Source organism: Agelaius tricolor, unplaced genomic scaffold, assembly GCF_023055355.1.
Source record: "Agelaius tricolor isolate 1412-34295 unplaced genomic scaffold, bAgeTri1.0.p SCAF_47, whole genome shotgun sequence".
Lineage (NCBI taxonomy): Eukaryota > Metazoa > Chordata > Aves > Passeriformes > Icteridae > Agelaius > Agelaius tricolor.
The window spans coordinates 840,581-912,669 of NW_027269307.1; the positions used below are offsets into that span (position 1 = coordinate 840,581).

At 36.9% G+C, this 72,089-nt stretch overlaps 2 long non-coding RNA genes across 3 annotated transcripts; both read right to left on the bottom strand.

Annotated features, from left to right (window-relative positions):
- Nucleotides 1–21,415: 21,415 nt before the first annotated feature.
- LOC139604226 (uncharacterized) lies at nucleotides 21,416–26,542 on the bottom strand. The gene is made up of 3 exons (XR_011683923.1): nucleotides 26,343–26,542; nucleotides 26,119–26,177; nucleotides 21,416–21,949 (listed from the first exon to the last, which is right to left on the bottom strand). It is a non-coding gene; the product is annotated as an uncharacterized lncRNA (long non-coding RNA).
- A 1,446-nt stretch (nucleotides 26,543–27,988) lies between these two features.
- Nucleotides 27,989–55,410, bottom strand: LOC139604232 (uncharacterized). 2 transcript variants are annotated; one of them, XR_011683931.1, is made up of 3 exons: nucleotides 55,196–55,410; nucleotides 33,424–33,556; nucleotides 27,989–28,765 (listed from the first exon to the last, which is right to left on the bottom strand). It is a non-coding gene; the product is annotated as an uncharacterized lncRNA (long non-coding RNA). The 2 variants fall into 2 exon arrangements; XR_011683930.1 differs by lacking the exon at nucleotides 55,196–55,410 and adding an exon at nucleotides 37,615–38,292.
- Between the last annotated feature and the right edge of the window lie 16,679 nt (nucleotides 55,411–72,089).

Below are 72,089 nucleotides of genomic sequence, written 5' to 3' on the forward strand. Positions count from 1 at the left end.
TGAACTTAATGTTTGTCCTGAAAAAGAGGTAAGGAGGAAAGAGTGATGGCATATGAAGCTCACAACATTTCTGAACCTTTCATAAAATTATTAATTTAATGGTCTGGTGTGGTGTGTTTGGGTAAATTTCTAGGAATAGTAAGCTTCTATTACCAATTCAAAATTACACTCATCTTTTTCTATATTTTCAAGGAATTGAATTCTGTAACCAAAAAAACCCCAAAAAAATACATCAGCTTTCACCTTCAGTGGGCAATACCCAAATGTCTGATGCCAACAGCACATATTTCTGGTTCATGGTTCTAGATTGAAAAGTAAGGGGGAGATCTTTGGGCACATTCAAAACACCCTGGTGTAATTTTTACTCTGATTATGAAGAAAAAAATGTAGGCCAGCCCACTTGAGAACAATCCACTTGTCAAAATTTGTCACAAAGATAATAAAATCCAGCAACTCAGGAGTTAAATCTTTCCATACAGAAAGCTGCCAGAAGTGTAATACATATTCCAAGGTAAAGCATATTGACACACTTTAAAGTATTTTTTAAATGTTGCAAGGCTTAGTTGCTGCAAAGTAAAATGAACAAGTTTCAGCTCTGGAATAGGTTAATGAATATCTAGTCAGTAAGGACCAAGTCACCAGGGAATTTCACATTATTTGATGGCTTTATATCTCTATGCATACCTTTCCACCTGAGTACAACTTCCATGCATCAATAGCTTCATGAAATTTTAGTGGCCTGTGTTTTATAGTCTAGGTGTTTTCAGGTTTTCAAATCTGCACATCTGTAAATTATACAGAAGGGAATGAAATGTGCTTCCTTACCTGCTTAGGTACAGTAGACTGATTTCACAGGTTTTAGAGACTTCAATACAGGACAAAAATTAAACAAGGAACTTGCTCGTGGACCCACTGGGAATTTTTTCACTAAGTGCATTATATATTCTGCTTCATTATAAGTGGTGCTACTTAAAGTCAATTCTTAAATTACTGGAAAAAATTCAGCATTAAAAGAAGTTTTTATTGGCTCTAAGATTAAATACATAATACCCTCAAAGAAGTGTGGGGGGAATTAAAAGGGAACTGAAGAGGAAAAATCACATAGATGATAAACTGTTTCCCATTTTTTCTTTGCAGATCTAACACCAGACTAGAAGATAATAATATTTTTTATAAAAAGATAGAATCATTAATATGCTTACCTAACTACAGCACATAGTATCTCGATGTTGCAGATGCTCTTTTCACCAAGAACAAAGATGCCACCTTGCTGAGTTATAGGCAGGGACTGACCCACAACAGTTTCTCAGTAGGAGGAAATCAGGGGATATACAAGGATTTATCTCACTCCAGCTTGTTCAAGTGAGACTGCTCAGCTCAGATCCTTCATTCCCATAAAGTCTGAACAGGGACTGGCTTCTCTTTGTCCCACTGCCATCCTAAAGAAGCAACCAAAGGCTGAGCTGATCTAAAAACCCCAAAGGGACATTTTATAAAATTTCTTTTCTTTCCTTCAGCTGAAGATATTGTATTATGAAAAGACAGTGGGTCAAGCTAGCACATGAGACTGTTCCAAAAATGCCCCATCATGGCTGGTGCTGAGCCTATGGTTTTCCTCCTCTTCTCTCTTTGTTTCCTTAGTGTACCCTCAAGAAGTGCCATCCACCTTTCTGTCACAGATTCTGCACCCCAAAATGGAGAGAGGTCAACCTGAATGGCTGAAAAATGTGCTGCAGGATACACCAGCCATTCTTCTGGCAGGAGAGGAAGAAGTAACTTTCTAGAGAAGAAAGTTGAAGTGGGTTTATGAAGAATTATTGGTCGCGTGGCAAGAGCCTTGCAATATGAATTCAATTAAATACACGGATCTTTTACTCTCCATAAATTATGTATTAGCAGGCAGCCACTTAACTGATATTCCAGTTTTAACCAAACTCCATTAGAACTGAAAGACAGAGCAAATTTTTTCTGTCCTTCCCTTCTGGAACAGTTCCACTCTGAGGTTACTTCTGAATTTCATCCACCAGCAGCATACTCTCTGCATTTGCTATTAGTTCTAGTCAAAGTGATTCTGCCTTGCTTATTATTTATTATTGTGATTTAAAGATTATATAGACAGTTAGTTGTATTTTTATAATGTTGTTTTAAGCTCTTTTACATTTATTTTCAGTTTCTGGCATCAATTTCATTATCTGACGTGACAAAAAACCCCACAGGTTTTGCATTGCTGATGTATTAATATTTATCTTTTCTGTTTTAAATCACATACATTTGTCATGGCAAATGTTGTTCTGGCCTTTTATACCACGGATAAGTGGGCTCTCAGATGCCATCCCTCAATTCTCAGGGATCCTTCCTTTCCTAGTTTAAATCTCTAATCAGCCTATTTGCCTTCCTACACTGACAGTCCTGGTCACACAAATGTTTGGGGACCATTCACTCATCACAAAACAGGGGGCATCCTGAGCATTCAAGAACTTCTAACAAAGACATTCATTTTAATTATTATTGAAGCAAATCAATTACTCCCATTTTAAAGTTTTGCTGGATCCAAGTCAAGCATTGCTATTGCCTATCATCCACCAAAGACACATCAAATAAAAATTTAAAACATTCAAGAATACCAAACATTTTGGCAGCCATCCACCAGTCTCTAAAAAACCTACTTAATTTTTCATGGTGCTCAGGGTTTTCCAAAGTTCCTGTATTAAATACACAATTACTTTCAAATAAGAGTAAGACAATGACTTGAACCCTTCAAAACAGCACAACTGGAGTTGACAACAATGCCACTGGAAGGGGTCCCCAAATGTCCCCATCACAGCAAAGGATTGTGTGGGTGGAGCAAGGCTGATGAGCTGGATGCTTTACAAATTCTGAAAGAAGAGGTGGTTCCTGTCCAAACCTTCAAAAAGTATTTGATTTTCTGAATTGTGGCCCCCTCCTTAATTTTCTGTGGAAGACTGACAAAAATTTCCTACCTTCCAATCCCATTTCTCCATTTTTTTTTTTTTCAATAGAACTATATATTTCCCAGCTGATGTGGTGGATTTTCTTCTTGATTCCTGCACTGACTTTGCAGGTCACTTTAGGAGAGAATTGTCACTTCCCTGCTTCTCAGGTTGCTCATATATAAAAAGAAAAAACTAATGTCTATTTTAAGTGCCTTGATATCTACAGCTGAGAAGAGCTCCTTGTAAGCAGTTATTACTTAGAAATGACAACAGAAAAACAGAAAGTGCTTTCAGAATTAGAAAACAAAAATGGAGCACTTCAAAAAGTAATTTTTTTGTTGTTGTTGTTTCTCTTCACTCCCATGCACAAGATAGTGTGACAGCAGCAATGGAAAGTTTTTGGGGGGCTTTTTGTACACCAAAAAATGTCCCGTGCCACCTCTTTTTCTTACAGTTACTACTATATTTTCTACTTAATTTTTAAGAGATTTGTTCTTCTTGTATTTTTTTTCCATTTTAATGTCCTTTCCTTTGCCATTAACCTTTGCAATGATGTAAAGAAAGCCTAGACTAAAGTGCTGCATAAAATATGATTAAATAAAAACTGTAAGGACGACAGAGAGAAAATTGCCTTTTGTAGCAAACACAGAGCTTGCTCCAACCAAATTCACCAGAGTCCTGCACTCTTGTCAAGGCTTGGCCTAAAATTAATTTTCTTCTGCCCCTCACCAGCACCCTCTTTTACAAGAAAGCATAGGGAGAAATGCAGTTTTCAATGATATGCCACAAATGTCTGTGAAGACAATTTCTCCTCACAATTTTTCCCTTAGAAGTGTCAGCTCTCCTGTCTACCCATAAATTCAGGGTTTTAAAGAAGGAAGAGAGAGAGAGGGAGAGGACTTACTGAGGCTTTTTCTATTTGGAAACCATAGGCAGGCCTTACCATTTTTCCACCTCATCATTTTTTTCACATCATTTTTTGTATTAAACAGGCAAAGACAACTAAGATGAGCAGAGGAACAAAAGCAAAGATGTTCACCTTTTTCCTGAGTATATGTAGCATTTTGATAGCTTTTGAAGAAAAGTCTTTAGGATGCTAAGGCCATAAAACTGAAAATGGACAGCAGACCAACAGAATTACTTAAGGAGACAACAAATATGGGACCAAAAGGGAACAAATTAAAATATAAATAATAATACCATTTGTATTCAAACAAAATCAAATTTTCATTTTGGGAATGGGGGGAAAGGGAGGCATTTGGGACCTGAAAGACAAGTGAACATTTACAAAGATGTTGCCCCTGTTGCTGAGAGTTCTTCTTTTCTGTGACTCTGTTGGAGAGGTTTCTCTTGCTACTGAATATTTTTAGGAGGAAGCTGCCCCTTAAATACCCATTTATGCCTCTGCTTATTAGTGAAAAATAAGTTCTGTGAAGACATGAAAATATTTTGTTAAATAGGCTGGGTCTAGAGTTTGAAAATTTATTGTAGCATATTTCACCATTCTTATCAATGTAAATACTATTTTGTACATGACAAAAATCTATGAGAACAAATCCTCTGAAGTAACTTATATTACAAAACAAATAATAGCCGAGTATTACACAAATATAGCCAGTCTAGTCTTTCTACTTTCTAAAGTAGAAACTAGATTCTCCACAGTAAATTTAGATAAAAATTTCTTAAAATCCACGTGTAAAGCATATGGAGAAAAATGGATTTTTGCTGTGCATACAACAATGGTTTCCATTACTGTAAAGACAGCTTTTTCTGGTTTATTTTCTTGAAAAACCTACACTTTTTATCAAAATTCTAGTCGTACTCAAACAAATTGTTAGCAAAAGAACAATAAGTATTTTGAGTATTAATATATTGCTAAAATAAGATTGATGTTTATCAAAGAGAACATGATGTTTATCAAAGAGAACAGGTACATTTTCCATAATCTCATTTGCGGTTTTGCACATAGAAGGCTTGAGATTTTTTTAGTCTAAGGGACAAGGAGAGTGTGCAGTTGTTTGGGATTTTTTTCTATAGACAAATGTAATATAGATTCATCAGAAGTGTCATATGATCATCTGTGAAAATTGGGTTGTTTTCATTTGTTATTTGGTGGTACAGTTGTGTTTGGAATTTTATGTGGCTTATGGTACTGAAAAATGTTGTTATTATTATGTAGAGTGGGCTTATAAACAGACATTAATCCTTTTCATAAGTAGGCCAAAAGAAAAAAGATATGGGTTTGGGGAAAAAAAAAATCCTATCCATGTTGTCACTGTTGATGATCTCTTCTATAAAAAAGTACATTTTTATTTGGCACTATTTATTCAGTAAGGTCAAAACATGTAAATAAAGTACATGGACAGTTTTACTCTAGAAATAAACATTGACAGCTAATAAGGATCTAGCATCATGGGAAACAGAACTCAAGCAGCAATAATCAGATGAAATAGCAAGGAGAAAAAATAAGCCATAAGAGAAGACAATGAACACACTAAGTTAATATTCATTATAATAATTAAATGCATTGCAAAAGTGAGAGAGGGAAAGAGCTTGTTTCAACATAAAACAAGCACAGATGTTACAAGACTGATAATATCAAATGCATCTTCAGCAGCAGTAAGATTTATCTGTGCTTCCTGACAAATTTCTCATCAGTTTGAGTCCAAATTGTTCGCTTGGCTCCATTTCCATAACCATAAGCTCATGAAGAGTTTGAGGCATTTTTCATTGGGAAAACCTGACTTCTCATGATAGGAGAAAGAATATCAGTCAAAGAAATGCTGTGCTGTGGTGGTGCTTCCTGTGCTTTTCCACCATGGCTTCAGAAGTAGAGGCAACCTGCTTCGTGACAAAGAAAAAGAAAAGGACACAAGACATCAAGAAAAAGCTCCACATTTTTTATTCCTATAATGGTTTCCTCATCCTCTATTTTTTAATTGTCTTTCTATAGTCAGTAAACTCTCAGAAATTTGGATTTTCCTTGACTGGATTCCCAGCCATGCAATGAGCTCGCTGAAGTTCTCTGCAGAAAGTTTTTTGGCATCTTCAGCAAGTAATGCAAGTTCTGTTTTACTCTTCTTTCTTTCCTTTTCTGATTTCCCTCTTATTCTCTCTAATAATTTTCATTTTTGGAATACAATAGCTCTGCATTTGGGATGCTATCATGTGCCTTGCTTCAATCAAACCTGGGGGTGCCAATGGAATTCTTGACTGTGGTTTATTTTTTCTTATTGACTGTTCAGAAAAGTTGGCTGGACTGGAAGGGGGTTTTTGCTTTCTCCTCACCAGAAATTCAAAAGATCTGCTTGGACAAAAACTTTCTGCTGTCATTTGGGAGAACAATTTTGTGGTAACTCCAGGTCCTTAAAAGAGTGAGTCAGGAAAAAAAAATCCTTCACTTTTCTCTCTTACAACCAAAAGAAGAAGAAAAGTAAGAAAAAAACAGAAGTGAAATATAAAGGTAGAAGAGCTAGAGTACCCCTCTGTCAAGGGGTTAATACTGTACAAGTTGTCTCGTTACTAGATGTGGCATGAGATAAAACTATGCAATTTTTCATTTAACTTTTAATGATAAAACTATGCATTTTTTTCATTTAGCTTTTAATTTTTATCCATTTTTTGTCCTAATCTGCCCAAAATTACAGCATACTGCAGGTAGAACCACATATGCAACTTACTTTACACAAACCAGCATTTTTTCTTCAGTAGAAGAAACACTTCAGAGTCAACAAATTCCTTCCCCTTCTTGTGCGTAATATTCTCTGAGCTGCCTGCAAACCTCTATCAACCGTGATTGCTATCAGCAGAAGACACACCCATCAGACCCCAGACTTTGTAGCCTTCCATTACCTATTTTTGTGGCCTTTGAAACCCACCACCCCTAGAGCACAACTGAAGGCCTAGTTTAATTTATCTTTTTCAAAAGGAAGCCATTGGTTTGCTCCAACTTGTTTTGATGCCTCAGGTTTTAGCTTTTTTAGGTTTTAGCTTTTATATTTTTCAGATTCTGTGCTCCTTTAGTGTGTAGGTCTGAGCTTCATATGAGGGGAGGGTGAGCTCTCTTCACAGAGTAGGGAGACAAAACAATTCCTTCTCTAGCTGGGGACCAAGGACAAATGATCCAGGTCTCAGGCCCAAGAGCATCAACAATGGCAGAATGAAGAGAGAAAAACAAGAAGGATGGGACTTCATAGTCCAAAGCTGTAATTGGACAGTAAACTCCAGTGTGCAAATGGACCAGAAGTTATAAAAGTGAGAGACCTCATGACTGGTTATCCATTTTGTGACCATTTTGGTTCATCTTGGGTGTAGCCCTGGCTGGGCTCTTGCGCTGCCCAAGGTGGATCCATTGAGGCCTCCTAATAAATCCCTACTTTATTCTTTAGCTCAATCTAGTCTCTCTTCTAGGTCAGCCTTCACAAGGCATCAGTTTCATACAATGCAAAGAGCAAATCCAAGGCCATGCTTTCCCAATTACCACAACAGGAGAGTGTGCGCTTACACCAGGCCATAGCAATCTAATGGTACCTTGCAAGCATGACTCTAAATGAAGCATTCCTGCTCGTGGGAACCATGCTTTAAACAATGAAAATACCAGGCTATAACTCACCAAAGTGATATTGCATTAAAACTTTATGATAGCAAGCAAACTCATGCTGACAAGCACAGTCTGACAACATTTTGTCATTCATCATAATTAGGAGCTTGTGATAAATCTGATGTTCTGCCCTTTGTGTATATATCCCTTTCAAATGCACTTGCTTTGCCTTTAATATTTAGTTTCTTTAGATATCATTAGTCATTGTGTTCAGACAAGGAAAATAGGGAACATAGACAGCAGAACATGTTTAACATTTCCATGAAGTATCACACTGAGAAAAGGAAAAAGGGAGGGAGGGAGGAGGAAGGAAGTGGCGGAAGGAAGGCAGGAAGGAAGTGGCAGAAGGAAGGGGCGGAAGGAAGGGGCGGAAGGGGCGGAAAGAAGGGGCGGAAGGAAGGAAGGGGCGGAAGGAAGTGGCAGAAGGAAGGGGCGGAAGGGGCGGAAGGGGCGGAAGGGGTGGAAGGAAGGAAGGAAGGAAGGAAGGAAGGAAAAGAAAGGAAAGAAAAGAAAAGAAAAGAAAGAAAGGAAAGAAAAAAAAGAATTTTAAAAAGTTATACATACCAAATCTGCAAAAGCTGAAGAAACTGGCTTGTGAGGGAGACACAAAATCCCTAGTCTGTTGGGATCCAATCTTCGTAGACTCTATTTTCATGCTGGATTAACTCCTGATGATGACTTCAAAAGGACAAGGTTTTCACCTCAAGTGTTCAAAGCAAAACTGAAAAGAAAAAAGCCCACACAAGACTCCCCAACCTGTTTTTGATGTGGAATGTGCGGCATAAGATGACTGGGACTTGCTGAGCAGCTCTGATCCTCTAATCTACATTGTTCAAGAAAATGACTTTGAAATGCATTTTGTGGTGTAGAATTATTCTGTGGTGCAAATGATTATGTAACCTGTAGTAACCTTTTATATAATTCAACATGCAATCATCAGGTTCTGTACAAGGAAAATCTAGCCAAAATGTGTGGAATAATATCTTGTTTACAGCATCATATAGATTTGCAAAGAGATGCCTGGTGTGTACTCCATGTATTTTTAAAGTGTAGACAGCTTTAGGGATAACTTAGCTACATATGCTATACCAATATATTATATTTTTATTCTTCTACAGCTCATTCTAAAGCTTTTGTGTATGTCAAGCTTTTTGAGTTTTAATTTTCTTGTCACGTTTAAAGCAATATATCAAGCTGAGCTTCATATTTAAGCCCAGACATGGAACAGCTGCATCTTTATGTTCTGACTAGGAAACATTAGGCTCTGCACCAAAAGCTGACAAAAATATATCCAAAATGGAGTGCTTGTTACAGGAGAACAAAGTACAACAAAAACAAAGAATCAGATTTCCTATCTTTCAACAAAGACAGTAATAATTCTTCTAATGGTAAGATGATTATTGTCATACAATGTTACATCATCTTTGCTTGAAGGTGCTTTTTATTTTCATTTTTAGCACCTCTTTGAAAGGTTACATGACCTAAAAATTAGGTATTATTCAAAGTTTGAGTAAGCAACTCAAACTTAACACAGAGCCAGACACTAGAAAGTTCATTTCTTTTCAGGAGAATATAATTGAAGATTCCAGAAATCAGATGGATAGGTAAGGATGAAAGGTGTTGATAATCTTGAAGATTAAATGAAGAATTGTTTCAGAACACAATTCCCCTTTTTCTAATGATAAAGTTATTTGGAAAGTGCTTTTGATGTAGGTTCAGCATTTGAGGGCAATGTCTGTGTGTAAAGTGCAAACATTATGGAATAAAAGTTGGTTCAGAAAATTACAGACCAAATGAGGAAAAACAATTTAGTGGTTTTAAATGGGTCCATAGAACAGTAAATAATAAGGAATCAGAAAAACAAATATTTTTTAATTTAAATGCTAATATCACCTTTGCCTTCTAGAAATAAAGAAAATTAATAGGAACAACACAAATGTACTTAGATCAAGCTCAACAACTGGTAGCAGGATATTCACCATTTTGTAACCAAATGGGGCATTTCACAGCTATGTAACTTTGCAGCTATTTATGATGAATCAAGCAACAACTAAACAGAATCCCACAGTTGTGCCTGTTACCAGTTTTCTCTACTCCATTACTCTAGGGCAAAGCTGAAACATCCAGGAGTATAGAGAGGGAAAGAACAGCATTCCCATGAATGAGACTCATCAGCTCAAAGGTGTTTGGTTTGGGATGAGTCAAACACTCCAAGTCCAATTTCATGTTCTTTCTCACCCAATAGCTTCTGCTGTGGGTATTCAGGTGCCTCTTCATCAAAATGATGGTGTGGATGCAAAAAAAATTCCTTGCTCAGAACAGATGTAATAAAATACGCTGATCTGAGGTGACATAAATCTTGATAACTTTTATGAAATCTCTCCCAGACCTTTGCACCTGAGTTACTTTCCATCTGCACTCAATTTAAACACACTGGTACAGTTAGAGCAATAAGCCTTCCATCCTCCCTGACTCTCACAACAGCATGCAGACATGCTGCTAAGAGCTGTCTTTGAAATGGTTTCTGTTCAGATGTGAGAAAGAGTTTGGGAGCTGGGGGTAGCTGTAGGAGAGGGAAAAGCAAACCGTGAGAGCTGAGGGTTTGTGCATCACCATATTGCTGAAGAACTGAGCTAAAATATTTATAAATTATTATCAGTTTTCATTTCTTTAACACTAATCCTCTTTTCAAGACTATATAAAATTTACCAGCCATATGCTCTGTAAATTAAGCAAATCCCCCATTTTAGGATTTACAGCAATAAACCTTTATCCATGGGCCCTGACAGAAGGAGGTAAACAGACCCATTGCTCAGGTGTGAAACTCACGTGTGTACTGTGCTATCTCACAGTACATCAACTGCAGCAACACTTGGCTTCTCGCTTACCAGCCTGAGCCCTTTCACAGATCCACAGAGCAAATACAGGCATCCTGTGCTCTCTGCTGGCACAAGGCAGGTGAGAGGGAAAAGACTAGAAAGAAACTGAAAAGGACTGCAAAAGAGGGAAAAATCACTTTTAGCATGCCCTCCTTTCATTTTTTTTTTCCTTAATTGTTGTTCTCTGGTAAACATGAAAATTGGGCTACGTAAGCCTTTCTTCTGGCCTGATATGGGAGATCTTGGTGTATTTCATTACAAAGTATAATGCTATGTCACAAAACTCTCTCTCTGTTGTCAGAAAGAGCTTAAACTGCAACCCAGTAGCACACACAAAAGAACATTTGACTGTTCTCATATAGTAAATTTGATTAAAAAAAAAAAAAGGTAAACATTCATCCAAAGAAACCTATAAACTCAGAGGTTGTTAATAAAAGTGTACTGATAGGAAATAAAAACTATGGCCTAAAAGTTTTTTTAAGGATGATCCCAAATTCAGTTTAATGCTGTTTAGTGAATCTCATACGTGGTTAGAGGAGCCCTCGAAGTAACAGCATCATATTTCTAGCACATCAGAAATTGAGTCCCAAATTCCTGCTGTGTCTTCTGTGATGCCTTGGTGTACAGCCTGCATGAGAAAGAGCTCATTATATCCCACATGATCACAGATGCCCAGCAGAGATAACAGTCTAAATCATTTGTTCTCCTTAAAATAATTTATTCATAGGTAGGAATATGAAAATGTGCCCTTTATGGAGTTTATCTGTGTCTATAGCAAACACAACTTAAATCAATTCTTCATCTCCAGGACTGGCAAAGTTTGACTAAGGCATTAGGGGTTTTTTATTAACCTCCATTAATTCAGCAGTCCTACCACTTTAATAACAAATAAAAATGGATGGCTAAGAAGTTTCATCTCATTAAAAGGTGTGAGTGAGTACAATTAAAGATGCCTTACATATCTCAAGATGTATTACACATTCTAATAAAATTCCAGGGTTATAAAGCAGTAAGTGAAGTTTATTAGGCTGTTGACTAGAGATCACATATAGCACATAATTTCTGTAGTAGGAGGAACACACAATGATTGATCTTAATTTCTCTTGCAGTTCTGATTATATTTTTGGCATTTCTATAGAATCCTCAGATATCCCACAGCAATTTAATTTTAATTAAATGAGCAAATAAGATGATGAAAGTCTTTTTTTTTTCATAGCATTCAATGAATTGCCTACATATTACATTCTACTATTTGAAAAAGTATTAGAACCTATATGGGTTACAAATCTCTGTAAAACCCTTCTGTTTCTGCTCATTTCTATTCAGAAAACTCTAATTTTCCATTAATCTAACTTATTTTAAGTGAGTGTCTCAAGTACTTAGTGCCACTCCCTACCTACTTTCTTTAAAATGCAAAGTTCTAGTCCAAAATTTTAGCAGCCTAAAGTTCAGGACCAATCCATATTTAGCACATGAGAAATAAATTAAAATAATCAGACCGTATAACCTTTTGAAAGTGAGAAATAATGCATAAAAGATGTGGGGAGAAAATACCAGACCACACTATTTAACATTAAATAATGAATTAGGAAGAGGGAGGAAAAAAAAAAAAGAATATATATCAGATGATGTAAAGAAAATGGATCCAGCATGCTACTAGTAAAACAATGAAGAAAGCAGGCACACAATGTTGCACCATTGAAAACCTAAGTCAAGATAAGCCTGCTTTATGTGTCACTTAGAATGAATAGGCTATATTAATATACAGCCCATATTTTAAAATTACCTCTAAAATAAAATGAATAATGCTTTTGCTGCACAAACCAAACTCCTTTATCTGCACAATAAAACTGGGGTACTGAGTCACTTAAAAAAAAGAAAGCTCTTTTAGCACAGATAAAAATTCAATGAAAAAAAATCTTCTCCTGTGATGAAATATGGAAAATAAATCATGTTAGTTGCTTCTGCTCCTTGCTAGAATGACATTTATAAAAGCATAACTTAATTTTGGGAAGAGATTTGCTACATTTCAAAACCTCATGTAAGTTCATCAAGCATGAAGACTCACAAATGTTAGGTGCTAAATATAAAGCTCAACCCCTTCTTGTGCATCAGTTTTCTTCAGGCATCTGATTTAATGTTGCTTCTTAACTTGCACATGTTTATGCAGAATTTGAATGTAATAATCAGCTTTGACTGGTCAAAATGGTCCGCTGACATACTCATCCTCTCCAAGGCAGAAGGAACAAAAAAAATCCATTGCTTTTACAGTAAAATCCAATCTGCTCTGGTTCTCATAGAGAATCTAAGTTTATCTGGTTCTCATAGAGAATCTAAGTTTATCACCCCATATTTTTCAAACAAAATACAAGAACATTTTCACATTTAAGATAATTAGGGATTTTTTTCCCTTGGTGGCTTTTTTAATGACCTTTTCGATAGTGGAAAAAGGAATGAAGATACCTCTAACCCAAAGAAGTTAAGACTGCATTTTCTTTTAAAAAGACATAATATTTTCCCTCTAAATTTCTCTTTAAAAAACAGTAAGAAATGTCTCTCATTTAAGAAACTGCAATCAAAACTAGTAATAAAAATCATATATCACTTAAATATTAGCAATTTTTCCCCTAAACATGCAAAGAAAAAGGCAATCTCTTTAATAACCTAGTAATTTCTTCCATTGACAGGAATACAGAACAGGATCTATGAGGTTATTTCAGAATTCTTGAGGCATAGAGATATTAGAGAGACCAGAGAACTGAGAATAGTGCTCCAGCAGAAGACACAACAGGTAATGGAAGGTATGGCCCATTTCACAGCTTTTTGTTTGTATTTACAATTATTATTCCACCAGAAGGCTTCATGGGAAGTGCTGGACTTTGATTGCTATTAACTCATTGGACTTTACATGTTTTCTTTCCCTCCTGGCCATCAAAGGACTGCTGTTGCAAACTGAGACAGTGTGTATAATTTTCTCTTATTTTGTGATGACTGGGTAGCCTAAAAACTAATTTTCAACCATTACATTTCAAACCCTCAGTTTAATCTCATTGCTACACCAATCAATTTCTAATTACACACTTTCATCCTTTCAAGAAATACAATTTTTAAGAAGTTCATTAGATTTTTTTTTTGTTATTATGTGACAAAGAACTCAAATACATTGATTACTCAATCAGTTACAGCTCAATTGTATTATAATAAAACCTTTGCTTTCTGAGTTTTCTTCACACTGTGAGAAACAGTTTGAAACTAAATAATGGGAGAAAAAAAAGTGCTTTATTTTTGATTTTGATGGGAGAAGTGACAGGCCTGATCCATTACATTTGACAGTTTATATCCCCATAGCCTGAGCTGAAATTCCAGTTAGGATTGAACAGATTTATCTGGATTCCCCAGACTCGTCTTTACCTCAGTGAAACTGGTCTGTGACAATAAGTTGAGTTTCTCTTCTGAAACAGAGAGTGAACCTGGCTGATGCCCTTCCCTTCCCTGCTGCTGGGAGAAAAGCTCATGGGTTACAGCACAAACCTCCCTCCAGCAGCGAATGGAGTGAAAACATTCTGAGAAGTAAAAGGGTGTCTCTCCTCAAAAGGCTGTTGCTGTCCACTCAAGGTTCCAGCAGTCCAAGGCAGCAGAGGGCAGCCCACAGGGGTCAATCCAAGTTAGCACAAGCATACCAACATTTCTCTACCAAGCCCTTAAGAGCCTTGCAGCACCCCAGACCATCATTTAGAGACCCTTTTCTGCTGCTGTTGCAATCAGAGGATGGTGCTGTAGGGCACCATGCCATTACTGCCAGACAGGAGTGAGCAGACAGTGGACAGGAGGGAACACCAAGTCCCAGTGGCTTTGCCCACTGGAACTCCCCAGTCCTGCAGAGAAACCTTTCCAGCAAGCCTGTGTGTGCTCTACTCCTTTAATGTCAAATTGTAAGGTGCAATGCTGGAATATAAATAAATTATATCAGAGAAAAGGAAAAAGAAAAGCGAAAAGGAGAAAGAGAAGAGAAGAGAAGAGAAGAGAAGAGAAGAGAAGAGAAGAGAAGAGAAGAGAAGAGAAGAGAAGAGAAGAGAAGAGAAGAGAAGAGAAGAGAGGAGAATGAAAAAGAGAAAGAGGGAAGGAAAGGAAAACGGGAAGGGAGGGAAAGGAAAGGAAAGGAAAGGAAAGGAAAGGAAAGGAAAGGAAAGGAAAGGAAAGGAAAGGAAAGGAAAGGAAAGGAAAGGAAAGGAAAGGAAAGGAAAGGAAAGGAAAGGAAAGGAAAGGAAAGGAAAGGAAAGGAAAGGAAAGGAAAGGAAAGGAAAGGAAAGGAAAGGAAAGGAAAGGAAAGGAAAGGAAAGGAAAGGAAAGGATGGACCAGATAATCCTTGAGGTCTTCTTTGCACATGGTATTCTATGATTCTGAGACTGAAATAAACCAGTCATAAGTCACTAAGCCACCCTGACCACCATCAGACCAATGGGGATATGAAAGAGTTTGTGCAAAGTGTTTGGAATGTATTTAGTTGCCACATTCAAAAGAAACAGAGCATATATAGAATCAAAATTCAGACTTGAAAAACAGGTAAATCAAGTCACAGAATTACAATTTGTATTGTTTCAGTAACTATGGGCCGTAGCACTATTTTTTCCCCCTAATATTTGTCACAGCATTTGTGGATAAATGGACCTGACTGAGTATAATAATTATTAGGAATTATATATAAAATGTCTGGTATTTTACCTTGAAGTTTAGTAGCAGCATATTTCTAGATTAGTAAATCAAAAACATTTTTAAGGCCACCTTTAAGATCTCTGAAAATAAATTGGAAGACAACAAAGCAACAAACCTCCCCATCAACTTTGAAAATTGCACCTGAGCACTTCTCATCTCCCATTCTTCCTCACTGTCAATACTAGCATAGAGCTAGTGGGGCAAAAGAAGGAAATAAAAAAATCAGGATATTGTAATAAACATCACAGCACATTATTTTAAGAGAACAGGGAAATGCAAAGTAGCAAAATGTTATAACTCAGTTTTAGGGCTTTATGTTTCAATTTTAATGACTGCTGTCCTTGTTTAAAGATTCATGGACTCTTAAACAACTCTCAACTGCCAGAACCTCATCTTTAGGGTCTCTTTTATCAGATTTCCAGCACTGCAGTGCTCCCTAGAGTTCCATGGATGAACTGGTTTGGTGCTGGCTGGATGCTTGACCATTGCTCAAGGACATCCCAGGGCAAACCTCAGCGGGTGCTCAGACATCCAGTGTAAAGAGAAGCATCCAAGATTCTCCCTAGCTCAGACGTGGGTAGCTGACTTGTTTAATATTTGCTTGCTCCTTGAAACCTACACACAACCTACTCTCCTTTTACGCCTTTTTTGTCTCTTTGATGGCTATCACGTTCTGTTTACAAACAAAGATGTTGACATTTTCCTTTTCTGAAGTTATTTCAATTTCCAGCCTATTTCCAATTTTCACTATGTACATAGCAAGGAATACTCATGACTGAAGATAGAGGCTACTATTAATCCTGAATTATGATAGCAGATGTTTCTTTAAACATATTTTTCCCAGTTTTGTATATGTGAATACAAAAGAGTAAAACTTCAGCTTTGGCAGCAAAACCACATTTGCTTTGTTTTAGCATTTATTTAGTATTTTCCATTATTTTAATGGAAAATAGTATGAGAAATACATGTTTAAGTATGATTCTTTTCTTAGATCTATACCTAATATCTCAAATAATCTTTCACATTGATTTATTCAAATTATTTGAAAATGCATCTCTCTCCCTTGCATTTGTACTGTTATTAAATTAAAGAACAAATTCAGTCATTAGAATTAATATTAACAAATTAATGAAGGGCGTAACAAATACTGCACTGCTAGAACAACACTTTAGGAAGACCATTTACTATGAAACATTATAGTTAATAATGATCTTGTTTAACAGAAATTATTTTCTCCAAGTCACAACATGGTCTTTTTTGTACATCAGTGTAGTGCAAGAGGAAGGAAAGCTTCATGGTTTTTAAAAAGGATATTCCACTTGGAAAGATAATCCAAATTTGGCCTAGACCTCTTATCTTTCAAAGTCTTACCTTTAAGGTTGAATATTTTTGGAGATTTTGCATTTTAAATTTCTAAATCCACTTTATGATATTTTTTATTGCAAAATGCTACTTTTTTTTTTTAATAGCCAAAAAAATAAAAGTTTTTCTAGCAATGGTTAGTTAAAACAACAACAACAACAATTTATGAGTAATTTTCAGTTGAACCAACTCTTGATCCAGGTGAATATTACTGGAAGAAGCAACCATATCTAAAAATCCACAGGGAAATTCAAATTTCCCTTTGGACTGTAGCTATTTATTCTGAAGTTCAACTTTTGGAAGCTTTCTACCCTCCTCTCTGCACCAACCCTCTTAAAATGATTATTGCAAACATCTTGTGTCTCTACCTTTCACAGTAAAACTGAACTTCCTTGATCATGGACTCTGACAAGACATTTGAGATATCAGATCTTTAGTGTACGTCACAAAACTCTTCAGATCAGTACTCAGCCCTCTTGGTTCATCATATTTTTAAAACTTTCCCTTTCTGCCCTTTAGAAGTGTTGTAAAAAGACAAAAAATTCACTTCTTTTCTTTTTTTTTCCCCAAAATTTTATTTTAATAACATTCCTTATCCCTTGCAGCAGATGCTGAAGGCAAGCAGGTAGCAGACTGACTAGAAGCATCTGAGATCGGGTACAGATACTGTTTTTAAGATTCAGTTCAAAGTGCTTAAACACACATCTAAATCCAATTAAAATCAAGTGTTTGCTTCAGGTTAAACAGGACATGAGCAAAACAATTTGTTCTGATGAAAAATAAGGCCATGCTTTGTACGAGCAGGACACGTCACGGTGGGCATCTCCTCCCCCCTGCCTGTGACAGACCTGAGCCACGAGATTCATGTTCAGCCCTAGAGCAAAACAGAATTTTGATGTTGTTTCTTCCAGGTTAACATCGCCCTGTGAGTATTTGAAAAGCACAGGAGGGTTCCTTAGGCAGCTCAGCAATTAGAGGGCCAGCCCTTGTGAGGCTGCATCTGGAGCAGCTCTGGGCCACTCACTCCAAGAGGGACGTGGAGTTCCTGCAGCAGATCCAGCAAAGATGGAAGGTGATGGAGGGATGGAATATCTCTCTTATGAAGAAAGGCTAAGGGATCTGGGGCTGACTTCAGAAATGGTGACTGAGAGGGGACTCACCAGTGTCTATAAGAATCTGAAAGGCCAAGAGGATGGACCAGGCTCTGCTCAGTGGTGCAAGGCAATAGAACAGGAGGAAATGGGCAGAAACTGATGCACAGGAAGTTCCACCTGAGGAAGAACTTCTATACTGTGTGGGTGACTGGAACAGCTTGCCCAGAGAGGTTGGAGAGATATTCCCACTGGAGATATTCCAGAAATGTCTGGATGCAATCCTGTACAATGGGCTTTAGGATGACCCTGTTTGAGCAGGGAGGCTGGACCAGTGACCCACTGTGGTCTCTTCTGACCTCACCCGTTCTGTGATCACCAGCAAGCATCAGGACCTGCTGGAGCAAATCCAGAGGAGGTCACCAAGATGATGAAAGGCCTGGGGCACTTCTCCTGTGAAGACTTCCCCTGGAAGTGTTCAGTGCTGGTCTGGATGGGACCTTGAACAACCTGGTCCACTGGAAGTTGTCCCTGCCCATGGCAGCCAGGTGGAATCTGAGGTTCCTTCCAACCCAAACCATTCTCTGATTCTACGATTTTGCTATTTAAGCAGGAACTTTCTTTTATGATGTTGAACTCTGCAGTCAAATTAGGGAAAGCACTCTTTATTTCTTTATTGTACACTCTGCTTTTGGGACATAAATTTTAGAAATATGGAAAAGCCACTACTTCAACACCAAAATCTTCAGATAATTGTTAGCCAATTGGAATAGTAAACACCACATGTGCTTAAGTTGTATTTTCTCAATTATAAAATTTACACACAAAAATTACTATTGTCAAATACTCCATGACTCACGTTTTAATTCATTTTGAAGGACATCAATGAACTCCATCTTTTTGGCAGATAGCTGTTCCAATGCCCCAGCAGGTGGAATACAAGTAGGCCATGTGCTTAATTTGGTTGGCTATTGATATCATAGGGTAATTTTTTTGCCCTCAGTGCTATCAACCATAAAGATATTTCAAGTACACATAATTAGTTCTTAACAAAAGACAATTAGATCCAACAAAACACCTCACTTGCTCCAAGTTCTTAACAAACAGAGCTTGAAAAGGGCACTTGTACAGTAAGAAAAAACTCAAGGAAAAAAAAAAGTATTGCAGATGTTTTTTTTTAATAATTGTTGAGATCTTGGTGTTTGGCTATGGTATTTTTCTTTTCCTAAAACCATATTATGTTAATATGTATTTTCTCTTTACTTACACAACATTTAATGACCAATTTAAGTACTTTTGCAATTGTTTATTAATTTCTCTCAGTTAAGCACTCAAGAGTGCTTGAGTAAAACAAAATCCTGGCTTGCATACTATAGAATACATTTTGATAAACAGCTGCTCAGAATTGTGCTTAGTCAAAATATTCTAATCAAAATATATCAATGGACAGGGCCTTTATGTAACAGTTCATGATATATTAGTTTCTCAATATATTAGTTTCTCCTACTCTTTCATTTTAATTTTTTTTTAATCACCAATCTCTGCTTTTCACCTTCTCTTTAGCAAAAAAAAAAAAAAAAGTATGCTGCTGTTTTCCATTGGAAATTTCCTTAATTTTTATACTTCTCTACAACCTAAATATTTCATACCAATGTCAAGTTCTCCCTATGTTACATTGATTGGTTGTTCTCACTAGTTCCCTGTACAAAACCAGAATCAATATCCCTTTCTGACAGTTCTTCTAACACATTCATAAATAAAGGGTTATGTTTTCCTCTAACACACATGTACTTACTTGATTTTTAGCAGCTTAAGTGTCTGGGAAAAATCACACACTATTACCTAGGCAAGTACAAGATTATTCTTCAGAGTTTCTATGGGAGAAAATGGGGGGGAAATCCTATCTGACAGCTCTCCCTGTAGCAGAAGAGCTGCATGATGAATTCAATACATGGGATTAAAATAAATAAAAGCAGTGTTTTGGGCCATATAATCAGAGTTGCACACCCAGGCCTCTTCTGCATTACTGTCGAAAGCATTCAAGATTAACCTGGGGCAAAGGAGGACAGGTCTGTGTACATTCTTCAAATTCTGCTGTTACCCAAATAGTCTGTCTTGTTCACTCTTTTCCCACTCCATAAAGCCACACATCGTGCTTGTGCACACTCTGCATGGTGAGGTAATAAACCAAGAGCAACTCCAAACGACAAAATCACTTCTCTTTCCAGTTCAGTGAACTGGGTCATGCAATAAGCACAACAATTTGCATGATGATTGTAACCAAAAAATTAAAATAAATATTTCATACATATATAATATATATATCTAAATTAAAGGGAAATGTTTCATGCATAAATAATGTTCTTATATATATACATATATCCCTGTAGAATTGGAAGAGATGGCACCAGAAAGAAAACAAACCAAAACCATGTCTCAATGTAATAATGACCAACTGCTTTTCAAGCAGCAGTTTGAAGTAGTAATTAGAATATGAAAGCTGGGAAGTATTTACTACAACATATAAATGCATTTATAAACATATTTATAAACATATAAATCCTTCTTAAGCAACTCCTTTACCAGATTCCCTTTGTTGTCAGGTTCTTGAGTTAAACTGTGCCACCCATGAGCATGATTTAAAACTTACTTCCACAGAAGAGTTGAACAAGAAAAATTACTGTGTTGCCTGTTCAGTTTGTGACAAGTCTGGATTTCAGGCAGCATCTTGAAACTCAGAAAAAAAAATTAGAAATTACATGGATTTTTTTTAATATTTCTGTCTCTCTGTTTTCTATGCTCATCCACCAAACCAATCATATCACATGCTCATTTCTGAAGCTAAGACTTCTATTAAAAAGCAGCAGTGAGTCATACAGAATACACTTTGCTTGCTAGTGTGATGATATCATTATTACTGTCTCAGTGACACTACTGTAACACCATTGCTATTGAATGTCTAGGGATGATCTCACTGGTCATCAATTTATTTAAAGTTGGAGCATTTTAAAATACTTAAAATATTGCTGTTCACAGGAATAGGTTTTATTCAAGTGTAGTTAACCATAAAATCCCAAAATAACTTCCTCAGGAAATAATTTCAGCAATATTTTAAATTTTAACTAGGAACTTTATCTCAAGTAAAGGTACAGGATGTTCCAGTTTCACAAACTTGTGTTTTTGTGTCTGCATCATGTTTTTTTATTTTCATAAATTTTTGAGCCTGAGAACACCAGAAAGCATTTTATTATCAGTGTAAATGGAGATGATTCATATAATAATATTTAAAGAAAATGACCCTGAAATTCAAAGCAAAATGACGTGGTGGTCAAGAATATATTTTTTCATTATATCTTTGCACTGGATGATGTTAAGTCCTCACTAGTTAAAATTAATATAAATGTAATTCTTATAAATAAAAATAAAAAGGAGTAGATGTGTTTCAAACACGAAGAAATATTAAAAAAAGGAGCTGCAGACCAACAGATTTCATCTTAATTTATAGTGCAATATCATACAAAAGGAATAAAATGCAGCTCTTTATAAAGACTATCTGAATTTAGTAGATTAGACTACCTAAAGAGCACTTTTTAAACAAGTTCTTAGCTAATGGTTCTATACTAACAAAATGCAACAGACCCTCTTAATCAAATCAAGAATGAATTGAAACACAGCTGGATGTTAAAAACACTTCTTTGTCTGTTTGACATAATGAATAGTACAAATAAAAAATGTTTGACTGCTAATAAAACAATCTAAACCTCAAATATTGTGTTTAAAAGAAATTTGGAAATCCTTACAGAAGTTGGTTTCACATCAAAATTAAAATCTGTACCGTGGGAATTTTGCTGATCTCTGCTGATAAAAATATTATTTAATAGTACAGGATATTATTATATATATATGATGTAGTATATAATTTAGTATTATATAATAATATAATATTATATGTATATATAATACTATATTATTATTTAATACTATAGTAAATGTCTATTAAAGTGGTAAAAGCTAGCAGGGAGGACACATTTTCATTCTTTAGATACCACATTAATCAGGGTTTTGATGCTGTTAAAAATGACACAAAGGATTAGCACTGAAGCATTCAGCAATTTGGGCCCAAAACCAGGTCTCCAAGTTGGGAAACACATCTCAAGCTGCAGCTCTGCTTAAAATTAATTCTCTATTGCATACATCAATGTCCCTGAATGTAAGCTGCACATGAGCACAGGTAACTTACAAAACATAAACTGCTTTTTTCTTTCTTTTCTTTCTTCTAAATCTTGTTGAAGCTGGTGAGCACAGATGCTGATGCTGAAACTTTGGCAATCTCCTGACAATAAGTCAAACTGCAAATAAGAACAAAGAAATGTAAATGGGCATCTTATTTTCACTCCATTTATTATAGCATTTTAGAAGTGTTACAGGGGGTTGGTTGTTGTGTTGGGTTTTTGTTTTGCTGGGTTTTTTTTCCCCTGCTTTGAAGTTTCAGGTTTTGTTCTGAAGGTGGTTCCCACACAGGGATTGTCCTCGCCGCTCCCCTTCCCTTCAGACCCACCCACCCCTGCTGTGTCAGCAGCACATGAGCTGAACACTTCTAAAGCTTCCTGTAATTAAGTTCACCTTGTTGCATTACTGGCAAACATGTTCAGACTTATTTTGGATACATTTGGGAAATAATAGCTTTTCAGAGTCTGCAATGAGAACCAACTCAGGCTACTGAAATAAAGTGTGGTGAGGACTGTGTCTCGTAGCGATTTTACGTGTGGCAAATTCCCTTGGTGCCTCGGTACTTTCATCAGAAAATAAGGAACATTAATTTCTGTTGTTTTGCATCAGAACTGACATAAGTTTACAATAATGCCTGTGTCTATAGTGTATTGCTTGTGTGTGCACCTAGGATGGGATTTAGTTCACAAAAGCCGAGTATGTTGTTCCATTTCAGACACAATTTGGGCACCCTGCCTGGACTCCACTGCCTTTCCACAAGGCTTCTGGTCCCCCCTCAGTTCATTTGTCATGTTTCCAGTCCCCATAAAAACATTTCCAACATCCTAGGGCAACTTAAAGTTGCACAAGGCACGTAGGCTTTGGCAGTAGATTCCATCCCACTCAGAATTATGTAAACTACGACAGAGTAATTTTCTGGCACATTTTTATGCATGTGAAAAATACTAGCCCAAGATCCTTCAAGAAACACAGTGTCTTGTTTCATGCCATGACACAACAACAAATAGAGCAAGGGAAAACTGGGGATGTACAATTATCTTGGTAATTCTCAACCCTAACAAGATGTTAACACAGTTCAGTGCTGGGTAATAAGAAGTTGACTTTCTTTTGCCAGCTGGGACACACAGCTCAGCAGTCAGATGTTTCATTGGAAGAATTTCTGCCTCAACAAAGAAACAGCAAAATACCCACAACAAAACACAGACCCAGTGATCCTGTGGCTTGTGCCAGGCGGACATGCTGATGGGGCCAGCATGTGTGAGGTGACACAGAAGTCACCTGCCGGCCTGAGAGGTGGCACTTTGCAGGAGTACTGCATCCAGCTCTGGGCATGGACCAGGAAAGACATGGGCCTATGGAAGCAGCTCCAGAGGAGGGACACAGAAATGGTCAGAGGGATGGGACACCTGAGCTGTGAAACAGGCTGAGTCTGTTCAGCCTAGAGAAGAGAAGGCTCTGAGGAGACATTAGATTGTCCACTGAAGGCAAGAGAATCACAAGAGGGACACTACAAAAGAGCCACTGAGGGACTTTTTACAGGGGCATGTAGTGATAGAAGAAGGGGGAATGTCAGTGGGTAAGTTATGTCAAACATTGGGAAGAAATTCCTCACTACTAGGGTGGTGAGACACTGGCACAGGCTGCTCAGACAAACTGTGGGTGCTCTACCCTGGAAGTGTTCAAGGCCACATTGGATAGGGATTTGAGCATCCTAGTCTAGTGAAAGGTGTCCTTGCCAATGCCAGGGGCTTGGAATAGTTGACCTTTGGAAGGTCCTTTCCAACCCAAAACGTTCTATAATTCTATGTCTTGCCCTGTCCCCAGCAAGGTCAAGTGAAGATGCACCATCATGGCACATGCAGCTCTGGGACAGTCCTACCATCCCCAAAACATGTATTTTATCCTGCTCAGATGGAAAATGAGACACCAAAGCCTCTCAGCTACACTGCCCAAACAGCAAACACAGCAGAAAGACAGCCCTGGATCTCTGCAGCTCCTCCAACCATGATGAGAAACATCAAAACAGGCCTGAAATCTGCTTTTGGCCTCCCTCAGGGGTTTTGGCCAGCCTCAGGGGTTTTGATCTTTCTCTGCCTCAGAAAGGGAAAAGGAAACCAGCCACTACTGACACGAATCCTTTGTATCCATTTTCTCTTTCTACAATGGTATGGAAATCAGGCTTTCCTAAAATACTGCTATTTCACCCTCATTGCCCTGACTTTTGCTTTGGCAGTGTAAATTAGAGCTGGTGTGGTTTTTCCACATCCTCAGACAACATGTTAGGAGACCAGATTCCTGCTTTTCTAAAAGGACTATATCCATCTGCAAGTTTAGGAGCCCAAACAGATCTCCACCTGGAAACTATTATTACATCTGCTCTTCTAAATGATCATTAGGACTGGCTGAAACTATTACTGTAAATGGGCCTCCAACTACAAAGTTTCTCAGGGAACAGCTGCATTTCTTAGAGCAAGGGAGGTGGTGGTGGGGGAAGCAGTAAAAATCTTTCAGTTCATGGCTACTTTCTAGATTTTATTCTTTTTTTTTTTAACTATTAGGAGAAAGCTTTCATATTTCTGAGGCACTTTCTTTAAAAATCTCTGTGAAAGGAACATCTTCATTAAAGCTGGCCTTGAAAAAGCCACTAATGGGAATGCTCAATTTTAAGATCCTCCTTTGAGGGACAGATTTACACTCCAAGGCAAACCACATAGGCATTTAAAATATTTTCAAAACCAGGGCACGGAAAGCTGAAGAATCTCAGCATCTGCGAAAATGTGACTCTAATTTGTAATGCTGAGAACACTTAAAAACAAGGTCTTTATTAAGGAAATAAAAATGAATTCTGACTCATTGATGTTAAACTGGTATTAAAAGAATCTGGAAGTCACACAACAGCACTGAAGAAGAGAAAGGAGAGAGATTCAAGGAAAGTACAGAAGAACAGAGGAGATTAATAGGTTTAAAGGAAAAAAACTCATAGGTTTAAATATAAATGTACTATGAGATGCTATTCCTGCCTGTTCCCTTACTTTGTAGGTCTTGTTCAGATACATGGTAGAAAAGGAATGTGCTGAACCTTTTTGAGCCATTCAGTTTTAATAGTAAAAGTAATTTTCTCAGGTGGGCACTGAACAGTGGCAATTACAGTTTATTTTGCCAGAGAAATTCTTTTAAGTCACTAATGGTATGAGACTGATGGTAAGGAATGTCAGCACAGCATGTCTCCTAAGCTTGATACCAGCAGATTTGCAGAAGACCCAGAGACAACAAATGGTATTTTTCTGTTGAAATCTCAAGGTGGTTTATTTCAAATGCACTTTACCTGCGGGTAGTGAAAAATAATGAAAATATTCCAACTGTGGTCACGCAGATATTGCTATTCTTATTCTCAAGATCCATTTAAGCTCTAGCACAGTTTTCTTTGGGCTATCAAAACCATAAGAATTTCCTTCCATGAAAGACTAAAATTTTCACTATCTACTTTTCATTCCCATTCACTCCATGGTTGCTTAAAAACTTAACCCCTCTTCACACCCTACCTAGTAATTATGCTATTTCTTGTAAAAGTCCACGCTAAAGGTCTGTCTCTTTTTTGAAACAAAGACTGTTTAAGCACCATATCATACATGGCAGGTTAGTTCTACAGGCAGGAACTTGTAGCAGAAAAATAAATAGTAAAAGAAAGTTGTCTTCTTTTAGCCCCCTGATGTCACCATATCACAAAATCAGTTAGGTCAGAAAAGACCCATGAGATCATCAAGTCCAACTGTTGATCTCTTTTGAAAATTCTGTTGGGGTTGGGATTTCTTTTTCTGGGTTAAGAAGGTCTTGGTGGTTTTTTGGGTTTTGTTTTTGTCTTTTTTTTTTTAATTATTTGTCAACTTCATTCAACAAGTCAAAGTTTAAAACCCCCATGTCTTGTTACCTAAAACACGCTGGCAGCTGTTTTCTCACTGTTGGAGTAGTTCTTCATAAACTTCTATATTTAATTTACACATGAACTTGGTTTTATAAATTACTTTCTGCACACCCATTAAAAGTATACTAGAGACCAGCATCACAATATGATAAGTGAACTACATGGAAGATATGATAAAATCTTATTTTTTGAATTATTTTTTTTATTGACTAGACCTGAACAAGGACAGAGGTTGATCTTTGCTATACAGGCAGTTCACAGGAGGTCACCTTATCACTGCAGTGTTATTTAGCTTTGGCTTGGTTGAACTTTCCCAACATCTTTATGATAAACAAAACAATTTTTCCATTACTAAAGGCCACTCACCTGAGAGCTCAGGGTCTCAGGACTTGCATGGTTTGTCTTCACTTTGAGCTGATTTTAGCCTTAAAAAAAAAATGAAAAAGAATAGTATTTGTGATAGCAGTTGCCTGGTGGTCAGCTAACTACCAGCTACATTTTTTTCAGATTTCCTTTGGTTTTACAATGATAACGAGCAGATACTCATGTTTCTAGAATGAAATGAAGTGCAAAAGGGTGCAGAAGAGTACCAGAGGAGCAGGTGATCTGGCAGAAACCATAGCTGTAATTCAGAGGTCGCTATGGGATTGCAGCCTTCCATTGTTCAGGTAAAGCCAGCTTTGGAACAAAAAGTGAATGGTTAGGAACTAAGGACAAAAGTGAGCACCTAAGCTGTGCTCAAAAGAAATTCCAGAAATTAAGTCTGTGGAGGGCAGGACTATCATCTGTCTTCTCCCAGTAAATGGAAGAAAGCCCTTAGGACAAGACCATATGCCTCCCAGTTATGACTGGATGCTGATAGCTCATTCTGAGTCCATCTCTTTCTTTCAGGAAGGCTGAAGCCACCAGTCTTTGAATCCAGAGGGTTTCTAGAAAGGACTTTTTATTTCCCCCAAAAAGCAGTATAACTGCATTATGATTTTTTTCCTATATTAATTTGAATTATTAATACATACTATTGTAACTAATAAATCATACTATTATGCTGTTAAATCATTAACTGGAGTAACAATAATTTCCCAGCTTCACCTGTGACTGTGCTCCTCTTTTTGCCCAAGGAAGAGTTTTGTATAATAAGCATAAAAAGCATGATGACTCTCCCTCTCTCTGTATATATATATATGCATATATTTGTATAGAGACACACAATAAAAAAACCCAACAAAGGGAGCTCACAACCATGTATTTAAAAGATGCACATCATTCTAGTTGACAAAGGATATTAGAAAATTAAAAGAGATGTGTGAACACCTATAGTTCTTCAATCACATGTGTATTTACTCTGTCAAAACTTGGCAGGAATAGTTTTGCTCATTTCAGCTGTAACTTGGGAGGTTATTTCATCTGTAAACAACAGCAAAAAGAAGATATAAAAAACCAGCAATATCATAAACTTGCTGCAATCTGTCCTAGAAGGATCAAATGAGTTTTCATCAACAAATCTTTTCAACCAGAAAGTGATTTGTGTTTTGTACAAAGTATTTAACTGAATACAGTGAAACAGTGATGAATTTTCAAAGATACGCAGTACTCATTTTATAGAAGTGCACTTTAAGAGGCAATTTTGTGGAAATACACATATTTCATCTATGCTTCAGAAAAAGTCAAACTTTGTGAGGACTTCTTCTCTCCTTTTTTGTTGCACTCACTGGGTGCAGCAGACAAGCTTATGGGGTGTACAAGTCTTTCCTTAGACCTAAAATACAACCAATAAACTCAAAGTTGAGAATTATTATGGTAATTATTTATCCAATTCAAAAGAAAATGGTGGTTAGTAGCAGCAGAGCAGAGGGAAACATGCAAAGCAATAATAAGTTCAGTAGGTCTGATGGGACAGAGAGGCCAGGCAGAGGTTCCAGCTGGAGAGAAAGGCCACATACCAGGGAGCCAGTATCTTGATGGTTTTTAATGTCAAGTACAGCTGTGAATGTTAGCTATGAATATACTTTTTTTTTTTTTAATAGTTACTCCTTTAGAATCAGGGCTGAAAGTTCAGAAATGCAGTCTTCCTTTTCTGAGATGCCGTGCTTCTGGCAAGCGCACACATTTTACCTTCATAAATTAATTGTGGAAGGCAATTAGTGGCTATCTGATTTTGTCCATGGAGTTTCTGCAGGGGGCTTTTGGTGCAGTGATGACCTGTGAAGGCTGACCTAGAACAGAGGCTAGATGGAACTAAAGAATAAAGTAGGGATTTATTAAAAGGCCTCCATGGTTCCACCTTGGGCAGCACAAGAGCCCAGCCAGGGCTACACCCAAGATGAACCAAAATGGGCACAAAATGGATAACCAGTCATGAGGTCTCTCACTTTTGTAAATTCTGGTCCCTTTGCATATTAGAGTTAATTGTCCAGTTATAGCTTTAGGTTATGAAGTCCCATCCTTCTTGTATTTCTCTCTTCAGTTCACGTTGTTTGTGCTCTTGGGCCTGAGATTTGGATCATTTGTCCTTGGTCCCCAGCTAGAGAGGGAATTGTTTTGTCTCCCTACTCTGTGAAGAGAGCTCACCATCCCCTCATATGAAGCTCAGCAGTACAGAACCTAAAAAATATAAAAGCTAAAACCTGAGGCATCAGCAGTATAGGAAAATGAATTTCTGATAGCTTTGCTCTGAGAGACATCTAATGCTTGGAAGATATGCGCAAAGTTTTGTATATTCTCCGGTTCTTCAGGCTGGTATCACTTGGTGGACTTTCACCTCTGACACACCTCTCCACACAAGGTTAATATGCCACTTCAGTGCCAGAAGAAGGGCTGGAATCATGCCAAGGTTGCTTTGTGTGCTTCAAAAACTGCCAGTTTGGTTTTTTTTTTTTTGAGGTATTTATACTGGTCTTACTTAAAGTAGATGGTGTTCTTTCTGCCTCATGAGACTCACCAGCAGCACCATCATGAAGACTTTGCAGAGACAGTTAAAGGTGGTAAAGCTGCTAAGTTGATGTTCTTATTTGTTCTAGAATTAAAATCACAAATCTATTTCAGAATATGATGATTTTGTGAATGATTTTAAAAGAAAATAGACCAAAAAGCCCCACACCCCACTCTGCCTTACTCTGGATTAAATATATTCAAAATGAAAAGCATTTTGAATAAGGATACTGTCCATTTGAAAATTGTTTTAAATGTCCTATGTGGTCAGTGGTTTGATTTTTTAATTCAGAAGATACAAAACTCACATTTTTGTATCCTCATCAAAAGCTTTATCAGAAATTCTCCTGACAACCCTATTAGTGATACATATGCAATCATCATCACACTGTATTTAATTGGGACAGATACAAGAGGCATAGCTGTTTCCATGAGAGTTTCCAGCTAAATTACATTTTTGATTGACTTACTTGAGTGGCAAATCTCCATTAGTCAGTTATATACTACATGCTGTGCTATCACTCTCAGGAAAGCAAAAACTCCATTAAGCATTACTAAAGCTCTCTATCAAACAGGTTTTTTCAATTGCATTCATTGCATAATTTCTATTTGAATATTCCCCCATTAAAAAAAAAAAAAACCCCAAACAAACCAACCAAACAAAAAACCCACCAGAACTCAATAGTCTTTACTCTTTAAAGTATTATAGCAAAGAACTCAATAGTCTTTACTCTTTAAAGTATTATAGTAAATGTCACTCTTTTTAATAAATAGTTTGCTCAAGTATTTTTCAAGTGTTACACAAATAAATAGTCTTCTTTTAATACTTGCAACTAATCTATGTTAGTTTACAAGTAATAATTCTGCTAAAATGAGAAGAAAGAAGATTGGATTACAAGTCCCTTTCCAAAAGAGCCAAATGTGTATATATGGAAAAGCATTAAAAAGATGAACTTTATATTAAAGTAAGCAGTATCAGTACATTTACCATATAAATACACTCCTAAGCCCATTCTTTGGCGAATGGTTACTGAAAAGACTGAAAAAGATCCATATCAAGTTAATGAATTCCACTCTGCTGACTTACAGAAAAGAATTTAAAATAGAAAAATCTATATATATTATTCCCAACTGCTTATTAGATAGACTTATCTATAATATATATGTTAGGCACAAATTACATTAAAATAACATTTACAGAACTGCAAAGGAAAAGTTTCACAAGTTAGACAATGGGAGGGGGGAATGAAAAAAATCAAGGTTGGCTGAGTAACCTCAGCTCACCCCTTTAGCACAGGCAGTATTTTCTGATCTTTATATAAACACATGACATAGCAAATGTTTATTATACCACAGCAAACGTTGGAAGCCAGTGCAGAAGAGCAATAGTAGGAAGTTGGGAGACATGGAGCAAGGATAGATCACTGACATTCCCCTTTAAGGTGCTACCAGAGTGATGCTACAGTACAGTCCTGAAGCCAGCAGAAAATACTGCTGCTCAATTAAACCCCAGACCTGGGAATCCACCAGAGGAATTTGTGGTTTGTAATTCCCAAAGTACAACATAATTAGGTTCAGTGTAATCTGCTTAACATCATAGGTGATTCACTGCCACTGTCAAGGTTAAATAAACCCCAAAACTCCCAGAAGAGTGGTGGCAAATCAGAGGTTAAAAGGTGGGGGGCTTAGAAACACAAAGCAAAGGTTTCAAAGTGTTGATGAATTTTTTTTTGAGGATCATGTTCACCAATTTGCTGAGAGAGAAAACTAATGTCTCTGGGCAAAAGGACTTTAAATTGGCAAGAAAGAATAAAGTCCTCAGGAAGGGGACAGGAAGAAACAGGAAAAACAAAAACCAAACAAAAACAAGCAGCCACTACACAAGAAAATCAGTAAGATGTATCAATCAAAGAAAAAACAGAGGGCACCAAAATGGGATTCAGCAGGCAGGTAATTTAAGAGTGTTTCTAGATAGTGGCAAGAAAGATAAAATGCAAAACTCAGCAAAATGAAATAATGAGAAATAACGAGAATCATATGAGGCTACATGAATTAAAATGTTCCAGTGAATCAAAATGTTCTGTTTGGGACAATAACAGGAAAACTCAGAAAACCTTACTGTGGGTTAAAACTAAATAATTGAAATGTTAGCAGAGGAAAAGCCCATGAGACAGAGGAGTGACTACTACATATGTACACACAGGAGGCATCCCCTACTCCAAGGTAACCATTGAAATAGGAAGGGAAATTATCTCTTTAAATCTCTGGGTGTAAATAAGAGCAGAGAGACAAAGAAAGGTTTCTCTAAAGATTATCAGCAAAACACACATGAGATGAAGTTCAGAAAGAGACAGCACTGAAATTAGTTGAAGAATCATTAAAAGCAATATTAATTGTAATACAGAAATTATTTTAGTAATAAGATTATACAGAGTAGAATCAATTATTCTCACATTCATTCGGCAGACCTGGTTCCTATGCACAAGACAGGGAACATCAGGATCCTGGAAAAGGAAAACTCAAGGAAAAATGCTTTTAAATGCCCTGCCCCCTGGAATACCTGTAGGTGAAATTGTAGCTTCAATGGCCTGCAAATACCTCCTGATGTCATAAATTCTGCACTTTCTGAGGCAGGAGTCTCTTGAAGGATCAAATGTTTATCTTGTTTTGTATCCAAATCCAGACAACATCTTCATGCAGCTAGACTATCTCCCATGTCCAAGCATGTAAAAGCATTTCCCACTGGAAATTAATATTTATTCCCCTAAGGTTTATCTTCATTCTAGGCAATGAAGTTTTCTAAAAACATCTAAGAATTCCTTGGCTGTGTTTTCATTGTGCTCACTTTTCTCTGCAATCAGACATATTCTTAATTTTCAAGTTAATAGCATCAATCAATGGATTTGCATTAGACCTCATTTTTTGTGACAGAATTCCACTTTAAAGTGGCCCTACACAGTGACCTGGCCACAGCCCTCTGTGAATTCAGCAAAGACCATGACCTCTTGCAGTTGTCCCTTATTGTGACCTCCTTAATTGCACATGTTAGGAGACACCAGGGAGTCAATAGCCATCAATCTCTTTACTCCATTCAGCTTTTAAGGCCACCAGAGAGTTGATTTTTACTCCTAAATCAATGACACTTAGGCATATTAAATATCTTCATAAACACAGAGCTTCATAAACAGCACTCTGACACTGAATAAATACTATTTTCTGGTGTGTTTCCTCTTGTATGTAAAGTCTGTGTAGAACAGCTGAGGGACTTAATGTATTTTTGTAGATGATCCTCAACAAAGTCATTACTTAGAGCAGATCAACAATGTTCTCTCTCTTTAGGAGTCACACTCTGATAACACTTCTGATAAAATAAGATAAATAGATGAGCTGCAGGTTGCTCCACTGGATTCATGGCTCTATCTCTGCTAGAATTTTGACCAAAATCCAAGCACTGCCAGACAGCATTTCATCTTTTCCTACCCTATCAGATCTCTTTATTGCTGTCTAATTTCTTGCATATTCATTAGGCTGAGTTCTCTCAAGAACAAACTGTAACAGAGCAGAATACTTAGTGTACTGGTTTGTTTTTTGGTTTTTTTGTAATCCTTCTACTGGGGAGAGTCACACATCAGAAGATTTGAAATTGGTGAAAATGACCTTGCACAGATCAGTCTAAGGTCTAGCTAGCTTTTCTGGAGCAATGCTGTGTGAAGAATTGTAGCAACCTACCTGGATAGCTCAAAATATTTTTATTTTTCTATTTTTTGAGGGAATGAGCCGCTGCATCTATAGAGAGATTCAATTATTATTTCTCCTTATCAGGCCTGAAGTTCTGCCACCTAATACATCATGTCTTCCTGCATCTTTGTCATGGAACAGCAGATCTCATAACGTTTCTTGACTCAGGATTTTTCATTTTGCTTTGGTGGCAGTTTTTTTACACAGAACTTGCCTATTTAAATTGGGATGCATTTTTTGGCTTGTGGAGCTCTGGTGTTGTCATGTGGTTTTACAAAAATGGAAGTGTCTCAGTTCCTAGATACCCTTACATAATAACATAATAAGTGTTCTTGTATATATATTTTTTTTTCTTCTTTTTTTTTTTTTTAATGACCTATCACCATTTATTCTATGCATAAATATGCAGAGAGCATTTGTAAACACTGAACTCAACAACACTTTCTTGTGTTTCATTCACCTTAAAATTTCTACCTAATCTGTTGCACTTCTTCAATCTGAGCTGAGGACATGACTACCTTCAATTAAGAATGAAGAATATTTTGGTTTACTCTACCTTTTTTTTACTAGGAAGATGTATAAGGAAGAAACATTCTAACATTTTTAGCAACTTTTATTTAAAGTTGTTGTGTTTTTCTGCTCCTGTTTCACCACAGCATTAATCTAAAGGCTAAGTATACTTGTTACTGTAAAGCTCTGAAATTCTTCAATGAAGAATCAAGAATATTTTGGATTACACTGCCTTTTTCACCAGTAAGATATAAGGAAGAAGCACTCTACCATTTTTTCACAACTTTTATTTAAAATTGTTGTGTTTTTCTGCTCCTATTTCACCACAGCATAAATCCAAAGGCCAAGTATACTTGTTACTGTAAAGCATTAAATCCAAATCACAAATTTAAGCTTGATATTTTAAAATAGGTAGCAATAAGAATTATTTCATGACTACCAGACTTTAGGAGACAGACTTTAGGAGATGTTGAAGATTATAAAAATAATTGTTACCTTTAAGTTAATTTGACACTTGATAGGAAAAAGTCATATTTGTAGTAGTAGGAAAAGGACTTCCTTCCTTCTGGTAAATCCCCTTTGTTCATCCTGCTCTCTGTGCCCACATGTTTCACTTCAAGCTGCTCTTCTTGACAACCAGGAAAAAAAAAAGGATTTTTAATCTGTGATCAACAGAATTTAGCTCAATATATACAGGGGCTTGCATATGTTTTCAATCTTTTAAGGAAAACCTTGAAACCAGCTAAAGAGGTCATCAAATTCAATGTTTACACTTGCTCTCTGTATATTTATGCATATAAGAAATGGTGCTAGGTTTTTAAGAAGAGCTGTTCTATTAAGCTAAACTCTCCTACACTTCACTTTGCTTAGATACCATCAGCTTTCACCTCTCTTCTCTCTTTCAAATATGTGTTGGGAGTCACATGGGATAGTACTCACTAAATTATTTCATGACATAATAATAGCAATTTAAAAGCTTTTAAAAAAGAATTTATAAAAATGTGTCTCTTTCCTAAATTCTTACTTTTTTCACAATTGTTGTGAAATCTAAATATTTTATTTCAATTTTCTCTGTAGATAAATTTTGTAGGAATTGGAATTGAAAATTGATTGGTTTTGAAATTAATTTTTTTTGAGATGCAATTTGCATATGCATTCAGTCCACTGCAACTAAAATTTTCCTTAGAGACTTTGAGTTTTTATAAACAGGAGATTTGGAGTCAAGTGTATTTATGCAACAATTTGGAGCAAGTTAAATCAGTTAAATTTTTATCCCAAAGTGGATACTATATGTCATCCTTCATGCGGTCTCTGTGAAGACAAAAAGGGAGAACAGAGGCCCTGTGTCAGCAGTAAGAAAACACCATAGTTTTTTGCAAATTTCAAACATAATTTCTACCTATCAAAAACTAAAACTGCTTCTGTTCATCCATGCCCCTGGTCCTTCTTTTGGCTCTGAGAAAAAACACCACAAATGACAGTTTTACTGTGAAGTTTCCATGAAAAAGTCTCAGAAAGGGGATTGCTTTGCATTATCCATCTACAATCCCATCGTCCTGCTTCTCCAGACACCACTTGGCTACCCTGCAATCCCTGAAGGAGAAGACTCATGGATCTATAGTGGAGAAAGCTTTATTATAACTGTCTAATGGGTGGCAATGAGGGCCATGGGATAGATGACTCACTAATCTCTTAACAAAAGATTTATGTCTCAAACACAACCACAACCACAAGCAATATATTCGAAGTGATTTACTAGCAGTGTGAAAAATGACAGCAACTAATTAAAATGAGAAGTACAATCCTGAAAGTATTCCAATAATTTCCACTCACATATATCTGGCATACAATCACAGGTAGCCACAGGGAGCATGCAGAGTGAGCACACCAAGACACGGCCACGTGTGGAAAATGGAAAACATTCCCACCTCCACACGGGCAAGTGGAGTGGAAGCAAGTTTTGTAAGCTGAGCACAAAATATACCTCTCATCAAAGGGTTGAGTACAGGAAACCTCCCCAAACAGCAATGTTGGTGTGCCTTTGTGTCATAGACATCTTTCATGAAAAATCCCAGGATTTTTCCTCCTGAGAAGCCTCAAGAACAAAATGTAAACATTGATTATCTGCTGCTCTGGAATGCAACAGGTGCATCTGTGATTGGCCCATGTTGGATGTTTGTAATTAATGGCCAATCACAGCCCAGCTGGCTCAGACAGAGAGCTGAGCCACAAACCTTTGTTATCATTCTTTGCTATTCTATTCTTAGCTAGCCTTCTGAGGAAATCCTTTCTTCTATTCTTTTAGTATAGTTTTAATGTAATATATATCATAAAATAATAAATCAAGCCTTCTGAAACATGGAGTCAGATCCTCATCTCTTCCCTCATCCTCAAATCCCTTGTGAAAACCTCACACCTTTGTTCAGTTCTCCAAACACAGGGCAAAGCAACACGAGGTGGTGATAATTGTTGTTGAGTTTGGCTTCACTTCATAACAAACCTGTTGATAAACTGCCTGGTTGTATTACAACCAAGGTATTATCTCAGTGATATGAGTCAGAGCACTTAAATAGATAATAATTTCTTTGTGACAGAATCTCACCTACTCTAATGTAGAGGTTAACTCCACAAGCCACAGCGTAAAGAATCCTGTCATTAACTGCAACAATTACAAACCACAGATCAAGCCAGACCCTGAAAGGAACTGCAAACACCTTTACAGTGAGTCCTGTTACAGTCTAAGGAAAGGGAAACAGGAATCACCAGATGAAAACTGTTAGAACAGCTATGTCAATCCATATGACACAATGTTCAAATCATGCAGAACAATTATTGTGTTATCAGACACAATATTGTGTTATCAGAGTTGTTGAAATGCTTTAAATTCTGTCACCAAAAATTTGTTTCACCACAGATTTAACTGCATACAGAATGATTGGGTTTAAGATGTTCCTTGAGTTGCATGGACCTGTAACCTACATTTAAGTATTCAGCATATATCAATAGAAGTTCATAAAACTCAGGCCTAAAATAGCAATGCTGATAAAAAAATAAATATATGGTTTTTTAAAAATTATGTTTCCCTTTCCAAACACAGTCTATGAAGGCACATATTTGTCCTTCATAAATAATTTGGGAGACTGAAACATGAGGAGGAAGAAATACTTCTGAAACCAGAAAAAAAATCATCCTATGGAAAAAAAATAAATATGAAGATAATTGCCTGTAAGAGGAATGTCTTTAATTTCTGCAGCAGTGAAGTTCCTCAACAGAATGGAATAATATTCAGAGGATCTTTGATCTTTTTATAAAAAGGATGGGGTGACGTTGCTGAGAGCAGAACAGACTTGATGACACTTAGCCGGTCTGTCCAGCTGATGTTAAAATAAAACCAACTTAAAAAAAAAATGGAGACTACTCTTTTAAGAGGACCACAAGGAAAATAAAATGTTAAACAAATTGTTCATGAATAAATAAAATATTGTGCAGAGGAGTAATTTAAGTCCTGTATAATCCAGGCTGAGTTAGCACTTTCATTTTGAAATGTCTGTGGTCAGCTTTAGAAGGAAAACCCTCAGCACATTTTGGGCCAAACACAAAATTATTGTGCTTTTCCTCTTCTTCTAACACTGACCCTTGGTGTTTTCAGGATATGTTGGTACCATATTTTCCACAATTCATTTTGATTAATGTTCACATTATCAGATACCTGTCCTTCAGATAAAATTTTGTCACTGGTTATTTTATTCATGACAAAGTCTCTTCATCTGCCTGGAAACACTGAAGTCACACTGATGTCCAGTAAAATTTCTGGATGTGGCTGCCACGTTGATACCTCTCCACACTGACTAAATTAATTCAGTATTCTTCTAATAGTTGCAAACATTAGGTCCCTTGAAAACTATCTGAAAGAAATGTTCATTCATTTAGTTGGGTCTTTTCACAGTGCATTAACTTACAGGGGTTGTTGAGGGTGTGATGCTTAAAAATAAGACTGTATGAAAATATCAACTTTTGACTAATCATTAACATCTTTTCAGCCCAAAGTTTATGCCAACAGTAAACTGGGGTCATAATCATGAGCTCAAACACATCTTCATAATATATTACACATTTCAGCAGAACCTAAGGAAGTAATAAAGTACTTAAAAGTGGTTGCATTCTCTTTCATTGGCTCAAAACTACTGCCTACTATAGAATTTTGTGCTATGCACTTTCTTCTCTTCTTCTTCTCAGTCTCAGAAAAAAAAACCCACAAAAAAAAAACAACAAAAAAATCCAAATGAAAAATACCCCCCACCCCCAAAAACCCTCAAAACAAAACAACAAAAACAACAAAAAATCCCAAAAATGACAGCAACAAAAAAATCCCAACCAAACCAAAAATCCTGAAAAACATAATTTCTGGACTAAAAATTCCTTTCTTTTCCAACCTTCAAACTTCTCAGATTTGTCCATGAGCCACAAGTGCTCAGTTGGATGTTAAATACCAGTCTATGTGCTTAAAATAAAATATTGCTTAAAGTCAACAAGGTGTCATTCAGATATATTCCAATATCTTTCAGTATAGCAGAGGTTCTCAGATATATTCCAATATCTTTCAGTGTAGCAGAGGTTCTACCTATTTAAGCTAGAAGTGGGTTTGTTTGCACGGCAAAAAATTATCAGCATCACAGCATTACTCACCAGTGACTGAAGAGTGCAATTCTTTTTCCTTCTGAGAGTTCACAGCTTGTTGTTGTCATTAAAGCTTAAGTTTCATTAAAGAGTGGTCTTAATTTCCAGGTATTTTTTAAAAATAGCGCTCGCAACATTTGCATTATTCTTCAGAAAAGTTCCTAGTTAATTGAGTCATCTCATACTTGGGTCCTCTGGCCCCCATTTGGTAATATTTTAAAGCAAATATGTGTTGAAGAAAAGGTTCACTAAGTCATTTCCTTGGTAACATAATTTCTAATGATTCATATAATCACGCATATCTTTTTAAATATATTCTGAGCAATAAACCATGATTGAAATTAAGTAAAATACACTCTTAAGGTTGATTTAATCTCTTTTACTAAATAACCATTAAAAATAAAATTCTCTCCCAGGATGCTCAAGTCAAAATGACAAACATGATAATAAACATTTGGTAATAAAAATAAATTAAAAATCAAAGCTTTATGATGTATTTTCCTATCAAAATGAAAGTGGCAAATTGAAAACAATAACGATGCTCATCCACAGTTACAGTTCCAGCAGAACACTTCAGAGTTTGATTTACAATTAGCAGCAGCTTGAAAATGAGCCGTAATTTTACATTTTAAACTGCTACTGCTCAATCCATCAAGTATTAAAATCTTGATGTTGATTGATGGCATTCTCTCACGCTGTTTCTCTTGATGAAGCTGCACAGAAACTGAAGCAACAATATTCACCATGCTAGGAGTTTGCACACCTCCTCTGTTCCCAGTTCAGTTGTTACCACTGTGTTTATGTGCAACAGGTATTTTTTTGGTGGTTTGACAAATTTTAGTATCTTCACCAGGATACAAGTATAGGTCACAAACTTCAGTGGCTTTCAAGCTGATATTGGTACATGTTTTTCCAGCAGCTGGAAGAAGTGGGCTGAATACAACCAGCAATCAGTTTTCCAGCTGCCATGCTGGTTCCTAAGAAGCTGCAGTGACCCAGAGATACAATTTGGTTTTCTTATGGAAGCTTCACTGCCATGACAGGACTCAGGGACTAAGATCCCTTGGAGTTTTTATCCCTGATGCACAGTGAAGGGACAAAACCAGTAAAATATTGCCCGGTCCAAGCAATTTCCCTAGTGGCATTTCAGGTTCACTCCTCCTGCTCAGTTTGTCTCAGTTTTTGAGGTTTCACCTCCCATCCAAACTGCTGTTGCAGTGGGTTATACAAACTCTGCATGTTTTATTCACACTGACCCACTTGCTCTTAGCACCATACCTTATAATGGCCACAGGAAGAGCCTAAACTGCCTTTCCATGCTTTTTCACTTATTATTATTATTAGCTTCCATCTGGGTTTGTAGAGTGGCAAAAAGAAACTAGAAATTAGAAAATATGCATATCCTGAAAATAGTACCTGTAACATCAGTTCAGACTCTAAGCAATGCAGTTTCCTTTAATTTGCAGAAAAACAGTGAACCATAAACCTTTTTTACTGCTATTTCTTTTAAATGTGGATATCACCGAAAACATTTCCAGCTTGGATATTTCAAAAAACACCCAGTCCAGTTCATAAACTTTTGACCTGTGGGGATGACTAGGACTAAAAACTTTCTTCCATGAATATTTTCTGGAATTTTTAATGCATAAGAATAACAGGCACAGACACTCCTATTAAATAACAAAAATACAAATTAAAAAAAAGAAAAGACTACTTATAAATATCACCATAGTTGCAGGCTATTTCATACCTTCATTCTTTAATACTAAATAACATCTAGGTGCTAAGCTCTCCTAAAAAAGACACAGTTATTTGAATTGGAAAAAACACATGATTTTTTGCCATATGTAATATTATGTAAAACTGAACTTCATGTGGAATATTTAATTATAATATTTTATAGTTTTAATAAAATTTTAAATGCATTTAACGATAGGCAGAAATGCCATTCTATCTTAAATATTATTTACTCATTTGAAGTGGCACTCCTAGACTATAAAAAATAATTAAAGTATAAAACCAAATTAGTAAATATTACACAGGCTATTATACAAACTGACAAATTGATTTTGTGCATTATATTGTGACTGGATTAATTAGTATAAAATAAACAATTAAACTGTTAATGGCTCTGGAAAGATTTTATTTTATTTTGAGCCAGTTCCAAATCTTCAAGAAATGTGAACATCACCTTCAGTGGATGGCTGATAAGATCTTTCATGCTTTGAAAACAGCTCTTGTAAAAATTTTCAAAGGAATGATCCAGGTCTTAAAGTGGGAATATGGAATGGCTGTGACTAAACAAACAAGAAAACACCTTCAGGGCTTAAATCGGCTACACCCTTTTGTTTGAAGTGACAAGGCCTATCATTAAGAAGAAAAATTTTGCTTCTCCAGCACAACAGACACACCAACAATGCATTCTCCCTTTTTCTTCCCTCCTGTTATTACCTTTTCAAGTATAATTGATTTCACACATTTCTGAGGAGCCTGACTTGAAAGCCGTTTGTTTCCCCAATAACACGCCCAGCCCTGAACACATCTGATGAAAGTATTTCACATCCCCAACCACTGCTCTGTCTCTCTAGCAAGTTTTTCCTTCAGTAAAATGCTTCCTAATATAAAGATTTCTTTATGCTGTTTCAGGGTAAATATCTATCTATACACATATATTGTTTTCCTCCTTTAATTTATCACCGTTTCCTAATCTTTCTCAAAGAAACAAAAAAGGAAATGGCTGTTAATTGCTGGGAGAAAATCTGATTTGCAGCATGCACACAGAAGTTACATAGAGTCCGGTAAGGCCCTAAAACTTGCACTGAGAGACTTTTTAAAGGGCTTTACAATTATTCATGTTCTCTGAGTTAGAGGCATGGGAGAAATACTGACAGGATATTCTCAAGAGGTCAAAACAACAATAAAAACTTTAGTGTCAACTTTAGAAAATCAGAAAACTTTGGCAAAAAGTTGCTCTAAAAGAGCAGCATTCAATCTACATAAAACATTTCTCAAAGCATTAACTTGACCCATTCAACTGGGCAAATTCTAAGCCTGTTTGATTTTAAGTTACTTAAAAGTTCTGAGGAGAAAGAATTAGAAGAAGAAAGAGAGAAGGACAGAAAAGATATAGAAAAGAACAAATATAGCTAGCAGTCCTGGTTCCAGCAGTGTTCAGCTGATAGAAATTCCAAGAGGAGGTAGGGTCAAGACATATGGTCACAACTTTCTATTTCTAATATTCCATAAGTGTACTACAAGAATTCTATCAAAAGAAAAAAAAAGAAAAGAGGGGGGATAGGGGGGAGAAAGCAGTTTCAAAACCTAGACAAAAATGGAAAGAAAACATAGGAAACTAAAAGTCCTCCAAATAGAAAAAATATGCAATCAGAGCTGCACACGGGTATGGATGATTGCCTGGAAAACCCTGGTGGCAGTAGGGAGGACACTGTAGCACGAGTTGCCCATGTAAGGAATAAAAATACTCTTATGAAGTATTGAGCATGGCCTGAAATCCATGTGTGAACAGCCTGACGGGTTCTAATGCTCAATTTCCCTTTATTAGCAGCATATCTGGACATACAATAAGGGTTAAACCCATCAGCAGGCAATAACTGACACAGGCAGTAACACATGCATGCAGTATCATGTGCTAAAAACACATGCTGCCTCAGAACTCAATAGCCAGGTGGATTTTGGTGTTCTAAAAATGCCTAAATTTGTGTCTCCACATGCATTCAGCGGTGCCTTGTGAAGGCTAACCTAGAACAGAGACTAGACAGAGCTAAAGAATAAAGTAGGGTTTTATTAGGAGGCTTCAATAGATCCACCTTGGGTAGCACAAGAGCCCAGCCAAAATGAACCCAAAATGGTAACGAAAAATGGACAACTGGTCATGGAGTCTCACACTTTTATAAGTTCTGGTCCATTTGCATACTGGAGTTTGAAATAGGAGTCTCCTTGAGCCAGGTCTCATAAGATCTTTGAGATCTATTTCACACCCACGATCGCTCAGCTACCTTAGAAGGCATAAAATCAGCAGGATGGCTTCTGTGGCAGTGTTGGAAACAAAAAGGTTTTAATAAAAGGCAAAATAACAAAACTCTTTACAGAGAAAAAACAATTCAGGTGCAAGAGGCCCTCCTGCCCCTGGTAAAACATCTCACAAAAGCAATTAGTTTCTTTGTTCTATTCTTTTTCTGGTAAATTGCTCAGGTGGGACTTTTTTTGTCTCCTGTCCAATTGGCTATCCTTAAGTTTGAGGTGAAGTCTCCCAGGCCTATGAGATGCCTTATTCACCTAACTGGGGAGAGAAATTTCTGGGCTTCTTTCCTTTTTAAGGGGACAAAGCATAGTTTTGTCACTCTGTCAACAGGGACCACATTCCTATAGGAGTTAATTGTCCAATTATAGCCTTAGGTTATTAAGTTTCATCCTTGCTTTTCTCTCTTCAGTTCACCATGCTTTGTGCTGAAATTTGGATCATTTGTCCTTGGTCCCCAGCTAGAGAAGGAATTATTTTGTCTTCCTGCTCTGTGAAGAGAGCTCACCATCCCTTAATATGAAGCTCAGACCTACACACTAGAGCAGAACAGAATCTGTAAAAATATAAAATCTAAAACTTGAGGCAGAAACTCTGGGCTGTGCGTTCAGGATGATGCTGGTGAGCCGCAAGTCGTGGGCTAAGACAGGCAGACATCTGCCAGCCATGGAACGAGGGACAAAAGGTGATTCTGACAGGAAGAATGCAGGACCTGCATCCATTCCCTCTCACCATCCCCAGAAACAAGAGTGAAACAGCCAGCTAGACCCCTGGGGAGCAGAACAAAGCAAGAAATGTGACAAAACCACAAGACATGAGAAAGAAAAGCCGAGGCTGTCAAGAATATGACAGAGCCTGCAACTGGACTGAGAAAGCTCCAGAGAAATTACAAATCTAAATACTACAGGGCAAGCAAAGCAAAGAAGGAGTTGTTAAATGCTTCCAAAATGCAGATGAGATCAAGAAATCCCCAAGGAACAGCAGGTGCTTTTACAAAAAGCAGAAGCTTTTACTAAAAAAAAAACCAAACAAAACAAACCTAAATTAATAATGTCCATGTAACTGATGAGAAAAAAAAGTAGGTTGATATGAAGCATTCTGACTTTAAATTTGTGAAATAAGCATTTTATCGCTACCCACAAATTCCTCTGAGTCAAAAACTTATTCTGTAAATTATCTACTGATGACACTGAGACTGAAAGCCATCCAATCATCCTTGCTCCCCTGTCATGAGAGGGGAGACATCCTATGTGACATATCCAGCCATACAATCAAGATATCTATCAAGAACTTTAATAAAGCAAAATATTAAATGCCATTTTGTAATCAAGAAATTAGTGTTTATGCTTGTCTACCCATTTGTCAATGTGCACTTTCATTTACTCTTTTTTTTCCTCTCTAGCATCTGTCTTCTTTCATTCCTTTTAGCTGCTTAATTTCACTGAAAATAAGGATTTTTCCCTTTAAACAAAAAGCCAAAAAGCAACTGTTTTCTGCTTTTTTCATTTTGTTAAACCTCATAATCCTTTTCCCTGTGTTAACCACTTTGCCACCAAAATGACTTTGTCTGATATTCTTCCTTTGCAATAGTTCAAATCAGATGATCTTTTGGAAAAAATTACCTCTCATAATGGTATGTATTAGTTCATTACCTCATCTCTCCCAGTTATATTATCCTGCCACAAGATACACAGTGACTTTTGAACTTTGAGATTTTTCCAGCCCTACAGGAGCTGATGATCAGAGGATTTTTGCTTTGTCTTCCTTTGCATTAAATCAGAATAGATTTAGCATCATCTTGACCTGGAGATTGAATTGAACCATTAGCTAAAATTGAATGCTTCTAGAAAATATGTAAAATAGTGTAGTGATATATAATGTAATGGACTCTTTTGAAAGCTCTTCCATATAATTGTGCAGATGTTAAGGAGGTTATTTACTGTGCCTCAGACTTTCATTTTATTTGTTTTTTTATGAAAGCTTCCAGATAAATTCATACAAATTGTAGGGAAACTTTTTTTTAAAAAAAACCCCAAGATTTGCAATCAGCAAATTGCCAATGACAGTTCAGCATACTTAAACAAATGAAGTAGCTAATTTTCTTTCCAAAATCCATTGATTTCCAAGATTTTTTACCTCAATTAATACTGATAAAAGTATACCTTCTCCATACATATATTTTTACTTCATAGACTTCTCAAGCAGCACTTTAAAAAAACATTACTAAGAAAAAAGCATAAAGTATGTTGCATTCTGTAGAAGACACCAATTTACATGCCTGACCTATGATTAAGTATTTCATTAGTGTCTCATTCCTCACTCATGGGAGGAAGCTTTTAATTTTTTTTTTTTTTTTTTTTTTTTTTTTTTTTTTTTTTTTTTTTTTTTTTTGCTGGCAGCTGTGATCAGGTGAAAATGCTTCTTGCACAAATCATGAACACCATTAACCTAAACTGCCAGTTCCTGGGAAAATTTGTACAAAGAAAGTTTCCCTTCAAATTTGATCCATAAAACTGAAACAGACTTGTAAGAGACTGGACTACCTGTTGCTTGTCATAAGGATAAATCATTTGAATTAAAGTCTCTTGCTTTTAGTTACATTATTTTCAGCTCTGATTCTTCTCTAATTCAAAGTCAATTGTGTTTCCTGGCAGGCAAAAATAGCTTTTTCCCTCTGAAGTGCCTTATACTTGAGCATAAAAAACAATAGTTCATTTGGTTTGAAAATGAGATCATTGTCTCCATGGCCTGATAATAGAATAACTTGTGCAAATAACACATTTTTTGAGCTACAGAAGTGAATCAGATCTTGAAGTCTGACTTCAAATCTTGAAGTCCTTCTGGACAAGCTTGAGTCTTGTGTCCTGTTTCCCACCTCCTCCTCTCAGCGAAGAAGAATTTCATTCTTCACCTTAGCATAACCCAGGATCCACCAGAATCTCTTTTTCCCCCTACATCTCCTGATATTAAAATACTGCAAGTACACCAATAGAAAAAAGCCAGCTGAGAAAAAAACCCCACTAAAATATTGTTTGTAACAAAGACTAGTAAATTTGGTAATACAAATACAACCTATTTTGCTTACCAGATGCTAAAAAGCTGGAAATACCTCCAAAGCCACCTTACAGCTTATATTTTTTATGTGTCCTGTTGGAAATTGCTTTCATTTTTCCAAAGGTTTCTGATATTTTAACAGCAGACACCTTTTCATATCTATTTGCATGTTCTAAGTCAAACCAAGGGCTGAAGCTGTATCCAAAAGATCTCTTTTCAGCTGTTTGAAATTACTACTCTGAGCTAAATTCAATGTTCTACCAACAACCTGGTTTTTAAAACTATTTTCAAAATATAATTTTAGCTATTGACTTCAGCCTGTCCTTTTTTCTTTCTCTGTGTCCTGTTCTTTCTTTAAATCTGCCACCCATTCTATCTCAAAAGCTGAAAATTAACTGAGAGACAACTGCTTAAAAACAGTAATAATTGTATAGTTTACATTTAGCAGTGATTACCCATTGCCTTCTCACAGTCAAATCAGACTGGAGTTTGTTTCTTGTCAATGCTTGCTCCTTCTGAAAACCTACATTTCCAGCTGTGAAATAACAAATATCAATGTTCTTCTCTATCTCCTGAATTTTCCAGGACTTTCAGATGTGAAAATTAAATATTGTGTGTCTGCAGACTCTCATTAAGGGGTTTTTTTGGTTTTATTTTTTTTTTAGTAACTAGTTATGGAGAGCTTAATGTCAACATAAGTACGGAGGGAAGAGGAAGGGAATAGATAAAGTGTGGAAAGAGATCAGTTCTGAACAGCTCCAATATTCAATAATCTTCTAGTTTTGCAGGTAATATTCGAATCTTCAGTACCTAGGTTAACATAAAACATCCCTGATTAGCTTGAAAAATACATTGATCTCATTTTTAACACGTTCTTACCTTTTCTTACCTATTCATTCAGGGTTGGTGGTCAAAGATGTCTGCTGCAATCACCTGTGTGTTCTCCCATGGACTGTCCCCATACCCATCACGCCCAAAACTACACATCCTCTTAATTTTCATCTCCTTTCAGTTTCTACATATATTTTTTTAAGAAAGTCCATGTGAGAGTATTTAGCTGTGAAAGCTGCTGCATTTTAACACACAAAAATCACCCTCTAAGACTAGGCAATGATGTATTTGCAACTACCTTTATAAAAAGAAGTCTTTTAATACCTAACTTAGAAATGCAGCAAGATTTCCAATACTTCAGCTTTAAAACTTTTTGTTTGTTTGTTTTGGGTTTTTTTTTTTTTTTTTGCTTCTTTGTTTCCTTTCCCCCAGTATTTCCTAATTGTACATATTGTAATAGTCTACAGTGTTTCCTAACTGGCAAAATTATGTTTAATTCAGGAAAGTGCTTTCAGGAGGTGATCATCAAATAATTAAAATCATTATCCCGTCCCTGTATTTGTCTAAGAAATGTTCCTGTACATTTTTTACCTGCATTTTAGGTACTTTTTTAGCAAGTAAAATTGCCTACAAAGTAAGCAAACTCCCTGTAAATGTTCATCATCCCTCATTTTAGCTGTTGCTTAAGGTGTCTTTGAGGAATTGATAGGAACTGCTGTCAGTAACAGAAATATTGGTTTTCTAAATAAAATTCAATTTCACTTCCTAGAGTTGAAAATGAAAATAAAACCTGTTCCTTTCAAAGAAATTATTTTTTTACTGTGCTAAGATGTAACCTCCAGAGCCACTGCTGTGAATCCTTTTTTATCCAAAAAGGAGTTAATCAGCTTTACATAGAAAGTGACAGCAAGTGACAGTGTGGTGTGGTGATGAAATCCTAACTTTGTCTTACACTGTTCCATCAGAGCACCTTCCCACACAGGTACAGGGGTACACCAGCTGCATTTCCAAATCCATCACCACATATTGGTACATAATCACCCTCCAGCCCCTGTAGCTCCAAAGCAACATGAATTTTGCAACATTAATTATGGCTGATAAATATAATGTGAGAAAAATGCTTGAATGCAATAGTTATTAGCACATTTCTATCTGAAATCAGCACATACTTCCATATTTATAAAAATCAAGATGCAATAATTGAATGTATTTTTAATGGTGTTTGGGAGAAAACATGTCATTTTTCTTTATCATTTTACTTATTTCACACATAAAATTAAATCTAAAATGAAGTCTCAAAAATCATTGACTTAAAAACACCAAGGACTCAAAAAGAATCTTTTACTGAGAAGAAATTCTGAGTTTTGACTTGAGTAGGACTTGAGTGGGAAGGGGTTATTTATTTCAATAGCTAGAGAATATCCATAAAGCTCCAAGGAAGTTAATAAGGATTATAACAGTTCTCACTCTTTCTTCACACCACTTCAAAAATCTGCAAATAAAAATGAGGATAAGATATTTGCTGTTAGGAATCTGGAATTCAAATAGACCAGAAGAGGCATCAGTACTAAGCCATTAACATTAATACTTGTACAGCAGCTATGATCTTGGCTTTTTAAATGGGACACACCTCCAGGCAGATTTTAAAAAGAATTCTGAAACCAGAAGCACAATTAGCCCAGGGTCAACAGCCTAAATTATGACTCAGTCCAGGGACATCAGATCATAAACCAATATCTCTGACAAAAAGAAGAAAAGCAGAATTAAGCAGGCTGCATATAGGCAAAGAAAGACGTAATGAGTAGTAATAATGCCTTAGCCTAAGTTTGAAGAGGAAGATAAATTAAAAACTATGATACAAGAGCCCTGTGTTTATAATATTGCTATATTCTTCTGGGGAAAAAATATTAAAAAAATTAAGCAAGGACTGTGGTTTTTAATGTCTGGTAACTGTGAACCTTAGTGATCTGATTCCATGTTCAGACTTTATAGCTACAGATTCTCATAGATAACTTTGCCCATATCAACAAAGACTTCATAAAACATATACCAAACATACAATATTAATCTGAAGGGAATAAGTTCACTGTAGCATGAATAAATAATGCTTTGTCAAAGGTTGGGTTTGAGACAACCTTAATGAAAGAATGGCAGAAAGGCTTGGATTGGAAGGGACCTCAAACATCATCCTAGTTGCAATCTTCCCTCCATGGGCAGGGATGTCACCCAGGAGATCAGGTTGCTCAGAGCCCCATCCAGCCTGGCCTTGGGATGGGGATGAGGAAACCTTTTTATTTTTTTTTTTTTTAAGGAAAATTGGGTCATTTTAAAGAGAAACATGTCCAAATGTGAAGAGGCACAATCTGATGCAGTGACTTTTGTCTGCCTCCGTCACCTCAGCTGCCATCTCTGAGGAAGGGAAACTGCAGAACCCTCTTGAGTACCAGGTATCATCTGCCAGCCAGACACCATGCTGCTCCCACTTGAAGTCCTCTCCTAGGCTAAGGGACCACGGGAGCAGTAGGCATTGCAAAGCCTAGAGGATTTCCTTTTTCACTCCACAGAAATACGACAGCCTTCCACATTAAATAAGTGTTGTGGTTACCAATTTCCTTCGGTTTTGAACTTGCCTTAAGCTGCTATTAGTGAATTATTTCCTTCTTTGACAGTTTGCTGACATCTTGCTAGCATAGCATGGGTGAAGTCATCACTAAATTCCCTTCTCAAGACTCACTGTAAACTCGATGGGAAAGTAAACACTTTGCACAATGGGTTTTTTTGCTTGTGCATTCCTCCAGTTGCTTTTGCAACACAAGCAGCTTTGCTCAGCAGCAAATCCTATTCAAGTAGTTATTGTGATTGCCTGCACTAACATGAGACACTCATTTAAGAAGATTACAAAATAATGATGAAATTGCAGCATTACTACATTGTAAATCTCATCAGTGAGGATAGAGAGAAGCTCTCAGAAAGTAACTGATTATTATTTCAAGTTTCTCCATTCCTATTATCTGACTTCTTTGAACATAAGGAAACTAAAGACATTGATATTTTGAACTTAATTAAATATTCCAGAGGTAGTTGTATGTAATGCCTGTATTGTAGTTTAGCTTCACCCCAGAGTTAACAAATGAATAGCAGGTGATTAAAATGCTGTTTATTGTTACAGTAACTTTTTTCATAAGCATCTATGTTGGCATTTTAAACCACCTTGTGAAATCAGGGCAGCATCAGCTTGTGCACTGGGCATTTTTGTACCACTTGAACTATTTAAAGTGCTTAAAGCTCTGAAGCATCTATCTGCTGAAAGACTCAGTAAGATATCCACTACTTTAAAATTATATTGTTAACAAATATTCAGCTAAACAAAGTCAAGAGTGCAGATTGATTGCTATAATCAGGCTGGGGAGGCACCAGATCTAGAAAATTTAAATGCCGGATTGCTTTTACTGCTTATCTGAGAGGCTCAGTTTCAGGCAAAATTGAAGGCTACTGGAATTACCTAAAACTTCAGTCCCATCACAGAAACAAACTGGCTGATCTTGTTGTAGGACACCTGACTCCCTGCAGATAATCTCAGAAAAATATTTCCCTTTTCTTGCCCCTAATTGCATACCTTGAGGGGTTTGTACCTTTGTGTGCCATACTGTGGCCATGTGCTCTGCAATGAAATTGGGAATGCTGGCTGCCTCCAGAACAGAGCAGTGCATCATTAAAAAATGAGCAGCTGCTCTTCTCAGCTTGGATGTATTGGCACTTTTTACATCTCTGGCATCCTAACAGTGTTGTGAGTTACTGAGAGTAGTCAGTGCCCTCACTTGGCCTGAACACCTTTTTTGAAGCAGTTTATATAATCAACAGAGCAATTCATGCCCATATTCACAAGTGGTTCACACAGCCAGGCTCTCACTCAAAGTATTAGAAAGCACATTATCATATGTATAAGGTTCTATGCACAGCTATTCTATACACATCCATACCTAGATATGTCTTAATTTAACATGCTTTCTGGAAAGGAGAAATATATATCTTACAGAGAGAATCAAACATAGATATGTTTCAATATAAAACAATTTCTGAGATATGTTTTAATATAAAACACTTTCTGAAAAGGACGAACCTGAGCAAGTGAAATCTTTCTCCTACTCAAGTTATTAGTAAATAACCTCAAACGTACATGAAGCTTGGGACAAAACAAGAAAGATTATTTTCACAATTAAACTTAGGCAAGGAGCTTTTGGGGGTGATATTTTTGGTGAAGCTAGTGGATAACAAATTGTAGTTGACAACGAGTAGCTATAACCCACTACCTTTGCCTCTGCTTTGTTCCTTAAAGCAAAGTAGGTACTTCAAGGACAGGAGTATGCATGAAAAACTGCATGTCTTACATGCAGACAGATGAATAAAATTAAAAAAAAAAAAAAAATCTAGTTCTCATTTATCAGGAATACTCTAGCCACAAATAGAGCTCTATTTGAGCTACCTGTTCAGGTGAGTTATCTTGAAAGGATTTTTACATTTACAATTAGCTGAGAGCTGGGTTGCATCTCTCTTGTGGGTAAGGCAGCTGGCAGGAGCATATCTTTGTACTCCCACTGCACTGCAAGTATCTCTGCCCCAAGACATTCTGGGCTTGCAAAATACACAACTGTTATTAGCAACTATTGACCTAATTTGTTAAACTTTAAATTTGTTCATCTTTAGGAAAGATTCTGGTGGAAGAAGGTACATTTTCATACTCCTCACTGCAGCTTGCCCACACAGAAGTTCACCTTATTTCCATCCAGAAAGGAAAGAGTGATTTTGATGTGATCATCAGTGTCAGAAGAGACCCTAAAGACCACTTTGTTCCAACCCCCCTTGCCATGGACAGGGACATTTTCCACTAGACCAGGTTGCTCAGAGCCCCACCCAACCCAGCCTTGGACATTTCCAGGGATGGGGCATCCAGAGCTTCCATGGGCAATCTGTCCCAGGGCCTCTCCAGCCACACAGCAAAAAATTTCTTCCCAATATCTAATCTAAACATATTCTCTTTCCTCTTAAAGCCATTTCCCCTCTTTCTATTCCATTCCCCCTTGTCATATCATGGACAGGAGAGAGTTGCAGGGATCAGCAAGAAACCCTGTCAAGAATTTGTTTTTATTGTAAGGCATATCCTCATTCTCAAATTCTTGGTCTGGTGATCCTATTCTAATCATTCTAATTTTTAAGTAATTTGAGAGATCTCTATTGCTTGAAAATATGCTTTTATTACAGCTTTTATAGCCAAATGTTAAAACATCTGAACTTCTTTGAGGGGAAAAAACCAACAACTTAGTGTTGTAGTTAGAGTATGCTGTGTTTAAAAGAAGCATTTTCCCCTAAATGTAAATGTTTTACTTTTGAAAAACAAAGTGAAGATAAACATTATTGAGCTTTCAGATTTCAAATGGCTTTTGGCAGATGACATATGTTCCCCAAAAGCATACTTTGGGGACTTGGGCCTTGACAGAAGAAAAGCACTAAAAGGATAAGCAACCAAGAGATATATTCCATCTCTCCTCCCAGTAATGCTATAATTCGTAGCATTTACAACAAAAACAACAACAAATGAGTATTCACAAAGCAACAGCTGTCCTTCTCTTCAAACTACTCTTAAAGATTATCTCTGTCATGATGTTTACAAAACTTGACAATGGTTAGGCAGATGATATTCTCCAATTGCTTATTACTTGTGCCAAAGATGAGAATAATTTCATTCCTAAAAAGAGTTTCTTTTATCTCCTTTTTATATTTGTCTTGGTGAATAGAGGTTATGTTTTCCTCTATGTTCCAAACAGGTAATAATGATAGAGATCCTAGATGTCATCAATATTAAAGAAAAAGGAAAGAATATCATGTTTATTTTTCTACTGGAGCCCAAGTTTTCAGTTACAGACCATTATGGGCAGCAAATGACTCCTGCATTTATGCTAGGTAATCATTTACTCCAATAAACTATGAAATTACATCTAATCATTTCTCTTAGGTAACTATATAATTTTTAAAAAATCTGATATGTGAAATCAGATTTAAATGTCAAGTTGAAAGAAATCCACCAAGCATATCACTCAAGGTAGCACAGGAAGACTAACATAAAACATTTAAATAAAATAAAATACCGCCGAACAAAACCAAATCCAAACCAAAAAAGTATATCCAGCATAAATCTAGAGGTAATTTTTTAGATACAAAACAAGGGACTTTCAGGCAAATAAAGCACCCTTTAGGAGTACTGCTGAGATTCAACAATATCAAAACAGGCAGTTTTCATGAGCTGCCTTAAAATTCTTTAGCTATTGCTGTTTCTGGCACAAGTGGAATTAAACCACACTCCATATCAAGGCTGGTATGATTGCAGCTCCAGGGGTACAGGCAGCAAGATTCATCTGTCACCTTGCCTCCACCTAGTACAGATCTATGTGATAGGTGATCTCAAAATATCTCATCACACTGGATTTCTCACCACACAAACTGGGAGGAAATGTGGAGGTGAAAAAAGCTGTCCTAAAACTTCAGTGCTTCAAGAACCCTTTGAATACTAAAGAATCAGCTTCTAATTCTGCTGAAATTGTGAATTCCTCTCTCTGGGACAGTGATTTCTGACTCCCAAGAAAACAGCCCAACCCTCAGGCTGTGGGGGCATTCTCTAAGAAAACTGTGTTTCTCCAATTCTGAATGTTTGGGGGCAGAGAAGGAGGGAAAGGAAATGGAAATACATTCTCCATTCACCTAAAAACAATCCAATGATCAGATGATTCATATCAGTCAAGTGTTAGAGAGCTATATAGAGTATTCTAAAGATAAAAATCTCCTCTGAATATGTATATAAAAGCTTGAATGATTTTTTGAGTACTTCAACAACTTCAGCAGTAACCCAAGAAGCACAGGGCTGGAATTGTTCAAACAGTAGCTAATATTCAAATAACCCATCAAAACTGTATTTCCAACAGACTGGCATCATGAAAAGAATTTTGGATAAAGGGGAACAGATGAAGAGAAATAGCAAAAAGAACTCAGAGGAGCTGTCAAAGTCCCCCAGGACAGTTTTAGACAGAATTAGGACACCATTTGCAGGGAAAGTTGTTGTTATGGACACTGAAGGCTCAGCCCCAGCTCTGCATGAAGAAAGCAGTCAGAGAGGAACCTGACTGTTCAGCTCCGATCAGAATTAAATTTCCATTTATTTAGTCTCATAACTCGTGGATTCTAAATTTTAAAGTAGCAGTTCAGCCTCAGACTGGACTTTAATATTGGATACACACCCAGGTGAAAGGGAAAAGCCCTGGGGAGCACTCTTCCTGGGAAATCTGAACAAAACTGGGCTATGGAGGCACATCCAGGACACTGATATATCCTTCAGGGATGCAAGAGTTAAGGAACAACCCTCCAAGTTAAATACTGGCAGGCAGCATTGGGTAGCTGCAAGTGCAGGTAGGGAGGTGCCATCAGGGAGGTGGTAAGTGATTCTTTGGAAAAGCACTTCAGGTGGCACACAGCAGGTTCACAGCCTCAGAGTGGGGTTTCAGGGCTTATCTCAGCATCCCTGGCTGCTGAATCCCAGCTATAAATCACAGCACCGACTTGTTCCTCACTTTCCCATGAATTTGGTGAATGCTGGAGGCACTTTCTCTCCTCCACAGTCTTCATGGCCCAAAGCTTGGCCTTGTTAATCTTTGATTAGAGATAAAAAACAGCTTTAGAAGAAGGCAGATGGTTCCCAAAACAGCACAGACCGTGGTGTTGGGATATTCTTAGTGAAAGCAAAAAAAAAATTCTAAATTCTGCACCAAATAAGAGTGACATTTATAAAAATTCCACTGGGACATTAGGCCACAGATGCAGATGATTCTTTTTGCCATGAAAGGGCAATAACCTGGCATAGACTCCAAGGGGCACTTTCTTCTTAGGAAAAACCTCCAGTTCAGCTGGGCACAGTATTCTGAGAAGCTGGACCCTGACTTCTAACCACCAGCATTTCCTAATGGCTAGCTTTAGACATTTCCCCTCCCTGCTATTGCCTCTGTATCACACTCTTAGCACCTCCCTGTGCACAGTGTGAGGTTACTCAGCAACTTGAGTTATCTAAATTTCAATAGACAGTGCAGTTTCCAAGAGTTAGGGGACACAGTGACTTCAGTAGCTGGAGCTCTTTTCCAGTATTCACCATTTATTATGTAGTGATACAACAAATGTTTTGAACCATTTGCAGAGTAGGTATTATTGGCTAAGCAGTCAATGTATCAAATTACTGTGTGGAATTACTGTGGAATATACCCTGGCTTTCTGATGGAGTGGAAGTAGGAGGAGGAGAGCAAATATTTCCCTTAGTAAATACTGAGAGACTGAAGAGATATATTATAAATACACACTGAAATACAGAACACTGGAAAGTAGTAAGCAATTAAAGCCTTTACATCTCTCTATTTCTTATCTCTATCTCAGTTCTTATCTTATAAAACCTTTGAATAGAAAAGACCATTCTGAAGGCAGTAAGTGGAGTCCAAGGTAGAAAAGCGATAATAAAGTCTCTGAGAGGCACATAGGGTCCTTAGGAGTAAGGATAAAATTTAGAAATTGATACTACCTCTGAATTCTCAGCCACAAGACTCTCCACACTGCTCTAGGTGATCTAGACATGGCTCAGAACCTTGGTTCAGAACTCTGCAAAATTGCCATCTTCCTTCCAGAGAAGGGAGTTTTGCAGTGGCAACATTCTGCAGGGCACAGAGCTGAACAAAGACACTTGGTCTTTCAGAAGCAGCTGACACCTTAGGCCAGTCAGCCAGGAGTACTCACACAGATTTGATAAAATGAAGTGATGGTACAAAACCTACTTTCAACAAAAGAAAGTCATTTAGGGCAGTACTTACTATATTAATTTCCAACAGAGGTTCACTGACTAAGGGCCAGGTAGATACCTACAGCAAGCACATGCACAAAACTTAACTTTACCAAAACCCTTCTCTTCTTGAAATCTGTCTCTAAAATTACTGTGCAAAATTTGGCACAGCGACGAGTTGAACTACAACAATTATTTCCCTAAAACCAGAGCTGGCAACATGCTCTACATTGCTGGCTTGCATAAATACCTCTTCTTCAGGTGTTTTAATGCACCATTCAACAAGTCTTCACAGGCTGCTGTAAATTATTTGTGCATATTTCAGGAAGCAGCTGTTAGGTCTAGATGTAAATCACATAGCTACAGACTTCTTGGGAGAGGTGAGCACAGCTCATGCCAAGATACTTCTTGTATTAAAGAAAGGAAAGGAAATGTTAAAATAATGCTCTGGATTTGGAGCATTTTCTTTCACTGATGAGTTGGAAGTTAACAGACCAGCTCCAGCTAAAGAAACTGAGTGAAAATCATGGTGGTCAGTTTATTCTTTTTTTAAACATGCAGCCTCAGGATATGGCAAAAAAATGTTTTATTCAGAACTAATTTTAAGTTTAAAAAAAAGATAAAGGGGAAGATAGTGTCATGTATAAATAAAAATGTTAAAGACAGAAATTCACCTGTCTGATCCACATCCCAATTAGATGGGCTAACTTTGAATTTGAAAGCTGGATTTGGGTTAAAGCACAAAGGTTTTAAACCTCTTTCAAACTCATGCAAAGTTAGTCAGCTCAAGAAACAAGTTTTACCTGTTCTCCAAAGCCTTCTGGCTTTCTGGCTGAAAATCTAAACTTGGGCACTCCGGAAAAAAAAAAGAAATGTGTCATGGAATTGAGCCAAAAAACTTAATGCAAGTTCAGGCATTTAAATATACTAAGGCTGAAAAGCCACACTATACTGGTCATGAAATTCTAGCAATCTTTCACTATCTGGTTGTTCACTGCAATAAAAAAATAGCTATAAGTTTCCCAGAATAAATAATTTAAGTGTTAAGAAAACTAATGAGCCAGAATGTTGTTGAAAAAGAAGAATGTGTGTTTCAGAGAATTTATGTATGCAAAAACTTTTAAACCTGCATTTGCAAACTTTAAATAGATTTTTTAAAACCAAATTTTTTATGGAAACCTAAAATGTCTACTGCCCTATTCCTTTTCTCTCTATGATATTGACTATATCTTCTGAGCACACCAACCAGAACTTTTCTCAGTTTAGCTTTAATGACCATTAAAATAAACCAATCCTTCTGTGTAAAGCCAAAATGCAGTGTTTCAGATTGACACTGGAACTCACTGGAACTGTTGAATTCAGCTGAATACATCCACCTTTAATTAGGATTGCTGCAAGTGCAGGTATTCCCAAGCTGTCCAAAGCATGACCTGCGAAGGAAATCAAGCAATCAGGGTCAGAGATTCTACCTGGAAATTATTTTCTCCATTAGGAAGACATGAGAGAAGATAAATGGCTCAGAGAGTAAAGTATTACCCAGGCAAACTCTGGTAGGACAATGCTGCAGGGGATTCTCCCTTGGGAAAGGTGGGAGAAGCAGGAGCTGCAGCTGTGAGCAAGCATCTCCTCTCCTCCTGTGTGGAGGCAGACACCTCTCTGTATGTGTCTGAGCTTGAATAAGAGAGCATCAAAGGTTAATCTGGTGTCACAACATGACACACAGTGCCTTGGCTGCTGCTCACCTCTGCAGGCTGGGTGTGTGACAAGGAAGAGCCTGCCAAAAGCCAGGGCACTTTTGATATTCACATCCCCTTCTCTTGAGTACATACTGAAGAAAATGCAAGTGCGTTTTTAGTCATCTTCACACTGCATGCACATACATAGATAAAAATACACACACAGACACAAACACAATCTCTTTGGAAGCCATAAAAACAGATAAGCCACTCTTAGCACTGCTCCAGAGCCTTCTGGAATTACACTGCTCCTAACGCAGGCACTCAGACAGGACCCCTCATCACTGTGGGGACCAGTCCACTTTGCAGCACACTGTCGCAATACGACAAGAAATGAATGACACTCACAGCCTGAGATGTCTAAGGTAAAAAAGGGCACGTTTATTTCTGCACTTTGATATTTATAAAATTCTAAAAGTGACCATGGATTGGAGGATGAAATTGCTACTTCTCCAACCACACTAATCAAACTCAATCTATTCATTCTCTCCTCCTCCAAAAAAAAACAAATACAAAACTGTGACAGTGTTCACAGGGGTCTCAGGTTGAGGGAAGAGACAAGGATCATACTTCATGTTTCAGAAGGCTTGATTTATTATTTTATGATATAAATTATACTAAAATTATACTAAAAGAATAGAAGAAAGGATTTCATCACAAGACTAGCTAAGAATAGAAAAAGAAGGAATGATAAAGTTTTGTGGCTCAGACTCCCTGTCCGAGCAGCTGGGCTGTGATTGGCCATTAATGACAAACATCTAACATGGGCCAATCACAGATCCACCTGTTGCATTCCACAGCAGCAGATAATCAATGTTTACATTTTGTTCCTGAGGCCTCTCAGCTTCTCAGGAGGAAAAATCCTAAGGAAAGGATTTTTCATAAAAGATGTCTGTGACACAAAGCAATCATTATTTACATTAAAAAAATGCATTAAAAACTCTATTACAAAAATGTAAACATCAAAAAGTTTTAATAAAATTAAAAAAAAAAACAAAACAGCAGCACATCACTAACCAAGCAAGGTACAAGCAGGAAGCAAAACTGTCTCCTTGCTCTAGAATGCCCTATAACCAAAATACAGGATGGTGTCAAGTTGCACCAAGGGAGGTTTTGATTAGGCATTATGAAAAACTTCTTCATGGAAAGGGTTGGCAAGTACTGGCAAAGGCTGCCCAGGGTCCCTGGGCGGATTCACCATTCCTGGAAATGTTCAAAAAATGCTTGCATATGGCACTTGAGGACACTGTTGAGTGGTTAACATAGTGGTGGTGCTGGGTAGATGGTTGGACTTGATGATCTTAGAGGTCTTTTCCAATCTTAATGATTCTGTGATTCTCAGAACTAAAGGAAAAATAAAGCCATGCAGGCACTAGAAAGAAAATATAAACAGGTGTCCTGTTTCGAAACTTTCACTTTAATCTAAAAAATGGAAACTTTTGATGGACATCAGGTTGTGTGTCCCTGAAATGAAATATGGATCTCTAGCTTTTATGAAAGTAAAGTATTTCAAAGAAGGCATGGAAGAGAAAAGACATCTGAGATATAATGCCTTTCTGCAGGAAAGAATCTCTCTCACTATCAGTTCGTGACACTGCAGACTTTGATGCTGCTTTGACAAATATTTTCTCTAAGGTGAACTTTAAGTTCCTTTAGTTTCACCATTTTATTTTTTTTTCCACTTTTAGTTTATGTAGGAAGTGCGTTGAAATGATAACCTCTATTCCCTCCCAACAGACAGATTGGAGAATAAAGACCATTTATTTCTATTAAACTGTACCACTTCTTATTAAGGTTATCCAGGCCACTAGCTCATGACAAAATATCTTGTTCAATGTAATTTCAATTTTGACCTGCAAGCAAAAGCAGAAGATACACTTGAAAGAGCACTGCAAGGTTTATTTTTTTTAATTTCCTTAAAGAAAAAGGAAAAAAATGAAAACAGTTGTTAGTAATTCTGAAAAACTAATGAAAAATTACTCTGATATTTTTCTTTCTTCCAATTTTGAAATGGCCTGCAATTTTCAACAAGTTGTTTTAAAATGTTGTCTCATGTTCTTGCCTTAATTTTTTGTGAAAGGCAAGTTATCTCCTCATTCCACAGTGCTTTGCAATCTCAAAATAGTCATCTATCATGAGAACACAGTGAGAGCTGTAACAAGAAGAGCTGCCAAGATAACAGTAAGAAATTCCATCCTTTGCTTTCACCTTAGTCTAAAATGTAAAGTACAGCATTTTAAAATGTTTCATTTTGAACTATTATTTGAAGTCTAGATTGAAAAAAGGTAAAACGAGCTATGCCATCTGAAAAGCTTCAGTTGAGTTTCAATTCAGATTTTCTTTTTCCTCTTTTAATGCATGAGCTTAGAGAAGAAATTATTTCCCTGTTCTTTAACTCAGTCACTCCATTTTCCCTTGCACAATTTTCATGGACTGCCATCTCTAGCTCTTCCAATTTTTTCCTTCCATTCATCTGCTGTCATTTCTTGAAGCATAATGTAATGGCATCTTACACAGTGGCACAAGATAATGGTTTATTTCTTTGCTCTTGCTATGTTTAACAAAGAATACTTTTCTCTGCATATGTTGAGCCTTTTCTGTAAAAGGACTGCAACTTTTCAAGTCTCCATTTGAGCTTTGAAATTCTCTTCAAAAAGCCCCCTAAAATCTTTTAAGTGTAATTGTACCTTCCAATATTTTAACATTTTTCCAGAAAAAGTGAAAATATGTGCTTTTGATTCTTGGAAACTTTCTCCTTTATAATATAAGACTGTGGTTTCTGGTCCCTGTATTTCATGAATTTACAGTCGTGAAGTTATACCTACATGAAAAGTTGTCAACAGTCAAGGCTGAAAGTTGCTCATTTACACCTCAAACAGCAGCTGATGTACAGGAAGGAAAAATCTCTCTGTTCTGGGCTCAAAATGCTTTGAGCATTCTTAAAGCACTAGTGTAGAGCAGAAACAGAATGAAACAGTTCCAGTAAAACAAATCAAAAGAAGAAAACCACCTTTGAGACATTTCTCCAAACTATCCTAGTAGATGTGGCCTAGTGGAAGGTATCCCTGCCCATTGGAAGAGGGGTTGGAACTGGATCATCCTTAGGGTCCTTTTCAATTCAAACTATCCTATGATTCTACAACATGCTCTGATTTGTCATAAATAGTCTAAGTGCAGGTTTGTATCTTCTCTAAATTCACAAAGAAGGGCAGAAGAATACAAGCACAGCTAAGAAAAGTAAAAAGTCAAAAAGGAAAAAGTCAAAAAGGAAAAGCAAGCTACTCTTTCCAGCATCATATAAGAAAGTCCTGATTCAGAATAGCATTATTTCACCAAAAAAAGTGTTTGCAGGTTAATTTCTTTGCCAAACCCCTGTTTGGCACAGGACCAAGGGGAAGCATTTCAGCTCCAGCCTTGCCTCCTCTAAGGTACAGTTTGAGAGCCAAGAATTTGGTATCCACCCATTCTCCAAAGAAAGCAAGAATATAAATAACACATCTAAAGTAAGGTCTACCTCTTTCTCTTCACTTTGTATCCAACCAGGAGGCATTAATGAGGCTCTGACTAATGGCAATCTGTGTTGTGATGCTTGAACACTAAGAAACAAGCAGAAAGTCATACAATTAAGGCTGCTGAGGACAAAACTGATATCCCAGACCACTTGCAGAGCAGTTATGACAATAACATGGCTTAAAATAAATGGACAAACTTTAGTATTCAGTTTTGTTTCTGTTACAGAAGTTAGATGAAGCTTGACACTGATTTTCTTAAACATGATTAATTTTTTTTGAACTACTTTGTTTGATGAAAGGGCACATTTTGATGCAATTACATTCAAACTGTTTTCTTGGCATGTAAAGCTTGAGGAAGGAAACAGAGGTAGGGATAAAGAGTGGTTGGTAAACCTTGAACTTATTCCTTATGAAAAAAAGTCCTAAAATGAAAATAATAAATGGAATACAATGCTACTGTCAGGGTAACTGGGACAGGGAGGACAAAGGAAGCTTAAAAGCTAAAAGAACACTCAGATATTTTCAAAATAATCCACAAAATCCTGTATTTCAAGTAATAAAAAAAAGGAAAAAAGAACATTTTTAGCTAATATTAAGATGATCAAAATTCCAGTTTTACTGGATGTCATGCCATAGATTTCCCTTTCTATTGCCTTGGAAAAGCTGTGCTTTTGGACTCTGCTCAGTTTGAGCCAGCAAGGAACCCTGTGCACTATACACCTTGCTTCAGTACAAAAGCAAAAGCTAAGATTTAAGCTTATGATGTTTTGGCTTCTACATCAGCCATATGAAAATAGAAACACCAGATATATATATATATATTTATGTATACAAAAGACTGAAGTTAATAATGCTCTCATTTTTGAACCTCACTCTTGAGTTTTTGAATTTTTAAATGCCTTTTGAATGACTCCTGACCTCAAGTTAGTCAGTGCTCCTCCTAAATCACAAGTCTTAAGTACTGGAGTCCCCAAACCTTGTCCTTTCTCCTCTGAGAAATATTTCATCACTGGGTTGCTCTAAAGTCAAATTCATAACATTTATGAAACAGGAAGGACATTGGAAAAAGCCACCAAAACAGAAAAATATTTTAGTTAAATAATACAACTACTTTTAACATTTCAACTAATGGCTGCATGAATTCTTTATATTTTGCTTAAAAGGAATTTTATTTGGAACAGAGAAGAATTCAGATCATCAAAACATAGAATGAAAGATTAACTCACAGCCCTAAAGTAGTCTATCACATGTTGTTGTGAACTTTTATGCACATCTTGGATCTGTGTTGAAACTCCAAATAATTATCCTAAGCCAACCAAGGAAGAGTGAGTGGTAGGCTCAGTTACATCAAAAACATGCCAGACCTTCCTTACACTGATTTATATTTTTTACAAGCAAGATTTTAAAGGCAGAATCCTAAATCTGCTCTAAAATAATTTTAACAATATTAATGCAATTATAAAATAACTGGCAATCAAAATGTATTCCACAATGTTGACCAAGCTTTTTTTTTTTTAGTCTAACAGAAAGACAGCTAGAGAAATTTTCTTTAAAATACTCAAAGCTTAAAACAACAGCAAAATAAATTTTCACCTCAAGAATATTAGTTAATGCTTTATATGCCCTGAAAGATAAAGGTAACTATTGCCAGAGAACAACCTCTGTTACTCATCAGTATAAAAAATGGTGGCCTGACACATTTAAAAACTGAAATTATCAGCTTATCCACAAGAAACTCACAACAGGGACAGGAGCAACATAAAAATTCAGATCTCTTCACAATCATTATGACTAAATCTGAGGAAGGATTATCTTGTGCTTGCATTTGTGGAAGTCTGTGATATGCAGATTTTCACCCCCAAAAAACCTGAACTGTAAATATTGCATTTACAGCTGCTCCTGTTAGATGTCTAGCTATACATTTATTTAGGAATGGGAGCATGATAGATACACCCACTTCCATGGGTATAAGCAATGATACATAATGACTAACACCAGCTTAATTTGTTCTTTGAAGAACTCATTGAACCTTTACATATCAATTTCCTCATTTTCAAATGCATGTTTTCACAGTTATTGGCATTCAGAAAAGCCTGTTACTCTTTCAAGTGCATCATTTCTTAAAGAATCTGAGTACATAAGATACAGTCATTGGGGAAAGGATGGGTAGAAGAGAAGGAAAAGGAGGGTTATGATGGTACTTCTCCCCAAGGACTTCTGCAGTTTAAATATTTTATTATGCATTTTTTTATGTTAATCTAACTTTTCAGCAATTTTACTTAAAATGAAATCAAATTAAATTTAATAAAATTTCACTAATGTATCATTTTAATTTTAAATTACATTTATTTTTGATAAAGAGGGCAAAACAGTGAAGAGGGGCACTTAGAAACATCAATATGCAGCATCCTCTCTCCCTAGATTCAAGATCATAATCAGCTACATTTTCATGACAGGAAGGATATATTCAGAGCTACCCAAGAAGACTCTGGAAATAAAGAGTTGTTTATGTGCCTTCTGTCAACATACAACTCAAATCACTGCCAAGCCCTCCTCCTTTCCATCATGGACTAATGGCCTCTGGGCAGCTGCCAGGGAAGAACAAAGGATATGCCCGTGTCACTGTCTGAGGCATTTGATGGTAATTCCACATCACTGCACTGGTGTCTGCTGGTGACAGCAGAGCAGCCCAACAGCTGCTGCCTCTGATGCTGAAGCAGACCCAGCTCAGAAAAAAAAAACAAACCAGCACTGGACAGACCTGAGATGAGTATATTAAGCCCAGCTTCTGGAGTTGATCTTGCTCAGTCTGCATAAAAACTGGCCCAGGAGCAGCAGATCACCTGCAAAAGTCTCTTGCTGCATGAACTTTGAGTACACTGAGCTATTAAAAAATCCCCTTTAAAAGGTTGCAGTGACCCTTCAATTCAAAAGTTTCCTTGCATACAAATGGAAAATTCTCCCACCTTCATCCACCAGCTGTCTTACCCCATCCCTTCCTCTAATGAAATTTCCTCATTTTTTTCTCTCTTCTCAGTTCTGTGGCAGTTGACACCATAAAAGATAGATGTAGAACCCTGCAGAACACCACACTAACCTTTCATGCTGATAGAGGAGACCTTTAAAGGGTTTGGCTGCAGCCTGTAGACTCTAGCAGTAGTGATTTGTGCTGTCACCTTTACAGATGCATGATGAATTTCTATTATCTGAACATCTGTACTGGACATATCCTGTGTGGTTGTCAAAAGAGACACCGGGGATCTCCTTTGACTCCCATTGCACAGATTCTCCACCTGAGGAATTCACATATTTTATGAAAAAACCTTTCATTAGGATCTTTTCTCCTGAGAAGCTTCAGCTTCTCCATGTTTTGCTGCTTTGGAAAGTGATTTGGAGAATTGTTTACCCAGCATGTGAAATTGTTTTTATTTGATGACCAATGACAGCCACCTGTGTCGAGGCTGTGAGAATGACAAGATTTTATTATCATTCCATTCCATCCTTTCTATTCCTTTCAAGCCTTTTGATTAAATCCTTTCTTCTATTCTTTCAGTATGGTTTAAATATATCATTTTTTTTAATATATATCATGAAATGATAAATCAGCCTTCTGAAACATGGAGTCAAGATTCTCATCTCTTCCCTCATCCTGGGACTCCTGTGAACACCACCACACACAAGGATCTGCAGAAACCATATTCAGTTACAAGGACCAGAAATCTGGGGCATTTTTCTTCTTAAATTATTGCAACAATGGCAAAGGCAAACTGAAAGTTCTTTAAAACATTTCTGACACACCAAGTAGCTTCAAGAAAATCATATCTCTCACCTCATTTAATGCATTTCACATTACTTTCACCACCTTAGTGTCATGCACTCAGGTAATTAAAGTACTTCTGATTTATTTCCTGTTTTCTTTTCCTTTACTTCATTTTGCAGCATCTCCTCAGCCGTGCAGGCCTTGGTGGCATGCAGCTGAAACACATCTCTTGAGCTCATCAGGAGGCTCTTATGATGAAATCAGAGGCAAGGTTCACTATTTTTATGTTACTGCTATGCAAGCACATCTCTGCATCGCAGGCCGTTGAAGGAAACTTCCATGTCAATCCGAGCAACATCATACCAAAGTTAATATGATAACTTACGGAAAAATAATAAGAAAATAATTCTGTTTGAGAGGACTACAGGTCTCAGAGTGGAACTGGTGAGAAAGCCATGCAGCAGCACAACCTGCAATGCAGCTGCTGTGTTTAAGTTTCACTTCTGCATAGAATAAGGAGCTAATGCCTGCTGTGAAGTTCAAAGGATTGGCTCTGCAGACAGTAACAGTTGAAGAGTTCATCATCATTGCTTTTCTAATATTACGTACATACAGGAGAAGAGACAGGATTTTTTTGTAAAAACTTAGTATCCTGTAACACATTCACAGTTTGAGGATGGAATTTTTAGAGATTAGTTTAAAGACACTGATCTATATTTTTTTATGATAGCATTTAAAAAAATATCTATTTAAGATCCCACCAGTGCATACTACCAAATTAAGTTTCCTTTAGTAAGCAGTATATTAATCTGATATTAAGCATTTCAGTATCAATACTAGAATTCTGCATTTGCAATGTTTTAGTTGCCTAAAAGACACAAGCTTATCAAATATCTTTCAAGGGCAAAAAAGCAGTTCTATAACATAACAGCCTGGGTAGGTTTCCTAGTAGTGTCTTTTCTTGTTGTCTCTTCATTTGGTACAATAATTTAATAGTTTCTCACCATCTTTCCCTAATGACAAAAATTTCTTTGCTATAATTACAGAGTTTTTGTGTCGTTAAATGGAAAAAAAACAAACCCAAAGCTGAATTAGACATTTCATAGATATTTCAAGCCTTACTATTTCAAACTAAGCCCAAGTAGATAGCAAATCCAATGTTGATGAAATCTGGGATGCATCAGAGAAACGTGTGCCATTAAAAGAGACTTTTCTGCATCACTTTATCTTGGTACTGCTTAGAAATATCACACGTGAAGCACAAAGTTGAGCTCCATCCCTCTGCTGCCAATTCCCTCTGACTGGGATGGGGAAAAAATGGAAGTAGCAGCATCTTACAAGAGTGTGCCTCTGCCACTTTTATCTCTGAATCACCACTTTCTTCCTTCAGTTCAACTACCCAATTATAGCAGAATAATTTTGTACACTTTCTGCAATACTGAAAAGATTTTCTGTCTCTCATTTGCATGTCTTTTGGCCACTTTTTTAAGCTCATAAAGTTAGAACAGTATCATAGTTTTGAGCTTCTCAGCAGTAAGGAAAAAGAGCATAATATGGTCTCTGTCGGGAGAGCAAGGATGTAGAGGGAATAGAAGCAGCAAAGTGTACAATAATTGCTTTAGGGCTTTATCTTTCTGGCTTTGCTGTGAAAAGACCTCATACAAACAAAGTGATTAGCTCATGTTACAGATCATTCCTAAAAAAAAAAACCCCAGAACTTCTCCAGCAACAGCTCACTTGAGATAGGGCTGCTTTTGGAGACATTTATTGTTCATGCATCACAAGTCCTCCACAAGTAGCAGAAGCAAAAAAAGAAAGTACATGCAAGCACTTCTTGTAGTTTCACAGAAAAACTGAGCTGGTGGTTTGCACTGAGCACCACATGAGCCAGCTCCAGGACACCCACAGCTGCAGCAACAACAGAAAGATGTGTTGCAAGCTGGTAACAGCTGTGGGAAAATCCATCTAGCAGAGGCTAAAATTTCATTCTTGCACAACAAAGGAAAAGCTCCAGACAATTGTCACTTCCAAGCCAATACAGAGGCAACTGCTCTTACCAGGTGCATATTTAGAGCAGATGTTGAAGACAAATCTCATATAGCAGCATGGGTCAATTTTATCATCAATTTTAAAAAATCTAGAGTTTGAGTTTATGTATTACCGACAAGAGATGCAGTATCACTAGCTGTAGAGCAGAAAAGGCTGAAATATTTCTCATAAAAATGTCAAACAAATAGAAATTGTTCAAATGACATTTGGCCTGCATTTTACTGGGCCTATGAAAACACAGGTTACTTCAGGATTAATCACCATGAGAAAAAATTTGGATATTTTATTGCTGGCTGGTATATTCCTCTACCCTATTTCTACATACCTATGTAGTTATATCCTGAAATTCAAATTTATATGTTCCTTAAACCAAGATTTTGCTGCTCAGATTTTTTTAAAGTAGGAATATATTGCTTATGATTCTAGGGCAGGGCAATGTGTTTTGCCAAGTCTTTTCTAAGACTGTGCCCAGTGCACTTTCTGAAGAGACTGATCTGCTAAGAGTGTTGGATCAGTGCACCTTATGAGCCTTAGGAGTACAACTTACATCCTAGGGAAGTGAACACATCCCCTCCACAACCCCTTTATTCCATTCTATGCAGTAAAAAGCCCTGGAGAAACAGTTATGACAGAAATTGGTAATGCTGCAAAGTTTCATTTTGTCTCATTTAAATACAACTAGAGAAATTAAACACTTCCAAAGCTGGTTCATCACAACTTTCTTCTTTATTTGGTGGCTTAGGAACTCTGAGGCATAAAATTACCCTCTGTGAATCCATGAGAAACAACTTTCCACTGCCACCTCCTCAAAACAAAGCAGCAGAAGCCAGAAAGGCATGGTAACACCCAGAGGAAATCCTTACTTGGAACCACTTCCTTTGCAAACAGCATTTGTTGTGGCCCTTTTCTAGACCTTCATAACAGGGCATGAGGTGTTTGGTAAATAAATCTTGCTTACTTTGAAGTACACTCCCTTTATTGTGATTGGTACTTTGAAACCACGTCGTAATTAAATATTTTAAAGGATATGATGCAAAATTTTAAAATGCATTTTAATACAGTGTACTTATAAGCATTAGCAATTACAAAAGAAATGTAAACTATTCTGCATTTGTTATTATGATGGGGAAATTATTTTGCTCACTGAAAGAGAAACAAAAAAACCCCACTTTTGCCTCTTTCCTTTTAAACTTTTTTCTCTGCTAGAACAAGCAATATCACAACAGAAGCATTTAATGCCATTATTAACTCAACCACCTAAAACCAGAAGCTATATTAATTAGTTTCATTATGCTTAATTGAGCATAATCATCTTACCCAACAATTCCTTGTACACTAATTAATAAAACAGCATGTCTTTTGGATCAGAAATGCATTAATTGATTTCTTTCCAAAGTAAGATATTTAGGGGACAGGATCCATAACTTCCACTATTACTATGTTTGGACAGACTTAACTTTTGTAATCACAGGGACTCTAAAGGGCAATGGATCTCATTGGTGGAATTGAAATTTCATGCAAATTTTCATAGGGGATTTTCCGTCTCTTTGGTGACATTTGAAGAGAAAGATATGACTCAACAAGGTCACTTCCATAAAAACACTGCAAGGAGTTACAAAAACTCTAAAAACTGTCATCTGTATTTTAAGTAACCTTCTATAATGCTATATTGTAATGTAATGGTGTTCAAGTATATAATGTCATCTCCTTAAGGAGGTAAAGACTAAAGCATTTATTTGATAAACCTGATCAGATGAACCATCCCAAAAAATATATATAAATTGCTTTTCCTTCTAGGAGGAAGTTCATGTTTTCTCATTAATAGATCTGAGCTCTCATCTCTTCCTCTGCTAAGCATGAGCCAGGCCTAATTTCTCCACCTTGCTCTTGAGAAACCTGATTATTGCCAACAGAAGCTTTGCCCATAATTTCCTTTTGTGAAGGACACAGCTGAACAAAAGCAAGGATCACTTTCACCCTGATATTGTACAGTCAGGATTATCCTCTGCTGGAGGAAACCAATATAAAGATGACCCTCAGCCTGGGAAGTCATCCTAAAAACTAAACAATGGACATCTCTAAGGCAAAATTATTGCCTAACCCTATTATTAAAATTATTATAATGTCTAATAGCTAAAGAAGCAATGGGCCAGAAGGAGAAAGCTCTAACCATTTGTCATTTGGTAGCTATGTAGGTTTGCATCCTAAAGCATGCATTTCATTTCATATTGAATAAATAATTTCAGTCATATTAATAAGTAATCCTTGAAGAAAAAAATGAAGGAAACAGACCTATACTTCATAATCAGGACACTTCCCTGGGAAGGGAGAGCAATGTGTGTTTGGCCCAATTAATCTTTGATGTTGCTCTGCTGTTCATAACAAAATTAAATTCAAGAGCTAGGAAATACCACAGACTAACTCAGCAAAATAGTTTGGAAGGCAAAAAATTAAAAACAAACAAACAAACAAAGGCAAACTCCCTTCCTGAAGAAACTGGCACCTCGATTTCACATCCTGCAAAAGCATGCAAACCAGTGAGCTACATTTGGTGAATTAAGCAGGGGAAGGGGTGGAAAAGAGGAAGGAGAGCACATGCTTGCATTCCTAAATCTCTCAATCCACTAAAGACACAAAACAAAGTGAGAAAAAAAACAGACTATACATCAATATCCACAAAATAACTGTTTTGTCAGTCACAAGATGAATGAAGAGGAATGAAGAGAGGGATCTAAATTTTAGCTTTACAGGAGTTTGAAGATTCATTCCCATGGGTAGCATTTCCCTCTGGTAAGTTCAGCAATGCTTGGTCAGCATGACATGAACTGACCCAGTACTGCAGGCAGAGGTGTCCAATTCTCCACCTATATCATACTGGAAGTTTAGATCCAATTCCAGATCTCCCACTGGAAACTGACTGCCTAATCCAGCAGATATTCACCATGGATTGGAGCAACATTTACACATCTACTATCATCCCTTGAAATTGTTCAGCAACTTTGTGAACAGGATTCGGTGTCACTGACATATTTTCTGAAAAATCTTTTCCCAGGATCTTTTCTCCTGAGAAGCTGAGAAGCTTTGGAATGTGATTTGGAGAATTGTTTACCCAGCATGGGTATCACATTCTTGGAATGTGATTTGGAGAATTGTTTACCCAGCATGTGAAATTGTTTTTACTTTATGACCAATGACAGCCACCTGTGTCGAGGCTGTGAGCAGTGACAAGATTTTATTATCATTCCATTCCATTTTTTTTCCTTTGCTAGCCTTCTGATGTCTCCTTTCTCTTTTCTTTTAGTATGTAATTTTCTTTTATTATAATATCTATCATGAAATAATAAATCAGCTTTCTGAAACATGGAGTCAAGCTTCTCATCTCTTCCCTCGTCCTGGGACCCCTATGAGCACCACCACAGATTTGGTGTTAAGTGGATGGTTTGAGGGACATTTTTTTTCTGCACATAATGATCAAATACTCTTTTGTTTCAGTACATGCACTGCACGATACATGTTCTTTCCCTGGAAAGTTAGACAAGCTACACATTTGAAAGGATAGATAAATCTACCTGTTTTCATAAAAATATAGAGGCATGGCAGAGGCGGAGGGGTTGTGCTACCCAGCTCTCAATTAATTTAACCAAATTACACATCCTTTGAAGACTTTCTTTTTAACTTCCTTCCCTAATAAGAGTAACTGAGCAAAAGTTGCATTTTATTCACACCAGATAATTAAAACTTTTGGTATTGGAATAATTTTTTAAAAACTCATCTGTTCCAATATCTTTTGAGTTCCAACAACACATTTTAATTGAACACACTTCTGAATTGCTACATTAATATGCCACATCCTGCTTGAGGAATAAAAAAACCTGTTTTTCTCATGAATCTCCCTTCATTCTCCTTCTCCTTTTCTCCCTAAATCTGTTTCATTAAAAAATCTTTTTAGGTCTCTCTCTTTGCAACCTTTGCCTCTTTGAACAAGTAAACGGTGGAGATCATCTTCCCAAACTTCACCCAGGCTGTCCACAAGAATCTTTGAACTGTGTACTAAACACCTGCTCTTAAACACAGTAGAAACAGATAAAATACAACACAACTTTGAGTCCCTCCCCTGAATTTATGGAGAGCAGGCTCATGTGAACAGCCATGCTCACCTTTTGTGAATTCTCTACATAAACTTGATTTCAGACCAGCCACACATGACCTCCCTTCCCCTCCTTCCCCTCCTCAACACACAGGGTTTGTGAGTTTCTGATCAAGAGACAATTTCACTATCCTACTGTTTGAGCTGAAAGTCTTGCAGAGACAGCATATCAATTTTCAGGCTACACCAGATCCAAATGACCTATTCTTAACTCTGATCCCTATTTTGGATTCTAATCCCATTTTCTTAAGTCTCTAATTAGCAATATTACTTTAGTGCCTTATTAAGAACTAATGCCACAACCTAAATTATCATCATTTCAATAAAATAATCTTTGAAATACAATAACACAAACAGTGTAAAACATTTCCTAGCTGCAGACAGGTGTGCCATAGCATGCAATTTTCAATTTCATAGGCATAAACAGATCTAGCTTCACTGCCCTATTATTAAGTAAGCAATTATAGTAATTAATGAATTAAGCAATATTACAAAAAAAAAAAAAAATTCTAAGTAGTATACATGAATCACTAGTTCCAGAGCTCCCAGCCTTTCCCAGGGAGCATGCTGCAAGTCACACCCAGACCCAGGTCTGTTCTGTCTTGCTTTTGCATCTCAAGCCCTCGGGGCTGGTGTCTTTTGACACTCGGAACTGCACAACATCACACGATCTGCAGCATTACACACCATGAATGGAACAAATTTTTTCTGCAAGGGATTTCAATGTAATTTTGGTTTTGTTAAAAGCATTAAATCCTGTTAACAAACCTCACCCGATGCACTGAGTCTCAGTGGTGCAACAGGATTTCTTTATAAGGACTTTTAGGAGGAATTCAAGGCTGGAGGGACATTCCTGTCCAAAAATTATTGAACATCTTGGCAGTCCCAGCAGTTCTATGTCAATTGGAATTACTTACTTTCAAGCAAAGCACTATCTATATTCAAAAAAAGTTAGAACAGAAAAAAAACACGGACTTTTAAATTTTAATTTATTTAGAAGTGTCTGTGGAAATCAAAGCTACCAGACAGATTTGAGAATGGCGTGGGTTGCATTTGTGGTGGAGATGAACAGAATTGGGATATGTTGAAACTAGCTTAGTCGGTTCCAAATGTAAACACAAGATATGCTTATTGTATGCACTCTGAAACTAAAGAAAAAATTCACTTAGTGCTGAGAAGCTGAGGCTGGAAAAACTACTTTCCTAGCATTGTTCCTCCGAAGTCCAGAGGAAAATTTTTAAATATAACCCAAATCAGAGTTGATTCCTGCCCCCACACTCCCCCTTCCCCAAACAAACAAATCACTCTCAAGGCATGACTTGCCTTATTTAACAGCCCTGTTTAGAAGACAATTGCTGTAAGAGTTTGGCATCATTAATTTTTCCAGAGCAGTCTGTCAGCATGTGAGCCAGTACAAATGCGGAACTCATGTATGTGTGTTACACGGTACAGAGCTTGCCTTTAGCAGTTCTCCATTTCTGACAAGCAGGAAAATAATTATCAAACTACTTGATGCACCAGCCTGAGGCTATAGCAACTAGCTACCCAATTTAAATTTTGCTGGTTTTGCCAATATGCAATTGGTTAGTATTTTAATTTTTAAATTGACAGGGTTTTTTCTGTTCTATCAGACATTGCCTGTATGTAACAAAACATCATGAAAGGAACGAAAAATAATCATTGAGAGTTCCAGATTTTTTTCTCTCTAGGAAAAAAAAAAAATAATCATAGACTCATAGAGTAGTTTGGGTTGAAAGGGACCTTAAGGATCTTCTAGTTCTAACCCTGCCATCACAGACAGGTACACCTTCCACTAGACCAGGTTTCTCAAAGTCTTGTCCAACTAGCCCTTGAATATTTACAGGGTGAGGCTTTTCTGGGTGACCTGTGCCAGTGTCTCACCATCCTCATAGTAAGGAATTTCTTCATGACATGTGAGAAAATATTATCCTTTAATGACCCTCAACTAAAGAAAAGAAAAAAGGCCTGTGGATTCAAAAATATGCTCTGAACCCATATATAATTTCTGTCTATCATCTCTCTCCAACTGTGAAACTGTTTTTCCACATTTGGTTGTTCCTTAAACAGAAACTGGATGATAGCTTTACAGTTTATTGCTGTCCCTCTCTGAACCTATTGCTGATGCACTGTATCCTTTTAAAATCAGCAGGAACCAGTGCTACATATGGTATCCAATGAGATGCAGGCAAACCTGGGATTAGTACATGATGTACTCTTTTGTTGTTTGTTTGTTTCTCAACAACCCCTAACATTCTGCTTTCTTTTTTGTTTATTGCTGACCTGAGGTTTCCACGAAATTATTTATCATAAACTCTGAGATTCACTCCTTAGTGATAATGAGGCTTCAACCTCACCAACAGAATAAACATCAGAGCAAGGACAGCAGCACGGCAGCAGGAGAGAAATCTTTAAAGATGCTTTGAGAGCTGTATCCCATGGCTGGCTTCTTAGTTTAGGAAAGGTTACATTAGG